Source organism: Phyllobates terribilis, unplaced genomic scaffold, assembly GCF_046119375.1.
Source record: "Phyllobates terribilis strain yellow unplaced genomic scaffold, ASM4611937v1 Scaffold_5__5_contigs__length_657084704, whole genome shotgun sequence".
In the NCBI taxonomy this organism is placed as follows: domain Eukaryota; kingdom Metazoa; phylum Chordata; class Amphibia; order Anura; family Dendrobatidae; genus Phyllobates; species Phyllobates terribilis.
In genome coordinates, this window is record NW_027362765.1 from 15,369,219 (window position 1) to 15,441,307 (window position 72,089).

The following is a 72,089-nucleotide window of genomic DNA, read 5'->3' on the forward strand; positions in this document are numbered from 1 at the left end:
TTCTTATGTGGGGCTAAGATCCAATCAATAGCCCTCTGGAAGGTGGCTGGGGCTCCCTGCAGTCCGTACGGCATCTGAGTGTATTGTAAACACCCATCAGGTGTCAAGAAAACTGTCTTCTCCTTGGCCGTCTGGGACATGGGGATCTGCCAGTAGCTCTTCGTCAGGTCGAGGGTGGTAATATACCTCGCCGGTTCAAGCCTCTCGATGAGTTCATCAATGCGGGGTATCGGGTATGCATCACACTTTGACACCACATTCAGCTGGTGGTAGTCATTACAAAACATCCACTCTTCGACTCTTACATCACACCAAGGTCTAACATCCTTATCACCTCACGTCATGCTTCAGGAATATATGTGGCTGTGTTAGCACGACATGCTCTACTACCTCTGTAGGCCACGGCAACTCTGAGAATAGGTCACGATTTTGCTGTAGCAGTTCTCGACTTACTTCTGGGCCAGCGGATAGAGTCTCTGCTATCGTGACATCTTCCACCTTGCCTTTGGGAGCGGCTCCCAAGGAAGGAGCTTCCATGGGTTCCCGATCACGCCACCGCTTGAGTAAGTTTACATGATATATCTGATGCGGCTTTCTTCGGCCAGGCTGGTAAACTTTATAATTAACTTTGCTGATTTTCTCCACCACCTCATACGGGACTTTCCATTTAGCCAGGAACTTGCTCTCGACGGTGGGGAGGAGCACCAGATCATGGTCCCCAAGGCTGGAATTGGCTCAGCCTCGCCAATCGGTTATAGACCATTGCCTGGACTTCCTGCGCATGGAGGAGATGCGCCTTCACTATAGGCATCACTTTCACCATACTCTCCTGCAACTGTGTAAGGGGGAAGACCGGGGTGTAAGTGCTTTCAGAGCAAGGGATCCGGAACTGCCGGGGCCATACCTCCTGTTGCAGGGGGGAGACAGACTGCGTGCACAGGAGTCATGTGACTGGGAAGTGGGGGTGTGTCCAGAGACAGAGCTGGGAAGTCAGGTGACCGAGGGACTCCTGGTGTGACTGGAGAGAGGAAGAGACAAGGACGATAGCAGAGCTGAGTCCTGCGCAGGAGAACAGTGTGAGAGGGTCCAGGCTCCGGGCTTGAGTACTGGGAGCAGGAGTCGGGTGCAGTGGACCGGAGGAGTCAAGCCTGACTATAGAGACAAGGGACGCAGGGTCCGTGGAGCCGAGGCACGTGAGGTGCCGTGTTATGGACTAGGGGCTCAGCGGGTAAAACCAGAGACCGCCCGCTGCCGCCAGAAGACGGAGCATTGTTTGGGCGGGGAAGCCTGAAGAAATCATCACCTGCATCCGCTGGTGACTGCCTTGTGAGGAGCCAGAGTCAGCTAAGTGTACAAACTGATGTTTACAACCGGTTTGGCTCTGCTACATCTTGTCAGACTGTGAACTGTTAGTTATAGATTTTCACCTGCTATTTTCCTTGTTTTCTCCCCATATTTTCCTTGTTGCTCTCTGCGTGGAGATTGACCTTGTTCTTATAAACCCCCCCTGTTTATTAACCCCATATTGGCTGGTCTGTGCTTCTGTGTCACTGCATCTAAAGTATCCGTGTTACATTTGGCGTAGTCAGCAGGATGCAGTCGTTAGACACAGACACTGCAGAGCAGCCCACCCTGGGTGCTCCTAAATATAGCTTGCCGCTGGGGGCCATGCTCAGCAATCTCCCAAAGTTCACCGGGGACAATATGATGCTGTGGGACAGGGTTGAGAGAGTTAGGAGTATGTTACGTATGCATCCGGTGACCCCAGCAATGCAAGCCGAAATAGCCTTACTGGCCCTGGACGGCAATACCCGACAATCCGTGATGTACCGCCCTCCCCATGACTGGGATACTGTAGAAAAAGTAGTGCGGATACTGGAGGAGATGCATGGGGATCCCACCAATGTAGGAGAGCTGAGGATACGGCTATTTCACCAAGTGCAGCAGGAGGGGGAGACTGTGACGCAGTATGTTAATGCCTTACAGAGGGTGCATGCCTATATCACTAGAAAAGAAGACATGGGGAATTTGGGAATGGGCCCCCTGACGTGATCTTGAGGGACCAGTTTGTAGCAGGCCTCAGGGTTGTGCAGCTGAAGCAGGCCATGCAGGAGCACCTGCACGCCAACCCAAGTATGACTTTTCTAGAAGTGGGGGCAGAGGCACGTGTGAGAGAGCAGGAGATGGGGGCGACGGCCCTGGCAGGGATGGTCCGGAGTAATGAGGTACCCACCCCGCCTGCAGCTGAACCGGAATGGGCTCGAGAGATGCGGAAGGAGATACGGGAGATGCGGGATGAATGGTCCAGTCTCAAGAAGACCCCTGCCCCGACACCAGAGATACCCAGATCGATTGCCCCAGTTATGGAAAGAATTGAATTCAGGCCCCCCCTGCAGGAGAGTTCCATAGAAGAGTGAGGCAGCCCTACACAGACAGAGACACGACCTGCTGGAAGTGTGGAGGCGCAGGGCATTACGCCAGGAGCTGTGCTAGCCGAGGGCGGCCCCTGTCGCGGCAGCCGTTAAACTAGCAGGCTCCGTGCTTGGGGGACACAACCTGGAGCCTGAAGAAGGGGAAAGAAGAAAAGGAACTCCCAAGGACCTGGTTTCCACCAGCCCGACTGTCTGGGCTGAAATAAGCGGTCGGGCTGTTCACTGCCTGATTGACACGGGATCCCAGGTGACTACGATGACAGAAGCCTACTTCCAACATCGATTCCCAGAGATAGCGCGGCCTGAATGGGGACCAGTAATTAGACTCACGGCAGCTAATCAATTACCCATCCCGGTCGCAGGGGTGGTGTGGATGAAGATCCGGGTATGTGGAAAATAGTAGGTGAAAATCTATAACTAACAGTTCACAGTCTGACAAGATGTAGCAGAGCCGAACCGGTTGTAAACGTCAGTTTGTACACTTAGCTGACTCTGGCTCCTCACAAGGCAGTCACCAGCGGATGCAGGTGATGATTTCTTCAGGCTTCCCCGCCCAAACAATGCTCCGTCTTCTGGCGGCAGCGGGCAGTCTCCGGTTTTACCCGCTGAGCCCCTAGTCCATAACACGGCACCTCACGTGCCTCGGCTCCACGGACCCTGCGTCCCTTGTCTCTATAGTCGGGCTTGACTCCTCCGGTCCACTGCACCTGACTCCTGCTCCCAGTACTCGAGCCAGGAGCCTGGACCCTCTCACACTGTTCTCCTGCGCAGGACTCAGCTCCGCTTTCCCGCGCAAAACGTCCTCGTCTCTTCCTCTCTCCAGTCACACCAGGAGTCCCTCGGTCACCTGACTTCCCAGCTCTGTCTCTGGACACACCCCCAACTTCCCAGTCACATGACTCCTGTGCTCGCAGTCTGTCTCCCCCCTGCAACAGGAGGTACGGCCCCGGCAGTTCCGGATTCCTTGCTCTGAAAGCACTTACACCCCGGTCTTCCCCCTTACAACTGGGTGACATGTTCAATGATGCTCCGGTGTGGCGTAACCTCGGCTTCCCAGGTTTCCTTAGCAATATCCAGGAGCCCTCGCGGATGTCATCTATATAGTAGCTCAAACGAGGAGAGGCTTGCTGAACCTTCCTTACCGAGAAGAGCAGAAATGGTAGCAGGTTGTCCCAGTCACGTCCATCCTTATCTATGACTTTCTTGAGCATCGCTTGTAAGGTTTTATTAAAGCGCTCTACTAGGCCGTCTGTCTGTGGATGGTAAACAGAAGTTCACAGTTGGGCAATCTGGAGGACCTTACACAGCTCCTTCATTACCTTGCCCATGAACGGGGTCCCTTGATCAATTAGTATGTCCTTCGGCAGACCGGTCCTGGCAAATATATGGACAAGTTCCCAGGCTATGCTCTTACTCGATGAGTTCCTTAGCGGCACCGCTTCTGGATGCCGGGTCGCATAGCCCATGACCACCAGAATGTATTGGTGGCCCTGTGATGATTTAACTAAGGGCCCCACTAGGTCCATAGCAATCCTCTCAAAGGAAACCTCTATCACCCGAAGTGGGATTAGTGGACTACGGAAGTGGGAAGAGGGAACGGTTATCTGGCAGGTGGGGCAGGACCTACAATAGTTTATGATCTCCTGGTAACATCCTGGCCAATAAAACCTCCTCAATATCCTCTCCTGAGTTTTCTCAACCCCCAGAACATGTGAATGGGCCATATCTAATACCCTCCGTTGGTATGGCCACGGAACTAAAAGCTGTTGGTTTAGTCACCCGATATAACAACTCTCCCTGAACTGCAAAGTGGGGGAATCTGGTGTCGGCCCCCGGCTCTTGAGCAACCCCATTACATACAGTAACCGGGTCAAACGCCCCCTTTAAGGTCAGCAGGGCCGGCTCCAGGTTTTTGTGGGCCCTGGGCGAAAGAGTCTAAGTGGGCCCCTTTAACACATATCACGATTCATGATGCAGAGAATTATACAGTATATATAGTACAATGCTGAAGATTTCACTTCTTACATTACATGAGCGATATCTATTGTAAATTCTACAATAGCTCAGAAACTGGCGAATTCTCTCAACGCACAGTGCAGACCGAACAGTATAGTCCTCCATACAGTATTATGGGCCCCATATATTGTTCCATGCAGAATACTGGTCCCCATATAACGCTCCATACAGAATACTGGTCCCAATATAACGCTCCATACAGGATACTGGTCCCCATATAACGCTCCATACAGGATACTGGTCCCCATATAATGCTCCATAAAGGATACTGAACCCCATACAACACTCCATAGAGGATACTGGTCCCCTTATAACACTCCACACAGAATACTGGCCCCCACATAATGCCCCATGCAGGGTGTCACCCCCCCCTTATAATGCCCCATGCAATATGTCACCTCTCCCCCCATATAATGCCCCATGCAGGATGTCACCTCTCCCCCCCATATAATGCCCCATGCAGGATGTCACCTCTCCCCCCCCATATAATGCCCCATGTGGGATGTCACCTCTCTCCCCCCATATAATGCCCCATGCGGGATGTCACCTGCCCATATAATGCCCCATGCGGGATGTCACCTCTCCCCCCCCATATAATGCCCCATGCAGGATGTCACCTCTCCCCCCCATATAATGCCCCATGCAGGATGTCAACCCCCCATATAATTCCCCATGCAGGATGTCACTTGTCCCCCCCCATATAATGCCCCATGCAGGATGTCACTTGTTCCCCCCCCCCACCATATGATGCCCCATGCCTCCATACATATAAACAAAAAAATAAAATACTCCCCTCACTTCTCATCTGCTGCCGCTGCTGCTGCTCCGGACCCCTCACCCGCGCCGGCGTCTTCCCGCTGTGCGCTGCCTGTGACGGCACAGGAGAGAGCGCAGTGTAAAGACATCACCGCGCCCTCTAACCTGAGACGTCACAGTGCAGCAGCCGCGGAAGAGACCAGAGCTGCTGCAGAGGCACGGGGAGAGGTAAGTATTGTGCCGGGGCCCTGAGCAAGTGGGGCGGAGCGGGCGCTGACACCGGCACCGCACTGCTCACGGGTCCCATTGCGTGCCGGGGTGCCCACCGGTGAGTGGGCCCCCCCCGCCTGTGCACTTGCCCGGGTGCTGAAGCCGGCCCTGAAGGTCAGGTCCCGAACTTGAGTAGTCCCAAAGTTCTCTCCGGACATATTTAACTCAGTAAGGTTGGCCTCCTCGGTCACTGTCTCACTCTCATCGCCGGCAAGGATACATAGTGGAAACTCATCCCTTTCAGATTTCGACAGGGGTTCTCCCCTAGGGATCTGTTTTTTGTCCACGATACTTAGCCCGGTACCCTTCCCCCACAAGTCCCAAAACAAAGAAAAATTGCAGCCCAATATGACGGGATGTATCAAGTCCTTGACCACTCCGACCTTGTGGTACAGGGTGCCACAGTCTGTTCCCACTGTCACGGTGGCCACAGTGTATTCCTTTGCATCCCCATGGATGCACCGAAAGCCAATGGTTTTGGAAGGGACCAACTGATGGGGAAGGGTAGCTCTGATGAGAGTCACCAGACTCCCAGAGTCTAACATTCCAAGCACCTTTACTCCATTAATGGACACTAGTGATGAGCGAGCATGCTCGTTGCTCGAGATTTGCGAGCATGCTCGGGTGAGCACCTATTATCTTCAGCGTGCTCGGGGGTTAAGTTTTCGTCGCTCTGTAAACATGATTTGCGACTGTTTGACAGATTTAGTACATGTGAGGAATGCCTGTTTTTCCAGCATTCCTCACATGTATTTAAGCTGTCAAACAGTCGTAAATCATGCTCATGGAGCATCCTGCAGTGCTAAGTCATAATATGCCTTTTGGGGTTCACCCGACAAATATGGTGCCAGAACCTCTGCCCACTGTTCTGGTGGAAGTCTCTCCCAGTCAGCCACCCTCTCAAAGACTGTCAGAAAGGCTTCTATATCATCCCCAGGGTCACCTTCTGCATGGCCCATCTTTCCACCTTCCTGACGTGTGAGTCATCAGTCGGCCCTGGGGTTGGGGCAGTCGCTCTGCCCTGGATGGCGTCCGCCAGAAGCTGTATCTGCTGCTGCTGCTCCTGCTGGTGCTGCTGCTGCGCTCTCTGCTGCAACTGGATCTGTTGCATTAACAGTTTGGTCACTTCCTGTTGAGCTTGCTGCTGCAGGATCTGCTGCTGCTGCAGCTCCTGGTGCTGCAGTAATTGCTTCAGATGCTGCTGGTGTTGCTGCGCTTGGCTCTGGACTAAATGCTTAATAAGCTCCTCCATGTTGTCGGATATCTCGGGCTGGCTGATGGCCTTCACTCAGGACATCCACCGTTCTCTATGGCAGGTACACATGTTCCTGGAATCTTGCTAACACTCTCACACCAACTGTGGTAAAGCGACTTACTCGGCTCTCACAGAGGCAGACACAGGACACACATCTCTGGTTAACTCCCTGTTGGTTTATTATATGGCATAAACTCCACCAGCATTCCACAAAAATAAACAAGTCTTCTCCGGAATAACAAAAGATAAAGTATAGCAGAGTCCATAAGCGAGCGGGGGTTCGCCCGCTCTGGGTAGCACAGTGAAGTCCCACCAAACACCAGTCCTTCGGTGTTGCTCTCTGGCTTCACCACACACAGCCTGGAGGCTTCACTCTCCAGACCAGACTAGACAAAAAAAATAGTGACTGAGCATTTAACCTTGCTCAGCCACACCCTGAGGGCAGGTAGGACGAATGACTTCCCACCCGATCTCTATGCCATTTACACAAAATCACTCTCTTCACAATGGTGATTACACCTCCAACACATAACATGCTGGGGAAAAGTTGTAGGTTCAGTTCACACAGGCTAGCAGCCGAAGTGACACATACCTCCCCGCACATATAACACCAGTGACTCTATCACAGCATCTAGACTTCTTTTCATCAAACTGCAGAGCAGTGAGCAACGAGCACGGTGAGAGATTTCATCAAGATATTGCGGCTATGGAGAAAAGATATCAATAAAAATAGAATCCATCAAGGCTTGAAGATTACTGTTGAACAATTGTAAGAGATGATCTGATGCAGGAGTACAAGAGACAAGCAAAAAAGAGTTGTCACTGAATGAGGATCAAATTTTGTAGTGCAATTTCTGTAACAATTTATAATTCACAATAGTGTTTAGACATGTTTTAGTTATTTGAATTGTTGCTAAGTTTCCTCTAAATAAATATCAGAAAATTGGCATTACTAAATATTCTGCATCTTTATATTTGCAAAAATAATGTTTTAAAGTACTGAAACGTTTATGCATTCATTATAAGTAGCAGTAAAAGGAAAACTCTTGGATATCACAGAAACAAGAGACAACTAAAAATTTTCATTGTCAGATTTGAATTCAGGAGGTCATTACTGAACCTGACAACTTTTGAAAATATGTACAAAAGTGTATTCTGTTGTAATTACCTTTAGGATGAGGTAATCTCAACCAAAAAAATATGCAACATCCCATGACGTATGTATAATCGATTACATTACTTGCCATGCTGGAAGTGATACCTGTTTTCCACCAGACACATTTCAAAGGCGCATTCCATGTTCCTGAAGGCATCGGCAAGAATATTGGGGGGATAGCAGTATTTTCACGTTGGCTGTTAACCTTCAAATCTTCCAAAGTGCAAAGCTAGTTCTGATAAACTTTTCCTTTGAGCATACCCCAAAAGGAAAATTTCTGGTGGTGATAGATTCAGCAACTGTGATTGCCAATTACCCTGTTACCGAAAAAAGACTCAATTTCTGCCTTGTTCCTTGCCGATTAAATGTTAAATGTTGCAACAGCTGTCTACCTCTATGCATCCTGGCTGGTTCAAAGCTCCATATACTGAGATGCATATTGCACATTGTTTAAATCAGATTGCTTTGTCGTAGTAAGAGTTGTTACGGAATATTCAGGGACTCTTGAGTGAATTTCATTGTTCCACAAACTTTCTAGTTAGCTGCTGATGCCAAGAGCTTACCAGGCTCAATTGATGAAGCCATTATTGTAGTATTATTGAAGCAGAGAAAGGATCCACTTGTACCTGATTCTTATAGGCCAATATTTTTACTACCCACAGACGTAAAAATATTGGCCAAGGTGTTTGGTCTTAGGTTGAGAAAAGTTATTTCTACAATAAGCCATGCTGATTAATGTTTTTCATGGGTAGGATTTTCCCAGGGAGATGCTTATGGACCAGGGGACTCAGTTCATGTCTTATTTAATGGAAGCTCTCTGTAAGAAAATGCAGGTGCAGCACCTGGTATCAAGTTCGCATCACCCAGACCAATGGTTTGTGTAAACAATTCAATTGTACCTTTAAGCAGATGCTTAAGATGAGTCCCATGGGCACGACTGGGAGCGGTACCTCCCACACCTGCTCTTTGCTTACAGAGAGATACCACAGGCCTCAACGGAGCCCTTCGAGCTCCTGTATGGCAGACGAATCCGGGGGCCCATTGGTCTGGTAAGAGAATCCTGAGAAAGGGAACTGAACTCACCCGAAGTGTCCGTCATAGAGTATGTCATGCGGCTCCGCGACAAAATGCAGGCAATGATGCAGCTGGTGCATGAGAATATGGTGCAGGCCCATGCCAGCCAGAAGCTGTGGTACGACCGGAATGCCTGGAAGTGGATGTACAAAGTGGGTCAGAAGGTGTGGGTCCTAGTCCCAATGACCCAGAACAAGCTTCAGGCGGCCTGGGAAGGCCCATATACCAGTGCCTCAATGATGTGAACTACATGATCACCATTGACCATGCCAGAAAGAGGTAGAAGGTCTTCCATGTCAACATGAAGAAATCGGGAGGCCTGTGCCCTGTGTGTAGTGTCCTTGAAGAAGGCGAGACAGAAGTCCTGGTGGACTTACTGGCCGTCGCTCGGGATGGAGGGTCTATTGAGGCGCGGAATTCAACCCGCAGCTATCTAGACCACACATCCCGGGAGGTGGTCCGGTCTTACCTGATCCTCTTCACGGGAGTACCAGGGAGGATGCAGCTAGCTATCCACCAGGTGGACACAGGGAGTCACCCCCCAGTCCATCAACCTGCTTGCCGTGTCTCTCTAGAGGTGCAGAAAGACATGAAGGTGGAGATACATGAGATGTTGTACCTGGGGGTGATCCAAAGGTCAAAAAGTGTGTGGACCTCACCTGTAGTCCTGGTCCCGAAAAAGGAACGGACCACCCGGTTCTGCGTGGACTACAGGAGGCTAAATGCCATCACAGCCCCCAATGTGCACCCAATGCCACGCATTGATGAGCTGCTGGGTCACTTAGCCGAGGCCTGGTACTTGACAATTATGGATTTGAGTCGAGGATACTGGCAGATTCCTCTGACTCAGGAGAGGTCCGCCTTCATTACACTGACTGGGCTGTATGAATCTCTCATGTCCTTTGGCATGAGGAATGCACCTGCCATTTTCCAGCGATTAGTCAACCAGCTGCTCGAGGGACTGGAGGGGTTTGCGGTTGCTTACCTGGATGACATTGCCGTCTTCAGTCCCATCTGGGAGGAACACCTGGAGCAGGTGCTCAGGTGGGTCCATGGCGCTGGGTTGACTATAAAGCATGCAAAGTGTCAGGTAGGCTTGACGGAGGTGCAGTACCTCGGACACCGAGTGGGTGGCGGAACTCTGAAGCCAGAGCCCGGGAAGGTTGATGCTATCATCTCCTGGCCTTCCCCCAAAACCAAGAAGCAGGTGATGTCCTTCTTGGGTACAGCAGGGAACTATAGGAAGTTTGTTCCCAACTATAGTGCCCTTGCTAAGCCTCTGACGGACCTCACGAAAAAGAAGCTACCTCTGACAGTCAACTGGACAGCTGGCTGTGAGTGGTCCTTCACGGCACTGAAAGCTGCCCTGGCCAGTTCCCCAATTCTGCAGGCCCCAGACTTCACCCGGTGGTTTGTAGTCCAAACAGATGCCAGTGCGTTTGACCTGAGTGCTGTGCTCAGCCAGGTAAACTGGCAGGGGAAGAGCATCTGGTGATGTTCCTCAGCCGCAAGCTCTTAACCCGAGAATTGGCATACGGCAGTGTGGAGGAGTGCCTCGCTATAGTGTGAGCCCTGCGGAAGCTGCAGCCCTATCTATACAGTACAGACCAAAAGTTTGGACACACCTCATTTAAAGATTTTTCTGTATTTTCATGGCTTTGAAAATTGTACATTCACACTGAAGGCATCAAAACTATGAATTAACACATGTGGAATCTTATACTTAACAAAAAAGTGTGAAACAACTGAAAATATGTCTTATATTCTAGGTTCTTCAAAATAGCCACCTTTTGCTTTGATGACTGCTTTGCACACTCTTGGCATTCTCTTGATGAGCTTCAAGAGGTAGTCACCGGAAATGGTTTTCACTTCACAGGTGTGCCCTGTCAGGTTTAATAAGTGGGTTTTCTTGCCTTATAAATAGCGTTGGGACCATCAGTTGTGTTGTGCAGGAGTCAGGTGGATACACAGCTGATAGTCCTACTGAATAGACTGTTAGAATTTGTATTATGGCAAGAAAAAAGCAGCTAAGTAAAGAAAAACGAGTGGCCATCATTACTTTAAGAACTGAAGGTCAGTCAGTCCGAAAAATTGGGCAAACTCTGAATGTGTCCCCAAGTGCAGTTGCAAAAACCATCAAGCGCTACAAAGAAACTGGCTCACATGAGGACCGCCCCAGGAAAGGAAGACCAAGAGTGACCTCTGCTTCTGAGGATAAGTTTATCCGAGTCACCAGCCTCAGAAATCGCAGGTTAACAGCAGCTCAGATTAGAGACCAGGTCAATGCCACAGAGTTCTAGCAGCAGACACATCTCTACAACAACTGTTAAGAGGAGACTTTGTGCAGCAGGCCTTCATGGTAAAATAGCTGCTAGGAAACCACTGCTAAGGAAAGGCAACAAGCAGAAGAGACTTGTTTGGGCTAAAGAACACAAGGAATGGACATTAGACCAGTGGAAATCTGTGCTTTGGTCTGATGAGTCCAAATTTGAGATCTTTGGTTCCAACCAAAGTGTCTTTGTGTGACGCAGAAAAGGTGAAAGGATGGACTCTACATGCCTGGTTCCCACTGTGAAGCATGGAGGAGGAGGTGTGATCGTGTGGGGGTGCTTTGCTGGTGACACTGTTGGGGATTTATTCAAAATTGAAGGCATACTGAACCAGCATGACTACCACAGCACCTTGCAGCGGCATGCTATTCCATCCGGTTTGCGTTTAGTTTGACCATCATTTATTTTTCAACAGGACAATGACCCCAAACACACCTCCAGGCTGTGTAAGGGCTATCTGACCAAGTAGGAGAGTGATGGGGTGCTATGCCAGATGACCTGGCCTCCACAGTCACCAGACCTGAACCCAATCAAGATGGTTTGGGGTGAGCTGGACCACAGAGTGAAGGCAAAAGGGCAAACAAGTGCTAAGCATCTCTGGGAACTCCAAGAATGCCAAGAGTGAGCAAAGCAAATGGTGGCTACTTTGAAGAACCTAGAATATAAGACATATTTTCAGTTGTTTCACACTTTTTTGCTAAGTATATAATTCCACATGTTAATTCATAGTTTTGATGCCTTCAGTGTGAATGTACAATTTTCATAGTCATGAAAATACAGAAAAATCTTTAAACGAGAAGGTGTGTCCAAACTTTTGGTCTGTACTGTATGTGCACAACTTTACCATAATGGCTGACCACAACCCCCTCAGCTGGCTGCACCGGGTGTCTGGTGACAATGGTAAACTACTGCAGTGGCGCCTGGCTCTACAGCAGTACAATTTTACCATTCAGCACAAGAAGGGTAGTGAACATGGCAATGCCGACGGGCTGTCCCGTCAAGGTGATACCGAGGAGGTAGGCTAAAGGGGCGATCTGAAAATCGGCCCCTATGCTACCTCAAAGAGGGGGAGAGGTTATAGAAATATTGAAAATCTCTCCCTCTCTCTTTTTTCCCAAACAGCTCTTCCCCCCTCCCTTAACAACCATCTGTCAGAGTAGAAAAGCTGGCAATCTACAGAGCTGTCTCTATGCAAATTAGCACACACAGGAGAAGTGGCTAATAGAAAAATGTTAGTACAAAGGGAGCAACTAACCCAATTAACATACGAGTGTAATTTCTAGTGGCAGCTGCATGTGACAAATATACACCCAGGTGAGGATGCAATTCCTGGCTTCAAAAGAATTCTCTCTCACCCCCAGGGCATCCCCCTTTTGCTCAACAGAAATCTACAGTCTTGCTGGCACAGACACGAAATATGGAATATCGGAAATTCTATACTTTTGATAATAATGGGACACATTTTTAGTGGCAGGGTCAGCTAAGGAACAATATGCATAGTTCTCCGCAGCTGTGAGCCCCTCCGGTGAGCTGTGGTGCAAAAGTACCAGAATAATGGACCACAGCTATGCCATGTGTAGTCTCTAAGGAAAGGTAAATTTGTAACAAAGAATATGGCGTCACTTGCAAGCTTCTGTGATCAGCCAGCGATAAGTTATCGTGGAAGTTAGATATTTTAATAAAAATATGAAGGCTGGAGCCCAGCCCACGTGATGTCATCACAGGAGATGTGTGGGCAGGTCCCCCCTTCGACATAAAAGACCCAGCCAAGGATGGGTCAAGACTCATGTTGGAAGTTACATATTTATATGTAAGCAGGGCTTACGTTCGCTGAACGGGCATAGGAGCGCTTCCCTCCAGCTAGACTGAATCGTCTCTGCGATCTGTCGAGTAAGTTCTTCTTTAACCCCATTTATTTTCGTGTAACTGCATATGTATTGTAATGTCTCTCTTTGTAAAACCTTTTGCAGATTTTTCATAAACACTGCCTCCCTTTTGGATTAAATATAAAATGTAATAGTTCTGTTTATTTTGCTCTGTAATCGTTTCCTCCCCCGAAGCCATTCACTACCAGAAAGCAGGCATCCGATCAGGCCTGTATTATATTTTAAAACTGATCGGTGGTAGCAGCGAATAATATTAATTGGGCAATCGTGAAGCGGGTAGTGATCGTACGGGGGCGTATACACATATTCCATGCGTTGGAATCCGGAGGTGTGTATGACATACACTCACTGGTTGCTTGCCGATTACTCACTACGTAGCTATCGAGATCGTGTGCGCGTGAATCCCTGACGTTCCTAATAATGTAAGTTACAATATCTGAGTTATTTCAATATGTGTTTTGGGAGGCACTGTTTTTATATGGTAATACAAAAAAGCGGTTCCAAGAATATATTCTGCACCTTTATATTTGCACATATAATACTGTTTCAAAGTACTGAAACTTGTAGGCATTACTTATATGTAGCAGTGCCAGAGATTCACAGCCAAACATGAGGATTGACAAGAGGTTGTCCTAATAGTGGACAACTCCTTTAAGAAGATACAATTTTCAGTTAAAACCTTTCCAACATTCTGAACATGGAAAAGGCTTCTTCCCCTGTGTGAGGTCTCTAAAGTTTATTAAGAGTTGATTTTCGTGTAAAACATTTCCCACATTAAAAACATGAAAAAGACTTCTCCCCTGTGTGAGTTCTCTGGTGCTTAACCAAATCTGATTTCTGGTTAAAACATTTCCCACATTCTGAACATGAAAAAGACTTCTCCCCTGTATGAGTTCTCTGGTGCTTAACCAAATCTGATTTCTGGTTAAAACATTTCCCACATTCTGAACATGAAAAAGGCTTCTCCCCTGTGTGGGTTCTCTGGTGGCTATCAAGAATCGCTTTACGGTTAAAACATTTCCCACATTCTGAACATGAAAAAGGCTTCTCCCCTGTGTGAGTTCTCTGGTGATTAACCAAAGTTGATTTCTGGTTAAAACATTTCCCACATTCTGAACAAGAAAAAGGCTTCTCCCCTGTGTGAATTTTCTGGTGTATAACAAAATTCCATTTTTGGTTAAAACATTTCCCACATTCTGAACATGAAAATGGCTTCTCCCCTGTGTGAGTTCTCTGGTGTCTAACAAGATTTGATTTCTGGTTAAAACATTTCCCACAGTTGGAACAAGAAAATCTATTTTCCACTGTGTGATTTTTTTGATGTTTAAGAAAAAACTTTTCGAGGGGAAAACTATTTTCATATTCTGAAAATGGCTGACTTGCTTTAGGAGCAGTTAGTTTTTTAATGTTTATTTTGTGACTTTGATTCTCCTTGGTAGTCGGTAATGAATCAAAAGATAGGACTTGTTTCAAAGGATCAGATGATTGATCTTTGCTGTGAAGGGATGATGGTATATCTTGGGTAATGACAATCACTTTAATTGTATCCTGTGAGATCTCAAGATCATCTGATTTAAAAATTGAAGATGTCAGCTGTCCCTCTAATCTGGTACAATCATCTGCCAAGAATAAAACCAATTGTTAGTTTGTAATAAAATATCCTTGAATTTTATATTTAACATTTCTACTTAAACTGTCCTTAAAAAACAGCAAGTTATGTAAAAGTGTTTAATTAATTATTCACCAAGTCTATAACAGTTCACAGTCTAATAGAAAACCTCATAGCATGAACCAGTAGAGCAATATATGCAATAAATATGCAATAAAAAGCCACCAAACAATGTTATGTAGGCGAAAATAATATCAATAAAAACTTCTACTCATGTCACAAAAACAAGTCCCCACTCACTCAGGTTCATCATCTGTCAGTGGAAAAACAGAGGTTTCCACATTATTAGTGGCTCAGAGAATCTTGAAAAGCAACATGGTTTCCATAAACCAATCCAGAAATATCTGCTCTGCCAAAGTCACATCTCCCCCTCGCTTCTGAGCCTTGCAGTGTGTCCAAACCACATTTAGAATCCATGTATTTGGCATTATTATAGTGAGAAGAACCCTCTTAATTTATGGTGTGTGTGTCCTGGAGCACAATCTGGGCACTATGTGTTGGGTAATAAAATGGCAAATGTGTAATTTTCACTCTCCAACATCCACTGGGTGCTAATTTCTGGAATGTGCCTGTGGAATCAAAATAGTCACTACTAGATTAATTCACTGAGGGTTATAATTTCCAAAATGGAGTCACTTTATAGAGATTTCTACTGCTCTGGTTTTCTGCCATTTTGACATATTCAGGCTTCTGCAAATGCTGTGTCCCATCTCCTCTGGGATCTGCTCCTGAGACGTCTGCTTCTGTTGCCAGGTGTCACAATATCCATTCTACAGGCAGCGCTGGTGATGGAGGAGATGTCAGAACCAGAAGCTCTGGGTGGTGCAGGCTCTGTCCAGCCACTAAGATAAGGGTTGCTGGGACCTGTAGTACCATCTAGTCTGGCATTATGGGTGTGTGCACTGTCCAACTGGAGTAATCTGCTCCCTGCTTCAGCCATTTGGAAAGCACCGCACCCTACTAAAGCTGGAAGCATATTGCCGGAAGCTTCCAGATACAGCCTTGTTCTCTTCTGGTTCAGTCCTCTGTGCTCAGCTCCCGGCTTGTGTATTTGTTTCCTGTTGTGATATTGGCCTGTATATGCTAACTATTAGAAGACACTAACTCTTATGTCTTCTGATTTTATATTTTCTTCGCCCTCCTGGGTATGACCCGGCTACTTGACTATTCTTCTTTCCATCTCACACCACAGAACCGCAGGTAGCACCGGGGTTCAAGCTTGGGGTCTCTGTCTAATTCCAGATCCATGTAGAGGGTTAAAGGGTGATGAGCAATCCAATCCCTAAGATCTGGAAAATAAAGTAGATAGCGCCAAGCCTGTTCGTGGTGGCAGTCTTTTGAGCTGCCAGGTGACCGTGAACTGCGCCCCCAATACATTGTGTCTGCAAACTATTCCAGCAAGATCTGCATTCAAATAGCTAAATGTCGCTCCTTCCCTTCTTAACCTGCCATGTGCCCAGACAGTAGTGTACAACTGTATATAAAGAATTGTTGTATTCAAAAGAAGATGAAAAATAATTTGTAAGGTCCATTTGTTTCCTATTATCCTTTGTGAAGAATTCCAAAGTTATCACCACATAAAGTGACACGCATCAGATCTCAATAATGAACCCTGATTAGGAATATAAAATGCTGCAGCAAGGGGTTAAATCAGAGTATTTTGGACAGTAATTACTGTAGTCAAAAACTGTCATTAAAGACTACTACTGAAATGATCATATTCAACAATCTTCATCAGTAAAAAATGAGTAACAAGTGGAGAATGTCATGCTGTAGACGAGCAGCAAAATGGTGATCACATGATTGTGATACAGCTGGACTACACCACCGATAAAGCAGCAACAGCCGGTGACTGAGAAGAATCTGTGACTTCTCTGTATTTAGTGGTTACTACTCACCTGGGTAGTCATATGTAGGAATCTCCTCTTTACACCGCTCATCACCCCTCACATATGTCTCTGTAGTATTAATATGGGTCAGATCTTCACCCTGAAACAAATGTTGTAAAAGTCACAGACAAATGGAGAAGTCACATCTGTGATCAGCTCTAAACCTGCCATCGTTCTCATTACACAAGTATAAAACATACAATACTTGTGAATAAAACAAGACTGAGCACAAGACCATCACAGCCGTCTACACATCATAGGGGAGATCTCATGACACCTTCTGTCCATCTACCTGATGATCCTGAGGAACATTGGGTTCTTCTTGTTTACAGTCCTGTGGAAGAAGAGGACGGGGACATATCTCTGGTGTTGTCCACTTACTGGATAAATCTGGAGGAAGCACATACAGGGATTAAATTCATTCTTCACATACAGATAATTATAGGTCGTGTGTATTTAGTCCCGTCTACTACCTGGTGATGTGAGGGGCTGGGGAACCTCCATCATGACGTCCTTGTACAGATCTTTGTGTCGTTCTAAATACTCCCACTCCTCCATGGAGAAAAAGACAGTGACATCCTGACACCTTATAGGAACCTGACACATACAATGATACCGTCATACCCCCGATCCCTTCATAACGTTACTGTATAATGTCCCAGCAGTGTCACCTCTCCAGTCAGCAGCTCAATCAACTTGTAGGTGAGTTCCAGGATCTTCTGGTCATTGATGTCTTCATGTATCAGGGGGTGAGGTGGAGGCCTCATAATTGGGCTCAGGGGTCTTCCCCATCCCTCAGACACAGGGTCCAGACAGCCCTCACTAGAGGTCTTCTTCACTACTATGTAATCCTGGTTATGGAGAGACACATAAATAAATTTACATACAGATATTTGCAGAGTCCTCACCTCTCCAGTTCTGTCCATCTGTTATTCCCACAGATAAGAATGATGTAATGTGACGTCATCAGAATCTCTCACCTCTCCAGTAAGCCGGAAGAGGATCTCTAGGGTAAGGTGTAATATCCTCTCCGCCATCTTTTCTCTGTTCATATCCAGCTTTGACGGCTAAATCAGGAAAATTCTGTTATACAGAAGATCTTCACTGATAGGAACCGATATTGTAGGGACCTGAATGAGAAGATGAGTCGATGTAACTTCATAAAAATCCTGTGTAATAATACAATTACTGGAGACAATAAGGGAAACATATGATGAGATTTATTATTTTACAGTATTTCGTTTTCTTCTTTACATCTACTAAGAAAAACCTACATAGTTTAGGCCACAGACAACAAGCAGTTTCTTCCTCAGAGTCTGCAGGTGAATACGTTTCTCATAGACTCATCTTCCATAATGCTAATCCTCGTCTCATTTACAGACACTGGAATCAGCATTAGCAATACTGCAGGAGATATTCATTACACGTGACATGAGAAATAACTACTTCATGATGAGAACGACATCTTCATCTTCTACTACATCTACTTCTTCTACACATATTTGTCCAGAGTCCATCACTGACTACATCACCACAGGCCGTCTATTTGAATGTTTCCTGTCTTCCCCGGACTGTAATCTTCTATCACGTTAGATCTCATGTCTGATTTACAGACAGTAGTTTGAAGCAATTATAAAAGCTGGTTTGTAAGAACACCAAGACAGGAGTTATTTGATTCCAATGCCTCCATGTACAATGTTTTTTTCCTCTGGATGTTTTTTTTAGCATTTTCTAATAGGCTTCCTTATATTTCATCATGAAAAACACACAATAAAAAAAATGGAGATGGAGGTACTGTGGGAACATTATACAGTGTATGGGAACCAAGAAAGGGGCACCGCACCTAATCAATAATGGGGATAAGTGAGGATATATTATCTAGTGGTTTGGGTGGTAGCATTTTGTATTGTAATATGTGTGGAGGATGGTGGTACTGGGGGAACATTATACAGTGTGTGGGGGCAAAGAAAGGGACACCCCACTATGAGAGCAATACATTTTTCCTTCACAAAAAAACCTTAAGGCTATGTGCCCACAATGCAGAAATGCTCAGGATTTTTTCCTGAGCGTTTCTGCATCTCCCTGGCAGAACAAAAACGCATGCGGATTGTACATGCATTTTCGTGCCAGGGACATGCGGAAATGAAGCGTTCTTCACATGCATTTCTGCATGCGGGTGTCAAGCGCATTCCAAGCGATTTTAGCATCACTTGGAAAGTGCTTGACAACTCAGTCACACTATATAAATCCATGCAAACAGCATGGATTTATATAGTGTGACCCAAGAGAATGTCAAAAAATAAAAAATAAACCTATACTTACCTTCCGATGGCCCCTGCAGTCTTGCTGCGCTCCTGTGCTGGCTGCCGGCAGATCGCGGTACGCTGTACTGAAGGACCTGCCGTCACATGACTGTGACGTCACCGCAGGTCCTTCAGTCCTGCGCGATCTGTAGGCAAGCACAGGGAAGGAGTCCGGGGGCCGTCGGAAGGTGAATATAATCTTTATTTTTTATTATTTTTTTTACAGCTTTTAGGGTACCTGGGTGTGGAGGAGAGTCTCCTCTCCTCCACACCCGAGTACCATCCGCACATTAGAACGCGCCAATTACGCAAGTACAGATGCAGTCTTGTGGAATTGGCGTGTTCTAATGCAAGTCAATGGCGGCGAAAACGCAGCACTTCCGCAAAATAATTGGTAGTGCTGCGTTTTTTTCCGCAATGATAAGCCGCAGCGGAAATTTCCGCAGCATGTGCACAGCACATGCGGATTATCATTGGGGGACATGGCAGGCCTTCTACCATGCGTTTTTTAAGCGTTTCTGCAGCATTTTTGCCGCTGCGGAAACGCTTAAAAAACGCATCGTGGGCACACAGCCTAAATATAAAATTTTTAATGCAACCCTACAATTTGTGTATCTTTAGAGTAAATCGCTATCTAGCCCTTTGATTTGAGCTGATACTATTAAGCTAAAGTGTCTAAACAGACTTTATTTCAAATCCAAAGGGAGCACTTTTCCGTGTTGTCATGCCAGAACTGTTCGAGGATTATTAAAAGTGCCGAGCGTGTACGACGTGACTATAATCAGTTTTTGAGGGCTAAATGGTTTTCTAAGGGGACACCTGTGGATATTTGTGGTTTTTTTTACTTGTTACAGTTCTGGTGTGATTTACTCACCTCAGTGGACGATGGACAAACGTCACAATCAATTAAAATCAGACTGAAGGAACATGGCTCCTCTATTCGGTTCTATGAATCTAGGATGAAATCCACTGTGGCCACGGCAAAAAAAGAATGAAAAAAAGCAGAAGAGCAGAAGTTTGGTGAGACCACCGTGGCCAGACATTTCTCTGAGATGGGTGATAAAAGTTCTGATCTCTAATGGTCGGTGTTAGAAGAGGCGACCGCAGCGGATTCACAATCACAACGCAGTGAACTTCTACAGAGACATGTTCTAGATTTACTCCCTGGAATCACTTTCTCCCAAGGGGTTAAATGACGTCTCTAACTTCAATGTCTTTTTATGAAGCTTCTTCTCTGAACTTTACTCCTCTGTTTTCTGCCATATTTATATTACTCTCCGGAATCAGGAATGTATTAAGTCCTATAGAAACTACTGAGAAATAATAATATTATATTATTAATAATTTCTAATAATAATAATTTCTAATTCTCTGTTTCCAGGATTATTCTTGTTGAAATTGGCTGCAATATCCCCTGTGCAAAATATTTCTAGTATTAGTAAGTTATAAAACTGTAGCTTAATGGCCATGCAGTGGTTGGTTGGTTTGTTTCCCTTTTTGTTGTTGTTTCTTGTGTAATTTATTATCTTTATGTAATGTATGTATATTGGTTCTGACATTCGGGATCTTGTTGTCATGTGACATATCTACATAAGGAACATTCAAGGGATATGACGCAGGCTTGAAAAAGGTGTCCGACCCCGAAACATCGCAATATGCGTTTTCACGCGCCAACTCCCTTGCCATGATTTCTCCATGAAACGCTGTTTGTGCCAGATCTGACATGATCTTCTCCTGGGTTGTTTAATAAGACTTACAGGTGGAACGGAACCATTCCAGAAAGCAGATGATCCAGCAAGTATTTGTCACATATTCAAGCAAATTCCCTGAAGTGTTATCAATTGTATCCACTAGTGATGAGCGAGCAGGAAAATGCACAAGTGCTCGTTTTTCGAATTGACGGTAGGATGGGTTTGAGTATAATGGAAGTCAATGGAAATGTAAGCATTTTTCTGGGAGACCCTAACAGGAGGATGGGGGGTAAGGAAAATCGCTGAAATGGATAGAAACTGTCACGGGTGTGTCAGGTTTGACAGACAGTCATACCAGATCTGTCTGTAGAAGGTCGCTGCGTTTGGCCTTCCAAACACCTTCCTGATCCTTTCATTATCCCTCTCTCTATGACCCAGTGGTGATCTTCACCTTCTGATGCTAATTACCACACCCTTGCTGGATCCTTAAATACACTCAGTTTCTCCAGAAAGTTTCTGGTGATAGAGTTTCCTCTTCTATTCAGGTCTGAAATTCTAGTAGTCAGCTAGAATTTCCTTGGAGGTCCTTTGTGGATTTTAGCAGTGTTCTCTACGGTGTCATCTTAAAGCTAAGTGTATTTCCTTGTTTGTTTCCCTTGTTTGTTCTTTAGTTTGCAGTGGAGCTGACTAGTGCTCACCTCTTCCCCTCCCTACCTAGGGCCTAGCTCTAGGGTCAGCTAGGGCTAAGGTATCCTGCTCGGCCTTTGTCGTTTGTGTAATGATTATATTATTTATTATGATGTGTTATACTATTTGATGTAATAAAATTGCTTCTTCTTTACCATTTAAGCTCCTCTTTTTTTCTCTTTTGATTTAGTCTATAATCTGGTTAGAATCAGAATATGAATGGCATATGAATGGAAAATGGCTTTCAATACCCCTGAGGGACATTTCGAGAGTCTAGTTATGTCTTTTGGTCTGACCAATGCACCTGCGGTTTTCCAGCATTTCATGAACAATATTATCCACCATTTAGTGGGCAGGTTTGTGGTGGTCTATCTGGATGATATTTTAGTTTACTCACCTGATTTATAGACATATCAGGGTCATGTTAAACAAGTACTACAGATTTTAAGATATAACAAACTATATGCCAAACTAGAGAAATGTGTTTTCGCTGTACACATGGAGCAATTTTTGGGGTACCTGTTGTCATCGTTGGGTTTTTGGATGGATCCGGAGAAGATTCATGCTGTACTTGATTTGAACCGTCCCGAAACTCAGAAAGCGCTGTAATGCCTTCAGGTTTTTACTAATTTTTACCGGAAATGAATCCAAAATTATTCGGTAATTGTGAAACCCCTCACTGACATGACAAGAAAGGGGTCAGAATTCTCTAAATTGTTGAATGACGCTCAGCAGGCATTCTCCTCTTTAAAGAGATGTTTTCCCACATCACCTATGCTCAGTCAACTCGATGTCTCTCAACCTTTCATCGTAGAAGTTGATGAGTCGGAGGTGGGGGTTGGGGCTGTGTTGTCTCAGGGTCCGTCACCTGGTAAATGGCGTCCATGCACGTTCTTTCCCAAAAAGTTGTCTTCGGCCGAGAGAAATTATGAAGTGGGTAATAGGGAGTTTTTTGCGATTAATTTGACTTTCGAGGAACGGCAACATTGGTTGGAGGGCACAGTCCATCCGATTACTGTTATCACGGACCATAACAGCATGTCATATCTTCAGTCTGCTAAATGTCTCAACCCTAGGCAGGCTAGGTGGTTTGTTTTTTACTAGGTTCATTTGTGTTGTCACTTTTCGTACAGGGGTTAAAAACATCAAGGCTGATGCTTTATCCCCGAGCTTCCCTGGTGGTAGTGACCATGAGAACCCTGCCTCTATTTTGCAGAAGGGGGTAGTCATTTTGGCCTTGTGCCCTGACCTGGAGGGGGAGGTGTTGGAGGCTTAGGGGGGGGCGCCTCTGTCTCCTGCCCTTTGAGGAGGTTATTTTTACCATCTAATCTGTGCTGTAAAGTAATTAGGGAACATCACAGCTCTGTGCTTGCAGGTCATCCAGATAGTAAGGCAACTGCGGACCTCCTTTCTCATTGTTTTTGGTGGCCTGGGTTGCATCAGGATGTGGTTGAACATGTGTCTGCTTGCAGTACTTGCGCGCATTCTAAAGTATTGCATACCAGTCTGTCTGGTTCTCTTCTGCCGCTACGTATTCCTAGCAAATCATGGATACACTTGTCCATGGATTTTATTACTGACCTACTGTTATCTGTTGGCAAGACTGTAGTTCTGGTGGCTGTAGATAGGTTCAGTAAAATTGTTCATTTCATCGCATCACCAGCACTTCTGAATGTCAAAACTCTTGCTCAGGTATTCATTAATGAGATCGTGAAGCTTCACAGGGTTCCTTCCGATGTGGTGTCAGATCGGGGGACCCAGTTTGTTTCTAAATTCTGGAGAGCTTTCAGTACACGACTGGGGGTGCAGTTGTCTTTTTCTTCTGCCTTCCATCCTCAGTTGAATGGACAGATGGAGCGCATTTGGAGACTTACCTCAGGTGCTTTGTCGCCGAGAACCAGAAGGATTTGGCATCTTACTTTCCGTTGGTCGAGTTTGCTATAAACAATCATCGCCAAGAGTCTACTGGCAGGTCACCTTTCTTTGGTGCATACGGTTTTCATCCACAGTTTGGTACCTTTAGTGGTGGAAGGGCTTCAGGAGTTCCTGAGGAGGAGCATTTTGCTTCGTCGCTCTCTTCTGAGTGGCGGGGAGTTCTGAGTAATTTGAAGATAAGACAGGTACAAATGTATGGCTGACAGGAAACGCTCGCCAGGTCCGGACCTAAGTGTGAACGACTTTGTGTGGTTGTCTACCAGGAATATTAAGTTGAAGGTTCCTTCTTGGAAGCTGGGACCTAGATTTATTAGTCCCTATAAAATAACCGCCGTCATTAACCCAGCAGCGTTTTGTCTTGAGTTGCCTCATGCTCTTAGGAACCACAATGTGTTTCACAGGTCTCTGCTCAAGAACTATGTGGTACCTATTGAGCCCTCTCCCCTGCTGCCGCCCCCAATCATGGTTGATGGCAAATTTCGAAGATTGTGGAATCTCGTCTTCAGCGTCGTTCCCTTCAGTATTTGGTGCACTGGAGGGGTTATGGTCCAGAGGAAAGGATGTGGTTTTCAGCATCGAAGGTGAATGCCCCTAGTTTGGTGTAACGGGTCTGGGAGGTGGAACCTCTGAGCTACTATACAAAGGGGCAGTCCTTGTAAGGAAGCGGGTGGCTCCCAGGGAAAGCAGGCAGGCAGTCACGTCAAGTGACAGGGACAGTCTCTGGGTAGAAGGGCAGGAGGTCACGGCAAGTGACGGGGACAGTCTCTTGACAGGCGGGGGGTCACAGCAAGTGACAGCAGGATAAGAGTCTCTAGACAGGCGGGTGGTCACGGCAAGTGACAGCAGGGTAAGAGTCTCTCGACAGGCAGGTGGTCTCGGCAAGTGACAGCAGGATAAGAGTCTCTGGACAGGCAGGTGGTCACAGCAAGTGACAGCAGGGTAAGAGTCTCTGGACAGGCAGGTGGTCACAGCAAGTGACGGCTAAGCCTCCAGGTAGGCTAGCAGGCGGGTAGCAGGTGAGCGCTCCCAAGTGAGCGGGTAAGAGTCTCTGGACAGGCTGGCAGGCAGGCAGGTATCAGGCAGGTATCTGGCAGGTGCTTCCTGGTCCGCGGGCGGACTGATCCATAGACAGACTGGCGGATGCTGGTAGGCAGACTGTCGGACCGCAGGATTGCAAGCAGGTAGACAGCACTGGAAAACAAGCTGGCAACGGGCTGAAGCAGAGTTGAAAGGCTTTGCAACAACATTGCTCGGGCACCTCCATTTTGGAGGAGGTGCCTTATATATGGTGAGATCCTCCGACCATTGGCCGGGGACTCCTTAGGACGACGTGCGCGGCCCCTTTAAGAGAGAGGGAGCACGCGCCCTAAGCACAGTGACCGGGAAGCAGCGCGCGCTGCCAGCAGAGCGGGAGGAGGACGCCGGGCACGGAGCGGAGAGGTGAGGGGAACGGCGTCCTGCAGGGACGCCGACGCTACAGTTGGTTTGTTCATTCCATGCCTCTCATCCAGAAAAACATGTTCCTGAGTGCCCAGAGACCACTCATAGAAGGGGGGCTACTGTCACGGGTGTGTCAAGCCTGACACACCGTCATACAGGATACGGCTGTAGAAGGACACTGCGTTTAGCCTTGCAAACATCTTCCTGATCCTTTCATTATCCCTCTCTCACTCTAGGACCCAGCGGTGATCTTCACCTTGCTTGGGGATTACACCTTTAAGACCCAGCGGTGATCCTCATCTTCTGATGCTAATTACAACACCCTTGTTGGATCCTTAAATATGCTCAGTTTCTCCAGAGAATTGCTCGTGATAGAGTTTCCTCTTCTATTAAGGCCTGGAATTCTAGTAGTCAGCTAGCTTTTCCTTGGAATTGATTTGTGGATTGTGGCTGTGTTCTTTCTGGTGTCATCTTAAAGTGAAGTGTATTCCCTTGTTTGTTTCCCTCGTTTGTAGTTTAGTTTGCAGTGGGGCTGACTAGTGCTCTCCCTTTCCCCTCCCTACCTGGAGCCTAGCTCTAGGGTCAGATAGGGCTAAGGTATCCTGCTTGGCGATAGGTGTGGAACCTATTTAGGGTCGATAGGGGAGTCAGGGTGTCGTTAGATCTGCTTAGGGGTCTCCACTCTCTCTTTCCCTAGTTGCAGGGCTCCCTCCCCTGTTCCTGTCGTTATACACTGGGTTCTCCCTATACCTAGCGTGACAGAAACAGAGCGGACATGAAATGGGAACAGCATGGGAAAGATGCCTGGTTCAGTCCTGGAAACAAAATAAATAATTAAAAAAAAATTACATGTGGTCCCCCCCATTTTTGATAACCAGCTAATGTAAAGCAGACAGCTGGGGGCTGATACTATCAGGCTCAGAAGGTCCTTGGATATTGGATACAAGCCCGCAGCAGCCCCAGAACTGGCGCATCACATTAGATTCACCAATTCTGGCACTTTTTTTTGTTTTGATTTTTAACATACTGGGTTAGTACTGGGGGTGCCTGATAGGCACCTCTTCATTACTAACCCCTGGGATTCATGCCAGGTGACACTACACAGCTGACATCAACCTCAAAAATGATTACCCCGATTATCAACACACCAGGGCAATCGAGAAGAGCAAGCCAAAGTGTCAGAATTGGAACGTTTCATGTGATGCGCCACTTCTGGGGTGGCTGAGAAGGGGCCAATATCCATGTACTTTCCCAGCCTGATAATATCAGCCCCCAGCCGTCTGTTTTTCCTTGGTCAGTTATCAAATATAGTGGGAATCCAACGTCATATTTTTAAATTCATTATTTATTTAATAGGTTTAAAAAAGGTTAAATATACCCTCTAGTGCCACATGGCACTTTCTAATATTTAGGGGGGATCGGACAATAATCTAAGCTCTCCCTGAACTGCTTCCTGCCAATCACAGTAATGCCAGTAACCACCATGTGTATGGCGGGCTATCCCAGCAGTTTATTGGTTTTCTAACAGCGGCAAATAATGCGGGGTGGGGACTCGAGCACCATACTCGATCCAGTAGTGGAGAGCTCATCACTAGTATCTACATTATTGTGCTGGAACTAGGGGATGAATAATGGCGTTGTGTGAGGACTCTCTGGGCTTCTGTCCTTCATCCTGCAGTCGTCTGAATGGATCTAATGTGAACTGGAACCAGCTAAACCGCATTCTGCCCACAGCTGTTACCTCACTGTTCACACCACACAGAGACCCCAAAAGAGTCTCCGCGCTGAAGGGGTTAATGCCCCCTGCCCTAGTAATGAGGGGTCTCCACATACCTCCACCTGCAGAGCCGCCACCACATATATGGCTGTTCTGTGCGCACAGGACCTGTGATGAGGTCACAGGAGGGGAGGAGTCAGGGGTCACATGATCAGGGGCCTCAGTGGATGCAGGACTCTGCTGTGCTGGTTGTCATGGTGCTGGATGAGGTGAAGTTTATGTGTGGGGTCAGGAGGGGTTTACAGTGTGGATGTAGCAGAGCCATGTGTGTATGAGGTGTACGGAGCAGAGCCGCGTGTGTACGAGGCGTACGGAGCGGAGCCGTGTGTGTACGAGGTGTACGGAGCAGAGCCGCGCGTGTACGAGGTGTACGGAGCGGAGCCGCGCGCGTACGAGGTGTACGGAGCAGAGCCGCGTGTGTACGAGGTGTACGGAGCAAAGCCGCATGTGTACGAGGCGTACGGAGCAGAGCCGCGTGTGTACGAGGTGTACGGAGCAAAGCCGCATGTGTACGAGGCGTACGGAGCGGAGCCGCGCGTGTACGAGGCGTACGGAGCAAAGCCGCATGTGTACGAGGCGTACGGAGCGGAGCCGCGCGTGTACGAGCGTACGGAGCAGAGCTGTGTGTGTACGAGGTGTACGGAGCGGAGCCGTGTGTGTACGAGGTGTACGGAGCAGAGCCGTGTGTCTACGAGGTGTACGGAGCAGAGCCGCGCGTGTACGAGGTGTACGGAGCGGAGCCGCGCGCGTACGAGGTGTACGGAGCAGAGCCGCGTGTGTACGAGGTGTACGGAGCAAAGCCGCATGTGTACGAGGCGTACGGAGCGGAGCCGCGCGTGTACGAGGCGTACGGAGCGGAGCCGCGCGTGTACGAGGCGTACGGAGCGGAGCCGCGCGTGTACGAGGCGTACGGAGCAGAGCCGCGCGTGTACGAGGCGTACGGAGCAGAGCCGCGTGTGTACGAGGTGTACGGAGCAAAGCCGCATGTGTACGAGTCGTACGGAGCGGAGCCGCGCGTGTACGAGTCGTACGGAGCGGAGCCGCGCGTTTACGAGGCGTACGGAGCGGAGCTGTGTGTGTACGAGGTGTACGGAGCAGAGCCGCGGGTGTACGAGGTGTGCGGTGTGGAGCCACGCCGCGCGAGTACAAGGCGTAGGGAGCGGAGCCGCGCAAGTACGAGGCGTAGGGAGCGGAGACGCGCGTGTACGAGGCGTAGGGAGCGGAGACGCTCGTGTACGAGGCATACGGAGCGGAGCCGTGCGTGTACGGAGTGGAGGCATTCAAAGAAAAGAACACGGTCCCTACAGTCAAACATGGCGGAGGTTCCCTGATGTTTTGGGGTTGCTTTGCTGCCTCTGGCACTGGACTGCTTGACCGTGTGCATGGCATTATGAAGTCTGAAGACTACCAACAAATTTTGCAGCATAATGTAGGGCCCAGTGTGAGAAAGCTGGGTCTCCCTCAGAGGTCATGGGTCTTCCAGCAGGACAATGACCCAAAACACACTTCCAAAAGCACTATAAAATGGTTTGAGAGAAAGCACTGGAGACTTCTAAGGTGGCCAGCAATGAGTCCAGACCTGAATCCCATAGAACACCTGTGGAGAGATCTCAAAATGGCAGTTTGGAGAAGGCACCCTTCAAATATCAGGGACCTGGAGCAGTTTGACAAAGAAGAATGGTCTACAATTCCAGCAGAGCATTGTAAGAAACTCATTTATGGTTACCGGAAGCGGTTGTTTGCAGTTATTTTGGCTAAAGGCTGTGCAACCAAGTATTAGGCTGAGGGTGCCAATACTTTTGTCTGGCCCATTTTTGGAGTTTTGTGTGAAATGATAAATGATTTGATTTTTGCTTCATTCTCTTTAGTGTTTTTTCCTTGCAAGCAAATTAAATGAAGATAATAATACCAAAGAATTTGTGATTGCAATCATTTTCAGGAAGAAACTGAGTATTATCAGAATTGCAGGGGTGCCAATACTTTTGGCCACCACTGTATATGGGGCCCATACTGCATGTTGCAATATATGGGGCCAATTCTGTATGGAAAAATATATGGGGCCCATTCGGTATGAAGCATTATATGTGGCCCATTATACTGTATTGAGCATTATATGGGGCCCATTATTCTGTAAGGAGCATTATATGGGGTCCATTATTCTGTATGGAGCATTATATGGGGCCCATTATTCTGTAAGGAGCATTATATGGGGTCCATTATGCTGTATGGCACATTATATGGGGTCCATTATTCTGTATGGAGCATTATATGGGGCTCATTATTCTGTATGAAGCAATATATGAGGCTCATTATACTGTATGGAGCAATATATGGGGCCCATTCTGTATGAAGCAATATATGGGGCTCGTTATACTGTATGGAGGACTATGTGGCTCCCATAAAACTGTATGGAGGTCTATACTATCCGGTCTAAAATGAAAACTTATGAATCCCCCCCAGGACACGCACTGTGAGCTGCGAGGATTCGCCGGTTTCTGAGCTATTATAGAATCTACAATAGATATCACTCCAGTAATGTGAGAAGTAAGTGAAATCTTTGCCTTTGTACTATACCTACAGTGGGGGAAATAAGTATTTGATCCCTTGCTGTTTTTGTAAGTTTGCCCACTGACAAAGACATGAACAGTCTATAATTTTAAGGGTAGGTTCATTTTAACATTGAGAGATAGAATATCAAAAATAAACAAGAAAATCGCATTGTATAAATTAGATTTTTTTTTTTTTTTTGCATTTTGCAGTGAGAAATAAGTATTTGATCACCTACAAACCATTAGGAGTGCTGGCTCCTACAGACCAGTTAAATGCTCCTAATCAACTCGTTACGTGCATTAAAGACAGCTGTCTTACATAGTCACCTGTATAAAAGAATCCTGTCCACAGACTCAATTAATCAGTCAGACTCTAACCTCTACAACATGGGCAAGACCAAAGAGCTTTCTAAAGATGTCAGGGACAAGATCAAAGACCTGCACAAAGCTGGAATGGGCTACAAACCCATAAGTAAGACGCTGGGTGAGACGGAAACAACTGTTGGTGCAATAGTAAGAAAATGGAAGAAATACAAAATGACTGTCAATCGACATTGATCTGGGGCACCATGCTAAATCTCACCTCGTGGGGTATCCTTGATCAGGGAAGGTGAGAGATCAGCCTCAAACTATACGGGGGGGAACTTGTTAATGATCTCAGTCACCAAGAAAACCATTGGTAACAGTACTCCTTAAAGGTTTAAAATCCTGCAGTGCTTGCAAGGTCCCCCTGCTCAAGAAGGCACATGTGCAGGCCCTTCTGAAGTTTGCCAATGAACACCTGGATGATTCTGTGAGTTATTGGGAGAAGGTGCTGTGGTCAGATGAGACAAAATTGAGCTCTTTGGCATTCTGTCAACTCGCCGTGTTTGGAAGAAGAAGGATGAGTACAACCCTAACAACATAGTTCCAACCGTGAAGCATGGTGGGGAAACATTATACTTTGGGGGTGCTTTTCTGCAAAAGGGAACATGATGACTGCACCATACTGAAGGAAAGATGGATGGGGTCATGTATCGCGAGATTTTGGCCAACAACCTCCTTCCCTCAGTAAGAGTATTGAAGATGGGTCATGGCTGGGTCTTTCAGCAAGACAATGACCCAAAACATACAGCCAAGGCAACAAAGGAGTGGCTCAAAAAGAAGCACAGTAAGGTCATGGAGTAGCCTAGCCAGTCTCCAGACCTTAACCCCTTACTGGCCTGAGGCGTATTAGTACACCCCAGGCCATCACCCCCGGTTCAGCATGGGCTCCAGCGCTGAGCCCTCACTGAACCGGGCACATGTCAGCTGATTCTTACACTGACATGTGCCCGCAACAGCCGCGGGTGGAATCGCGATCCATTTGGTCGCCGCAACATTGCAATAAATTTTGGTCGCCGCAACATTGCAATAAAATGCAATAACGGATGATCAAAACATCGTATCTACCCCGAAATTGTATTGATAAAAACATCAGCCCGGCACACAAAGAATAGGCCCTCACCCGGCCCCAGATCCCGAAAAATGGAGATGCTACGGGTCTCGGAAAATGGCGCCATTTTTTTTCTTTAGCAAACTTTGGATTTTTTTTTCACCACTTAAATAAAAAAGAACTGATACATGTTTGGTGTCTACAAACTCGTAATGACCTGGAGAATAATGATGGCAGGTCAGTTTTAGCATTAAGTGAACGTGGAAAGAAAGAAAAAACAAAACTGTGGAATTGCATTTTTTTTGCAATTTCACCGCACTTGGAATTTTTTTCCCGTTTTACAGTACACAATATGGTAAAACTAGTAATGGCGTTTAAAAGTACAACTGCTGTGCTTGCCAACAAGGGTTTTGCCACCAAGTATTAAGTGTTGTTTGCAAGAGGAATCAAATACTTATTTCTCACTGCAAAATCCCAAAAATTTATCTAATTTATACAATGTGATTTTCTTGATTTTTTTTGGGATATTCTATCTCTCAGTGTTAAAATTAACCTACCCTTAAAATTATAGACTGTTCATGTCTTTGTCAGAGGGCAAACTTACAAAAACAGCAAGGGATCGAATACACTGTATATTTCTCTGCCGTATCTGTGCATCACAAATCTTGGTATATGTTAAAGGGGCCCACTGAGACTCTTTCACCCAGGTCCCATGGAAATCTGGAGCCGGCCCTGGGATGCTGACAAGCTGGGTCCTTGCCTTGTTTAGGTAACACCATAATTATGGGTTCCTGCATGGGCGTGGGCAATGTTTCCCCTTCAAAACATGAATTGTATACATCCAATAACACTGGTAGTAATACTTCCTTATATTTCTTTATACTTCCACTGGACGGTGCTTTATCGTTGGCCATTGAGCTCAGTGTCTATTCTAGCTCTTCTACATCAAGCGATTCATCTAATAAATTCGAAGAGTCTAAGGAATGGACCGAGAGCTGAGCTTTATCTAGGAAGGTCTGGGTCTGTTCTTCAGAGGGTTGAACCTGAGAAGTATACAGCTTTGCTTAGTATTCCTCCAACACTTTCAGTATGTCCACTTTGGACTGTACCACATTATCCTCCTAGTCTGCAGAGTGTATATAAAGGCGTAGTCCCTCTGGGCAGCAGCTATCACAGATATAAGTGACCTGCTTTATCCCCCTCTTCACAATATTACATCTTGTGAAACATCTTCTTCCTTCCTGCAGCTGCAATGTTCCCTGATTCCTCATGTCCTGAGCAGCTTTCAGCCTGTTTTGTGCAGCCGGCGTTGGATCTGTAATCATCGCACTCTCTGCATCTCCTAATTCCTGAAACACCAATTGATCCTGCTGCTTAGTACGGAATTTAATGAAAAACCGCGAGATTGAGTATAAATGGCATAAAAACGTTAAAGTTTATTAGTCGATTAAAAATGTACAGAAGTAATAATACACAATGTATAAACAAATGTAGCTATACAGACAGTAGGTGAGTATTGGATCACAAAAAAGGAAAGAAAAAATAGCCCCCATGACATCTTCAAAGTCTCCCATAGAAATATATTGCAAATTGCATTAGTGCAAATAAATTCCACATAAGGAGAAGTCAAGCGGGAGAGAAGAGACCGGGGGAAAAGGTAAAGGAGGAAAACATAAAAGACGGTGGAATCACAGAGAGCGCATGCAGTCACAATCAAGTATGAGGAATAAGATACCCCTTGCATATAGTTCCGCAATGTCGGAGTAAACAATAAAGTCGGGGCACTCACCAAACTGACTGGTAGCTCATGCAGACAGATAGGGCACAGAGGGGCAGACAATGGACATCAACCAGGGGCCTCGACGCGGTTTTTCATTCCATTCCCTGAGTAGGCAATGCTTTACTCACGATTATGAGTGGTGAACTGGTTTGTGTTGTCACCACTGTTTTGTGAGCTCTTTGATATGTTGGCCCAAGTGTTTTCTATTAGTACGGAATTTAGCTGCTGAGATTTCTTTTATAAATATTCCTCTAAGGTCGGCCTTCATGGCTTCCCATACATAGAAAATAGAAGTTGTATTTTTAGTAATGAAAATATACTCCTTTTATTTCCCCTTCAATTTTCCCCTCAAGTTCTATAACTTGCAACCAAAAGGGATTAATTTCCATGTGGGTCTATACTGCATTGGGAGATTAAGCTTAGGGAGACACAGAGGAGAATGATGGGATAGCGCTCTGGGCAGGAGCTGATGTCAGATATAAGACCCTGCATCAGTTCATTTCCAAGAGCCAAATCCATTCTCCACATAGAGGAGAATGTGGACGAAAAGCAGGAGTATTGGTATACATTAGGATGACGGGCTCTCCAAAGATCAATTAATGCGGTCTCGTTAAGTTACCAAAAGGGGTACAATTGCCCTTTACCCTCTTAGATTCATGCCTCCCTCTATCCCAGTGAGAGTCCGGTATATTATTGAAGTCCCCTATTATAATATAGGGGATTTGTGAGAAGCCGGCAATAAATAGTGAGAATTTTATGTATGATTCTCCTGGAATATGGTGGTGGTATGTAGATAGAGATAATTAATAGATATTTAGTAAGTAAGTTACAGAACAAACATCTGTACTGACCCTCTATAACTATTATCACATTAAGACGCTCACATTGTGCACTAGGGTGTACTAATATACTGACTCCCTGAGGGAATGGAGAGTGCATGGAGTGATAGTCAGCCTCTAACCACTTCTTGTTTAGTAGATGAAGTTTCTCAGAGGGAAGATGTGTTTCTTGCAGACAAATCAGAAAAGTTTTTTTTCCGTTTGAAGATACTGAAAGATCACCTGTCTTTTACCACTAGAAGAGAGACCCCTTACATTCCAGCTATTTGCACTGACCCCGCCATATTTAATGTAGTGGATATGTAATTTCCAATATCCTATCAGCAAAGCATTTCCGCTTTACATAGCTAGTTAAGCGCACATTACAAGATTGTCAAAAGATCGAGATTTTGGATCCATTAATAGTCAAATCTGGGTGATTCCTTGCCTGTCGCAGGTTAGTATCCTTGTCCTGGTTGTGTATAAGTTTACCCAGCACAGGTCTTGATGGAAGCCCAGGAGGAAGAGGACAAGTTGGCACCCTTTGAGCTCGTTCTACAGATTTTTTATTTCAGCCAGTTTTCAAAGAATTCAGTAGGAGAGGACCCTTCTATTTTTTCAGGCACACCAATAAGTCATATATTATTGCACCTTGATCTGTTTTAAAGATCATCTGTTTCTGCCAGCTGTGCTGATATTTTCTGTGCTGCAAGCCTGTTCTCATTGCCTGTATCGACTATCTGATCCTTAATGGCGCTGACTCTGCCTTCCATTGCATTTGCTGTTTTCTATTTTCTGTAGTTTGTGACGTATACCTGTTCTCATCTTTTAGACCACCAAACTGTACAGTCTAAGCAAATAGAGAGGATTTACATACATCACTGCCATGAAAACGTCTTTTAAAGTGCAGATTAGGCTGTGGGGCAGAGAATACTGCAACACATGCTGTTTCGCTGTCTTTTTGCCCCTCCATTAATGTGGCTGCGTCTCCCATCTCCTCCTCATCCGTCTCCTCCACACCAGAGCCCAAGGATAACTGCGGGGTAGCTTCTATATGAAGGCCACCGTCACCTGTTGAGACCTGTGTTTCTGTGTGAGCAGATCACTCTAGCCTGGCCACCACTTCCATCCTCCTCATCTCACCTGCTCAATCCGTCTCCAGTGTGATGACTGCAGTGTCACATCTTGGAGCTAAGAGCTCGCTTCTCCCTCCATCTTTCTTTGGCTTTTACTGGTAATTTGTTTTCTCCCTGAGCAAAGTACCTCCACGCTAAGCAAGTCATCTGGTATATGTATGGTGATCTTCAGGATGATCTTCAGGTCCTATATCGGATAAATAGCTAGATGCTCGGCAAAAGCTTGTTCTACATGCCGTCAAGGTGGTTGCCCTGTTAGTTGATCTCCAAGATGGATACACAAAGTACTGCTTCTTTCTATGTGAGTGGGGTAGTCATGCAAGGGAATATCACTACAATAAAAGAGACTGGCCTCTCCGACATTCACTTCAGTCAGGGAGGAAAAATGTCCTGAATCCAGCACTTCTTGACCCACATAAGATTTTGTTACCACCATTGCATATTTAGTTGAGCCTAATGAAGAACTTTACAAAGGCAATGAATACAAATATAAAATCAGTCAAGTATCGCATTGATAAATTTCCAAGATTGAGTGAAGAAAGGATAAAAGAAAGAGTCTCTATTGGACCTCAGATTCGTAAGCATCTTCAAGATGAGGCATTTCTCCACTTGTTATAGGGCAAGAAAAAGGCTGCATGGGTAGCATTCACATTGGTGGTGTTAAATATGCTTATTTTGTATATTATTTATACAGGACTGTTTACCAGATGCGATACTCCAAAGAACATATCACGATTATCTTATAAAAAAAATGTAGCGGTTTATTCTTGGATTGTCCATTAAAAAGAATAATTGCAGCAAAACATAAAATAGATTAAATAGTTACAACGAGATTGTCAATTTGTCCGTAGTTAGCTTATGAGTTGAAGTTCATTCATCTTTTCTTGTGTTCCTGAATCATAGGCTGCATCTGTCTGTGTCAATCACATGGCTGAATAGGAACACGTATGTTAGTAACATAGTTTTTAAGGTTGAAGGAAGACTAAGTCCATCTAGTTCAACCCATAGCCTAACATGTTGATCCAGAGGAAGGCAAAAAAAAGCCATGTGGCAAACACTAAGCTCCACATTGGGGAAAAAAATTCCTTCCTGACTCCACATACGGCAATCAGACTAGTTCCCTGGATCAAAGCCCTATGAAGGAATCTAGTGACGCACCCCTGGGCCTGTGTCGCGCAGCATTGCGCACGCGGGAGCTTACCCGGAGCCGGATCTGTTGAGGGTAGTAGTCTCGTGGCGGTGACCCGGTCCGTGCCCAGGGAGTCAGACTAAGTGGCGCTGTATTAGCGGTAGATGTTGGACGACTACGCCACCCGTTGAATGCAGCTATGGAGCTGCCGCTGCAGGGCAGACCGCTGAGGCCGGTGGTAGGATTGTGCAGCGTGATAGTATAACCCCCAACGGGAGGGGTATGGCCTCAGGGCAGCCGACGTGGATGATGGGGGTAGCAGGAACCACTCGGAGACGGTACGGTGTAGTTCAGGGTCTTTACTGGTGACAACGATAGACCCTCCCGGAGTACTGGCTAGCGATTGGGGCCTGGTCAGTCCTTGAGCAGATGGGATCTCCCCTGGCCAGGCGGAGTTGTAGGCCTCCCAAACTAACGATACTCTTCTGGCTACCTTGCTAGAAGCGGGTATAAGTAGCCCACGTCCCTGAGTGTACCGTGTGGTGCTCACCCGTATGGCCGGTGACTCGGGGCCTTCTAGTAGCTTCCGCTCCACGACGGCGGTGCTGGTCCCATGCGTGTGACCGTGCCTTCGGGTTTCTTGGCCAGAGGACCTGAAATCCCCTGCCTGACGGATTCTGCTGCTGGGTAGGAGTTAGTCCCCGCAGCCTCGGACTCCGGGTCCGGTAAGAAATCTTCTCAGTCAGGGCGAGCTCTGCAGCTGCCAGCCCCTGACTCCTTGTAACACTGCTCCCACAGAGCTCCTGATGTTCTGTTCCTATATTTGCTTCTTTTCTCTGTCTCTACTTCTTCTCTACTCACTAACCCTGCCTCAGCCCCAGGTTTATATAGGGGAAGTCCTTCCCCTCCCAGGACTGGGCAGGAGGTGTGGCATGCATAGGATTCCTGACCAAGAGACCTCCCACCTGCTCTCAGACATAACATTGCTGTTACTGTGGAAACCAGACCCCTGGGGTGCCACACTAGTATAACCTGTAAGGCTGCGTGCCCACTATGCGTTTTTCAAGCGTTTTTGCCGCGGAATTTCCACAGCAAAAACGCTTAAACGCTTGGTAATACGTGCTCCATGATCCCCAATGATAATCCGCATGTGCTGTGCACATGCTGCGGAAATTTCCGCTGCGGATTATCATTGCTGAAAAATACGCAGCATGTCCATTAATTTTGCGAACACGCAGCGTAATCGCCGCCATTGACTTGCATTGGACCGCGTGACATCCGCATGACTACATCTGTACATGCGGCTATCACACGGTTCAATGTGCGAATGGTACCCAGGTCTGGAGGAGAGGAGACTCTCCTCCAGACCTGGGTACCACAGAGCCTATTAAAAAAAGAATTTAAAATAAAAAATAAAGATTATACTTACCTTCCGATGTCCTCCTGGTGTTTTCTCCCCTCCGTCTGGTCTGCTGTATGGGTTGCGGTGTTGTGAAGGACCTGCCATGACGTCATTGAGTTATGTGACCGGAGAAAACACCGGGAGGACATCGGAAGGTAAGTATAATCTTTTTTTTTTTTTTACCATTCTTATTCTTTTTTTTTTAACTAACTTGGTCACAGTATATAAATCCATGCCGGTTGCATGCATTTATATAGTGTGAACAAGTTGTCAAGAACTTTTCCAAGTGATGCTAAAATCGCTTGGAAAAGCGCTTGATAACCCGCATGCAGAAATGCATGCAAAAACGCTTGACCGAAGCTTCTACCTGGCGGGAAAAACGCATGTAAAAACCGCATGCGTTTTTCCTGCCAGGGAGAAGCGGAAAAAATATGCAGCATTTCTGCATCGTGGGCACATAGCCTAATATTATAATTTTCAAGAAAGGCATCTAGGCCCTTCTTAAATTTTAGTAGTTAATCACTCATTACAACATCATGCAGCAGAGAGTTCCCTAGTCTCACTGCTCTTACAGTAAAGAATCCTTGTCTGTGATTATGATTAAACCTTCTTTAGTCCAGACGTAGAAGATGCCCCCTTGCCCCCGTCTCAGACCTCAGAGTAAAAAGATCAGTAGACAGGTCTTTGTACTGTCCCCTCATATACTTGTACATAGTAATAAGATCACCCCTAAGCCTTCTTTTTTCCACAGTAAATAACCCCAAGTGTAATAGCCTGTCTTGGTATTGCAGACCCCCCAGTCCTCTAATAACCTTGGTCGCTCTTCTCTGCACCCTCTCTAGTTCAGCTATGTCATTCTTATACACTGGAGACCAGAACTGTACACAGTATTCTAAGAGTGGTCGCACTAGTGACTTGTATAGAGGTAAAATTATGTTCTCCTCATGAGCATCTATGCCTCTTTTAATGCATCCCATTATTTTATTTGCCTTTCCAGCAGCTGCCTGACACTGGCCACCAAATGTGGGCTTGTCGTCCACCACTACACCCAGGTGTTTTTCAGTTACAGTTTTGCCCAGTGTTTTACAATTAAGCATATAATTATACATTTTATTTCCTCTGCCCAAGTTCATTACCTTACATTTATCCCCATTAAAGCTCATTTGCCATTTATCAGCCCAAGCTTCTAGTTTACATAGATCCTCCTGTAATATAAAATTTTCATCCTCTGTATTGATTACCCTGCAGAGTTTAGTGTCATCTGCAAAAATTGAAATACTACTCTGTATGCCCCCTACAAGGTCATTAATAAATATGTTAAAAAGAAGCGGGCCCAATACTGACCCCTGTGGTACCCCACTGTTAACTGTGACCCAGTCTGAGTGTGTTCCATTAATAACCACCCTTTGTTTCCTATCACTGAGCCAGTTCTTAACCCACTTACATATATTTTCCCCTATCCCCATTGTTCTCATTTTATGTATCAACCTTTTGTGTGGAACCGTATCAAAAGCTTTTGAAAAGTCCATATACACAACATCCACTGCATTTCCTTGGTCCAGTCCGAAACTTACCTCTTCATAAAAGCTGATCAGATTAGTTTGACAGGAACGGTCCCTCGTAAACCCATGTTGATATTGGGTCATGAGGGTATTCTTCTTCAGATACTCTAGTATAGCATCTCTTAGGAAACCCTCCAGGATTTTACCCACAGTAGAGGTCAAGCTTACTGGCCTATAATTTCCAAGTTCAGTTTTTGTCCTCTTTTTGAATATTGGCACCACATTTGCTATACGCCAGTCCTGTGGTACAGACCCTGTTATTATGGAATCTTTAAAGATTAAAAATAATGGTCTATCTATGACTTTACCTAATTCCTGCAGTACTCGCGGGTGTATCCCATCCGGGCCCGGGGATTTGTCAACTTTAGTGATTTTTAGACGTCGCCGTACTTCCTGCTGGGTTAAGCAAGTGACATTTAATGGAGAATTTTTGTTATCACTGATCATGTTTTCTGTCATGCGATTTTCTTGTGTAAATACTGTTGAAAAAAATCATTTAGCATATTGGCTTTTTCCTCATCCTCATCCACCATTTTACCCAGACTATTTTTAAGGGGCCAACACTATCATTTTTTAGTTTCTTACTATTTATGTAGTTAAAGAATATTTTGGGATTGTTTTTACTTTCTCTGGCAATGATTCTCTCTGCCTCAATCTTTGCTGCCTTGATTTGGTTTTTACAGAATTTATTTCATTTTCTGTATTTATTTAATGCCTCATCACTACCTACTTGCTTTAGTTCTCTAAATGCTTTCTTTTTGTCACTTATTGAGCCTCTTACAGCTCTATTTAGCCATAGTGGTTTCCTCCTATTTCTAGCATGTTTATTCCCATAGGGTATATATTGTGCACAGGTCCTATTCAGGATGCCTATAAATGTCTCCCATTTGCTTTGTGTAGCTTTATGTCTCAGGATATCGTCCCAGTTTATTGCACTAAGATCATCTATCAACCGTTGTAAATTTGCCTTCCTGAAGTTTAGTGTCCTTGTAACCCCTCAACTACACATCTTATTAAAGGATACATGAAAACTTATTATTTTGTGATCACTATTACCCAAGTGACCCCCAACTCGTATATTTGATATGCGGTCTGGCCTGTTGGTTAATATTAGGTCTAGTAGTGCCCCCCTTCTTGTTGGGTCCTGAACCAGTTCTAAAAGGTAATTGTCTCTCATAGTTGTCAAATCCTATTACCTTTGCTAGATCTACAGGTTTCTGTTCCCCAATGTATTTCAGAGTAGTTGAAGTCCCCCATAATAATGACTTCTCCTTGAGTCACTGCTTCATCTATTTGCTTTATGAGGATATTCTCCGCTGCTTCCATTTTTTTTGGAGACGTATAACAAACCCCTATCAGTAATTTATTATTTTTTCCCCCTCCCCTTATCTCTACCCACAGGGACTCTACATTTTAATTAGATTCACATATATTCTCACGCAAGATGGGTTTTAAGGATGATTTTACATATACAGTGCTCATCAAAAGTATTGGCACCCCTGCAATTCTGTCAGATAATACTCAGTTTCTTCCTGAAAATGATTGCAATCACAAATTCTTTGGTATTATTCTCTTCATTTAATTTGTCTTCAATGAAAAAAACACAAAAAGAATTGTCCTAAAGCCAAATTGGATATAATTCCACACAAAACCTAAAAAAGGGGGTGGAAAAAAGTATTGGCACCCTTTGAAAAATCATGTGATGCTTCTCTAATTCATGTAATTAACAGCACCTGTAACTTACCTGTGGCACCTAACTGGTGTTGGCAATAACTAAATCACACTTGCAGCCAGTTATCATGGATTAAAGTTGACTCAACCTCTGTCCTGTGTCCTTGTGTGTACCACATTGAGCATGGAGAAAAGAAAGAAGACCAAAGAACTGTCTGAGGACTTGAGAAACCAAATTGTGAGGAAGTGACTCGCCCCCTGGGCCGTGGGGCACTCGGGACCGGGCTTCAGGGCAATGCTGGGAGTAGTAGTGGCGACCCGGTCCCGTGGCTCAGGGTGGTCAGACCAGTGGCAGCCTTTTATATGTTTTAGGTAATGTCCGACTACGCCACCCGTGGATTGCGGTCAGGGAGGACCGCCGCTGCAAGGCAGAACGCTGAGGCTGGTGTTGGGGATGCAGCAGGGAATAGTACAACTCCCCACGGGAGGAGTGTAGCCTCAGGGCAGTGTAATAGGATGTAGGAGGTGATGGTGCAGGCACCACAGTAATCACACAGAGTCCAATAATGCAGTCCAGGGTCTTTTACTGAAGAACTTATCACAGACCCACCAGGAGTACAGGGTAGGAATGGACCTGGGTGTCTGAGGGCATTCGGGTGATCTCCACTGGCCAGGGTGAGTGGGTAGGCCTACCGTTCTCTCTCTGCCCTTGCTGACTATCTCCCCCTTTAGTGGTATGATAGCCCACGTCCCTGAGCTTGCCGTGTACTACGCCTGTATGGCTTGCAACTCGGGCCTTAGGTACCTGTAGCTTCTCCGTGCTGTACCGGTCCCTCTGTGTGGCGGAGCCTCCAGGCTTCTTAGGCCAAAGGACCTGAAATCCCTTGCGGGTTGGTTATCTGTTGCAGGACCTGCAACCTTGACAGCCTCGGACCACAGTGTCCGGTTGTGTAGTATCTCTCTGCCAGGACCGGCTCTCGTCGCCTCTGTCCCTGGCTTTCTGTTCCTCCTTTGCCTCCTGGACTCCTCAGCTGTGGCTGACCTGTCCCTCTCTTCTGGGAACCCTTCAGGATGCTTCAGAAGTGGGTCCTGGTCTCCCTAACCCTGCCCTCAGTACCAGTTTTTATAGGGGCAGCCTGCTCCCCCTACTGGCCTGGGACAGGAGGTGCTGCATGCAAATGGTCCATGATCAGAGAACTTCCCTCCTGCTCTCAGACACAGCCTTACAAGTTTGTGGCATCCAGGCCTGGGGTGACACATTCCCCCCTAGTAAAGCTTAGTACTCCGGGACTAAACAAGAAACACGATACAGGGTATAAATTATAACATAAACATAACAGAGTAGAAAACAACAAACAACACCACATATTGAGTTCTTTAGGTCACAGTATGGCCTGTGACCGGGTGTCCATTTCACCCAATAAGGCGACGTCTCAACCGGTGCGGGGACCTGTCCAAAGCAAACCCCAAACGTTGGCCCTGGGCGTGGCTGTAAGGCGAAGCAAACTACTTTGGACCACTCGGGACCACGCCAGACAGGTTTTTCTTCCGTGGGCGTCTTCGCAAGAGGCACAAAGTGCAACTATTTACAACGTAGTTCCGGTTATCCAAAGTTCATAACCTGTCAGTCCATATATCTAGAAAAACTGGAGAAAACACTATTAGTTACAGGTAACAAACATATTAAATATATACATGGTACATTTAGATCTTGTACTTACAGTGCTGGCCAAAAGTATTGGCACCCCTGCAATTCTGTCAGATAATACTCAGTTTCTTCCTGAAAATGATTGCAATCACAAATTCTTTGGTATTATTATCTTCATTTAATTTACTTGCAAGGAAAAAACACTAAAGAGAATGAAGCAAAAATCAAATCATTGATCATTTCACACAAAACTCCAAAAAAGAGCTGGACAAAAGTATTGGCACCCTCAGCCTAATACTTGGTTGCACAACCTTTAGCCAAAATAACTGCGAACAACCGCTTCCGGTAACCATCAATGAGTTTCTTACAATGCTCTGCTGGAATTGTAGACCATTCTTCTTTGGCAAACTGCTCCAGGTCCCTGATATTTGAAGGGTGCCTTCTCCAAACTGCCATTTTGAGATCTCTCCACAGGTGTTCTATGGGATTTAGGTCTGGACTCATTGCTGGCCACCTTAGAAGTCTCCAGTGCTTTCTCTAAAACCGTTTTATAGTGCTTTTGGAAGTGTGTTTTGGGTCATTGTCCTGCTGGAAGACCCATGACATCTGAGGGAGACCCAGCTTTCTCACACTGGGCCCAACATTATGCTGCAAAATTTGTTGGTAGTCTTCAGACTTCATAATGCCATGCACACGGTCAAGCAGTCCAGTGCCAGAGGCAGCAAAGCAACCCCAAAACATCAGGGAACCTCCGCCATGTTTGACTGTAGGGACCGTGTTCTTTTCTTTGAATGCCTCTTTTTTTTTCCTGTATACTCTATGTTGATGCTTTTTCCCAAAACGCTCTACTTTTGTCTCATCTGACCAGAGAACATTCTTCCAAAACATTTTAGGCTTTCTCAGGTAAGTTTTGGCAAACTCCAGCCTGGCTTTTTTATGTCTCGGGGTAAGAAGTGGGGTCTTCCTGGGTATCCTACCATACAGTCCCTTTTCATTCAGACGTCGACGGATAGTACGGGTTGACACTGTTGTACCCTCGAACTGCAGGGCAGCTTGAACTTGTTTGGATGTTAGTCGAGGTTCTTTATCCACCATCCGCACAATCTTGCGTTGAAATCTCTCGTCAATTTTTCTTATCCATCCACATCTAGGGAGGTTAGCCACAGTGCCATGGGCTTTAAACTTCTTGATGACACTGCGCACGGAAGACACAGGAACATTCAGGTCTTTGGAGATGGACTTGTAGCCTTGAGATTGCTCATGCTTCCTCACAATTTGGTTTCTCAAGTCCTCAGACAGTTCTTTGGTCTTCTTTCTTTTCTCCATGCTCAATGTGGTACACACAAGGACACAGGACAGAGGTTGAGTCAACTTTAATCCATGTTAACTGGCTGCAAGTGTGATTTAGTTATTGCCAACACCTGTTAGGTGCCACAGGTAAGTTACAGGTGCTGTTAATTACACAAATTAGAGAAGCATCACATGATTTTTCAAAGGGTGCCAATACTTTTGTCCACCCCCTTTTTTAGGTTTGGTGTGGAATTATATCCAATTTGGCTTTAGGACAATTCTTTTTGTGTTTTTTTCATTGAAGACAAATTAAATGAAGAGAATAATACCAAAGAATTTGTGATTGCAATCATTTTCAGGAAGAAACTGAGTATTATCTGACAGAATTGCAGGGGTGCCAATACTTTTGGCCAGCACTGTATATCCTCCAGCGAGCTGGTGTTTGACCCCTAGTGCTCCTGGTTGACCTCCTTAACCCACTGTCTGGTGGTGGACCAACCTGGCTTTCCCCACTATCATTGAGGGTACAGCTACTAGCTGGGTGTACAGGCAGGGCAGGCAGCTGTCTGCGTGTCCTTTGGCTTACCGCAGGCATGGCAGGCTCACTGTCAGCAGAGGGTTGACTCTCCTGGGCTGCTGGTGTGGGTTCTTCCGCCTCTGGGGCCGATTGCTCTTCTTGTTCTTCCTGTCCTCCTGTAGGCTCCTGCTGGGTAGGCTGAAGGAAGTGTAGGACGGGTACCACTATTGCGCCATTTATCTGAGTCCAGGTCCGGGGGAACTCCCCGAGAACTGTGCTGATCATCTCTCCCTTGTCCTCTGCGGGTTCAAGGTCATCTTGATCTTCACTTGGACTCTGTAGTTGCTCGGGGCACCGTTTTAGGTGGTCTCTGGAGATGGTGCTAGTGGTTTCTCCTCCATCCTTGGTAATCACACATACTTTCGGGTTGTCGTGGTCGGACTGCAGTACTGTGTACGGGTCTCTCTCCCACTGGTCATCCAGCTTGTGTAACCTTCTCTTCCACTTCAGGACCTGCTCACCAGGTTCCAGGGGACCAGCAGGGGCGTGTTGGTTGAAGAGCCTCTCTTGCTTTTCTCTCACTTGAGCTAGACTCCTCTCCACACTCTCCTGTACCTTCTTGTACTGTAGCCGCCGTTCCGTATCCCAGTCCGCGTCTGGGGAGGTGTCCTCAGGTGTCAGGACTCCCATTTCCAGGTCGATCGGCAGCTTACCTGGTCTTGCTCGCATCAGGTAAGCTGGGGTGCAATTTGTAGCATTCACCGGGATATGGTTGCACAAGTCAATCAGGTCTGGCAGCTTCTCCGGCCACAGGCTGCGTTCTTCCAGGGGTAACGTCTTGAGGAGATCAATGACGATATTGTTCATCTTCTCACACAGCCCGTTGGTTTGCGGGTGGTAAGGCGTTGTCCGAATCTTCCTACAGCCGTAGAGGTTGCAGAACTCCTGGAATACTTCAGCCTCAAACGCTGGACCTTGATCTGTCAAGACCTGTTCCGGATACCCATGTGGACGGCAGAAGTGTTGTTGGAAGGCTCTGGCCGCTGTTTGGGCTGTCAGGTCTTTAACAGGAACCACTACCAGGAACCGGGAGTAATGGTCCACAATTGTCAGGGCATAGACGTAGCCCGACCGGCTTGGAGCCAATTTCACATGGTCCAGAGCTACCAGCTCAAGAGGCTGCCTGGTGACGATGGGCCTCAAGGGTGTCTGCTGGCTGGTACGGTCCTTCCTTCTGAGGTGACATGGGCCGCAGTCCCTGCTCCACTTCTCGATGTCTTTCACCAGGCGTATTGCAGGGTCGCTATCTTGCATTTCAGCCCAGCCGTGGTGGGGTAAGGGATTGAACATGACGGTGGTTAAGTCTTTGTCTCTTACCCGGTGAGAATGCTGAGTGGCCCCATACCGGTGGAACGCAGGGAGCTCTATTTCCTCCAGCTCTTCCGAGTCGTCTTCTCCTTCAGGTAGGTGGGGCATTCTTGATAGGGCGTCTGCGTTGGCGTTGGTTCCGCCCGCCCGGTATTTGATTGTGAAGTCATAATTGGATAGCCGGGCCATCCACCTCTGTTCTAGGGCACCCAGTCTTGCATTGTCCAGATGTGTCAACGGGTTGTTGTCCGTGTACACGGTGAACTTTGCGGAGGCCAGGTAATGCTTAAACCGTTCTGTGACGGCCCATACCTCTGCCAAGAATTCTAGCTTGAAGGAGCTGTAGTTCTCCGGGTTTCTTTCAGTGGGCCTCAGCTTCCGGCTGGCATACGCGATCACCCTTTCTCTGCCCTGTTGGTTCTGTGACAGTACGGCTCCCAGCCCCACATTACTGGCATCTGTGTGGAGGATAAAAGGCTGGCCATAATCGGGGTAGGCCAGGATCTCATCCCCCGTGAGGGCCATCTTCAACTGGCGGAAGGACTCCTCTTCCGGCTTGTCCCACTTGAAGGGTGGCTTGTGACTTCTGGATTTAGATTGCCCTATCAGGAGGTCCTGCATAGGGGCTGCCATCTTAGTGAACACCGGGATGAACCTTCAGTAGTCTACCAACTCGAGGAATTGCCTCACTTCCTTGATGTTAGAGGGGCTTGGCGAGCTCTTGATGGCTGTAACTTTGTCGGGGTCGGGGGCTACTCCCTCTGCACTCACCACGTGTCCTAGGTATTGGACCTTCGGTTTTAACAGATGGCACTTTGAAGGTTTCACTTTCAGGCCGTAGCCTGCCAGGGCTTCGAACACCTCGGCCAGGTGCTTTAGATGGTCCTTGTAAGTCTTCGAATAGACGATCACGTCGTCCAGGTAAAGGAGGACCGTCTCGAAGTTTCGGTGCCCTAGACAGCATTCCATCAGCCTCTGGAAGGTCCCTGGTGCGTTGCAGAGCCCGAAGGGCATACAGTCGAACTCGCTCAGTCCCATCGGGGTGGTGAAGGCGGTCTTCTCCTTGTCAGCCTCTGCCACAGGAACCTGCCAGTATCCGCTAGTAAGGTCCAAAGTAGAGAAGAAATTAGCTGATTTTAGAGCTGCTAAAGACTCCTCTATCCTAGGTAACGGGTACGCATCTTTATGGGTGATACGATTGATTTGTCTATAGTCCACGCATTTTCTCATGGTACCATCTTTTTTTTTTACCAAAACCAAGGAATCTGCCCAGGGGCTACAGCTATCTCTAATGACCCCGGCTTCTTTCATTTCTCTCAGCATACCTTTGGCGTTCTGATAATGTGCAGGGGGTACAGGCCTGTGTCTCTCTTTTATTGGTGGGTGGCTCCCCGTGGGGATATGGTGTTCTATCCCTTTTACTCTGCCGAAGTCTAGCGGGTGCTTGCTAAAAATTCTCTCGTACTCCTGAACCACCCGGTGGACTCCTTGTTTTTGGTGCAGGGGAGTGGAGTCAGCACCCACATGGAGTTTCTGGCACCAGTCCTCCTTTTGTTTCTGGGAGCCATTACCCTCCGCCTGTCGAGATGGAGGCAACGGTTCCACGGCCCTGATAGCTTTGTGCTCAACAGCAAACAGTTTGGCAAGTGTAGAGTACCTGGGTAGGTGTACCTCCCTCTCCCCAATGTTGAGAATGTGAACGGGCACCCTCCCATGACGGACATCAACCACCCCCCGGGCTGTCAAAATGGTGGGCCTGCTGTCTGAGTACACGGGTTCTACCATGGCTTGGTAGTCTCTGCCTCTCAACCCGATTGCAGTCCGACACCAGATCATCATTTCACTTTTGGGAGGCATGGAAATGGGGAATGGGTCACTCATTCTTACGCTATCGATCTCACCACCAGACAGTTCTACCTGCTGCCGTCTCATCAGGGCTCTTATCTCTTTCTGGAGGACCCTCTGTTGGCTGGAGCTCGCATTCATCGCCACCTGCTGTAAAACCACAATTGCTTCTGAAAGACAGTTTTCAATTACATTAGTACCCACAGTTATTTTAGGGTGACTTTCACGACGGTCAATGTCCACAATGATCACTCCCTGTGCCGGCAGTTCCACCTTACCAATCTTGATGGTCATCTCTCTGAACCCCACCTGCGGCACGGGTTGGCCATTGCTGGCAATGATGCTTAAGTCATCGTCTGGGTAGCGGGTTATGTCAGCGTCACTCCAGTACCGCTTGAAAAGTACGTAGGGGATGGTAGTCACTTGAGACCCGGTGTCCAGCAGTGCACTCATGGGGATACCGTCCAGCACTACGGGTAAGACCGGGCGTCCCCCACGTACTTATCATGCCAATTAGATGGGCCTGATGACCTTATGCCTGGGGGTTGGCCCTCTGCCCCAGGTCGGACCCATTTAAAGTACAGTACCTTGCTATGTGTCCTGGCTGACTGCAACGGCGGCAAATCGGCTGTCCATCCTCAGTGTAGCGGTCGGCGGGCCTCCCTCTGAACGGCGGGATCCTCCTCTGTCGACGCCACGGGACATCCTCCGGACTGGAAGCCAGCTCGATTGGTCTTGACGGTTCCACCTGCAACGACTGTACGGTCCTGGTTAATGCAGCCACACTCTTTGTTAGCTCCTGGACCTGATGGTGCAGGTCTGCAGGCTGGGATGGATTTAGGGCCTGTGCATCAGCCCCCACAAGGTCTGCGGGGTAGGGCGTTGCCCCCTGGTGGTAAGTGATGGCAGGGCGCCGGGAAGCTACAGCGCCACCTGCTGCGGGTTCTCTGAGCACCCGGATGGCCCGATCGTTGAACTGCGCAAAAGTCAAATCGGGGTTCTGTAGGGCCATGAGGCGCAGCTGGGTTCTGTGGGCGCTGGACAGCAGACCTTCTATGAACTGGTCAGTCAACAATTTATCAGAGTCCTGCACGCTACCAGGGTCAGCTTGTTTGATAGCTCTCAGGGCTTCTTGCAGGTTCAAGGCATAGTCTCTGATACTATTCTGGGCCCGCTGCTTACAGCCATAGAACCGCATTTTGATTTCTGCTGAGGTACGGGTATCAAAGGTACTCCGCAGCCGGGTCAGAATGTCCTTTACTGTCCTTTTCTCCTCATCTGACCATGATTTCACTTCCCGCTGGGCTGCATCGGTGAGCTGCTCCAACAGAATGGTCACTTTCTGTTCTTCTGTCAGGGGATAAACTTTGAATAAACTGTGCAGTCTTTCCCTAAAGTCAGTTAAGGTATGGGGGTCCCCTGAGAATTGGGGTAGCCAGGCTGCTCCGGGGATGTAGGGCATAGAGAACGGCATCACCGCCGCTGCAGCCCCGCCGGTTGTAGAGGGCCCCTCCGCGTCCGTCATCTTCCTCCCCCCTAGTTAAGCGTGGCCTACCTTCCGACGATCCTCCTCTGTAGGCCGCGGCTCCGCTGGTGCTGCTCCGTGTGAGGACCTTGCGTCGCGTCCTGGTGACGTCAGCGTCGCTCTCTCTCCCTTCCAGGACCTTGCGCAGCGTCGGTGCGTAGGGCGGGGCTTCAAGTCTCGCGCGCTTTGGACGTCCACGCCCCACTTCTTCCCGCGCGGCGTCCTGAAGATGGCGTCTGATGGCGGGAAAACGGCTGAAGATGGCGGGAAAACTGCTGAAGATGGCGGGAGACGGCTGAAAACGGCGGGAAACGGCTCCGGATGGCGGGAAACTTCTTTTTAAGGTACGTGTACAGTCTTTTTCAGGCACGCAATACCCGTTTGTGGCGGGTTGGTCACAATTCTGCTGACTACGCCAAAGCTGACTCGCCCCCTGGGCCGTGGGGCACTCGAGACCGGGCTTCAGGGCAATGCTGGGAGTAGTAGTGGTGACCCGGTCCCGTGGCTCAGGGTGGTCAGACCAGTGGCAGCCTTTTATATGTTTTAGGTAATGTCCTACTACGCCACCCGTGGATTGCGGTCAGGGAGGACCGCCGCTGCAAGGCAGAACGCTGAGGCTGGTGTTGGGGATGCAGCAGGGAATAGTACAACTCCCCACGGGAGGAGTGTAGCCTCAGGGCAGTGTAATAGGATGTTGGAGGTGATGGTGCAGGCACCACAGTAATCACACAGAGTCCAATAATGCAGTCCAGGGTCTTTTACTGCAGAACTTATCACAGACCCACCAGGAGTACAGGGTAGGAATGGACCTGGGTGTCTGAGGGCATTCGGGTGAGCTCCACTGGCCAGGGTGAGTGGGTAGGCCTACCGTTCTCTCTCTGCCCTTGCTGACTATCTCCCCCTTTAGTGGTATGATAGCCCACGTCCCTGAGCTTGCCGTGTACTACGCCTGTATGGCTTGCGACTCGGGCCTTAGGTACCTGTAGCTTCTCTGTGCTGTACCGGTCCCTCTGTGTGGCGGAGCCTCCAGGCTTCTTAGGCCAAGGGACCTGAAATCCCTTGCGGGTTGGTTATCTGCTGCAGGACCTGCAACCCTGACAGCCTCGGACCCCAGTGTCCGGTTGTGTAGTCTCTCTCTGCCAGGACCGGCTCTCGTCGCCTCTGTCCCTGGCTTTCTGTTCCTCCTTTGCCTCCTGGACTCCTCAGCTGCGGCTGACCTGTCCCTCTCTTCTGGGAACCCTTCTGGATGCTTCAGAAGTGGGTCCTGGTCTCCCTAACCCTGCCCTCAGTACAAGTTTTATAGGGGCAGCCTGCTCCCCCTACTGGCCTGGGACAGGAGGTGCTGCATGCAAATGGTCCATGAACAGAGAACTTCCCTCCTGCTCTCAGACACAGCCTTACAAGTTTGTGGCATCCAGGCCTGGGGTGACACAGAAGCATGAGCAATCTCAAGGCTACAAGTCCATCTCCAAAGACCTGAATGTTCCTGTGTCTTCCGTGCACAGTGTCATCAAGAAGTTTAAAGCCCATGGCATTGTGGCTAACCTCCCTAGATGTGGACAGAAAAGAAAAATTGATTAGAGATTTCAACGCAAGATTGTGCGGATGGTGGATAAAGAACCTCGACTAACATCCAAACAAGTTCAAGCTGCCCTGCATTCCGAGGGTAGAACAGTGTCAACCCGTACTATCCGTCGGCGTCTGAATGAAAAGGGACTGTATGGTAGGATACCCAGGAAGACCCCACTTCTTACCCCGAGACATAAAAAAGCCAGGCTGGAGTTTGCCAAAACTTACCTAAGAAAGCCTAAAACGTTTTGGAAGAATGTTCTCTGGTCAGATGAGACAAAAGTAGAACTTTTTGGGAAAAAGCATCAACATAGAGTGTACAGGAAAAAAAACAGGCATTCAAAGAAAAGAACACGGTCCCTACAGTCAAACATGGCGGAGGTTCCCTGATGTTTTGGGCTTGCTTTGCTGCCTCTGGCACTGGACTGCTTGACCGTGTGCATGGCATTATGAAGTCTGAAGACTACCAACAAATTTTGCAGCATAATGTAGGGCCCAGTGTGAGAAAGCTGGGTCTCCTTCAGAGGTCATGGGTCTTCCAGCAGGACAATGACCCAAAACACACTTCTAAAAGCACTATAAAATGGTTTGAGAGAAAGCACTGGAGACTTCTAAGGTGGCCAGCAATGAGTCCAGACCTGAATCCCATAGAACACCTGTGGAGAGATCTCAAAATGGCAGTTTGGAGAAGGCACCCTTCAAATATCAGGGACCTGGAGCAGTTTGTCAAAGAAGAATGGTCTACAATTCCAGCAGAGCATTGATGGTTACCGGAAGCGGTTGTTCGCAGTTATTTTGGCTAAAGGTTGTGCAACCAAGTATTAGGCTGAGGGTGCCAATACTTTTGTCCGGCCCTTTTTTGGAGTTTTGTGTGAAATGATCAATGATTTGATTTTTGCTTCATTCTCTTTTGTGTTTTTTCCTTGCAAGCAAATTAAATGAAGAGAATAATACCAAAGAATTTGTGATTGCAATCATTTTCAGGAGGAAACTGAGTATTATCTGACAGAATTGCAGGGGTGCCAATACTTTTGGCCAGCACTGTAAACACACACACTCCCTCGCTTTTTTGTACGGTCATTTCTGAACAGACTATAGACCTGTAAATTAACTGCCCAGTCATGGCTCTCATCCAGCCATGTCTCAGATATCTCCCCACCATGTCATAATTATTTTCCAACAAAATTAATTCTAATTCCTCCATTTTGTTGGTGAGGCTTCTGGCATTAGTGTACATGCATTGTATGTATCTCTCTGTACCTCTATTCCTTCTTACTATATTAACTGTTCTAACCCCACCCCCAATTTCTTTATTTGTGCCCAGGTCACTATCTGCACTATTTTCCCCACCTATAAAATGAATACCTTCCCCCCAATCCCTAGTTTAAACACTCCTCCAACCTTCTAGCCATTTTCTCCCCCACCACAGCTGCACCCTCCCCATTGAGGTGCAGCCCGTCCCTAGCGTAGAACCTGTAGCCAACTGAGAAGTCGGCCCAGTTCTCCAGGAACCCAAACCCCTCCTTCCTACACCAATTCCTGAGCCACTTATTTATCTCCCTAATATCCCGTTGCCTCTCTGGCGTGGCACGTGGTACAGGCAATATTTCAGAGAATACCACCTTGGTGGTCCTTGCTTTAAGCTTGCAGCCTAATTCCCTGAAATCATCTTTAAGGACCTTCCATCTACCTTTAACTTTGTCATTTGTGCCAATGTGCTCCATAACCTCACCAGCCCCTCCCAGTAATCTGTCAACCCGACCGGCGATGTGCCAGACTCGAGCGCCAGGTAGGCAGCACACTGTTCGACGATCCCTGTCTTTGTGACAGATTTCCCAATCTGTTCCTCTAATAATTGAGCTGACAGTGTTAAGTAAAAAGAAATGTAAAGAATTAATAAAATACAGACAGCAATTCAGTCCAAATTCCTCCCTTCCAAACTCCCTGAATCCAAAGTCACTGAATCACAAGTCACACACTTACTTCCGTTGCACTTACGCTCCAGTCAATCTCAGCTCGTTCACACTCGCTAAGGAAAAAGATTTAAAGAGGGTTTTTTTCCCCTTTAGCAGCAATCCAACCTACAGCTCAATGCACTTCCAAAGGGAGGCCTTTATCCAAGAGGAGCACATCTCAGCTGTTGCATGTAGAATGAAGTGAGTGAAGAGTGAAGCGACCCCCCACTCTGTGTGTCACGTGTGTTATAAACATCCCACATAGTGCCATATATAGAAAACATATGCTATCTACCCTGAGCTAAGTACAAGAATAGCCTGAATATCATGACAGCAAAACCCACCATGTGGCTGATGCAATCTATCTAGTACAGATTTAATATTTGATTATCACAGGTCTGCAAAAAATAAAATTTGAAGAGCTGTTTTGGTTATTCCACATAATCTTTATGTTTTTTTTGGTGCGCTGAATCCAAAAGTTACCTCCGTTTTGTCATAGGACATCACGTTTCCTGACAACTTAGGTAACTATGTTAAATACCGGGAAATAAATGAAAATAGACTTAGAAAATTAAATTTATAGGCTATTTCTATGTGAGCTAGAATTGATATATGAGTAGAGAAGAGAAATTGTACCTGGGGCATGTGGATTTTGGTGACAGCTTTGTTCAAAAGGAGTAAAAGTATATGACGGGGTAGAGTTTCGTAGCAAAGTTTTTAAGTTGTAGGTAACAAAAAATTTCTTTGGGGAGAGAGGGGGGGGGGGGAGTTTGTATTTATCCAGAAGGACTGGGAATGGGATAATAACATCTACATTAAATAAATGGTAAATTCTGGTAATGCCAGATGTGATCCAAAGTTGTAAGTATGGGAGGGATTCCATGCCCGAGGAAAATTGTGGGTTTCCCCAAAGTGGGGCTAGTGGTAAGAAGGGGGAGATTAGGTTAAAAGAGAACCATAGACAGAAAAAATACCCAATAAAAATTAACTTTTAATAATTATCCTTAAAAGTGTACTCTATAGTACAAGTGAGAAAAAACTACACATATATCTCAAAAACAGGATACCATGTAAGGAGAATATAATATGAAATTAGCAATTAATTCAGACAAACTTACCCTGGATAGCACCTAATAAGATTGCTCTCCCTACCTAACAGCGGAGTGTTTTTCACCCTAAGGTTCAGATGGTGTCCCCGCTCCTCGGAGGCTGTCCCTCTCCTTTCCCTAGGTATCCCTACACAGTCAAAAGATGCCACACACATACATATAAATGGACCAATTGTAGACTATTCATGTCATAATTGACATGCTCAATACAAAAAATTACAACAATACCATATCAGTGGGGAGTGGCCAAAAATAGATATAGTTGCACAAATAGAAGGTTTTTGATTTACAGTAGCCCACTAATATAAATAGATAGACATGTGTACCAGTCAGAGCAAGTCCGAAAAAAATATTAAGAATATTTTCATCCCCAATCAAACTAGGATTCAAGCAATGCCATAAATGATATCAATTGGTTGGCCTTTAGTACAATGACTAAATGTAGTCAATCCACAATACAAAATTTCCCAAAGCTATAATAGCAATATTCCAGACATCAATATTATAAGATTCCTCAGACTGGTGTAAAGTCATCCGCAAATAAGGTTATAATTAATCCCTTTGTCCCAACCCACTGGAATAGGTAAAAATGTGTACTAGTCAGACCAAATAAGAAATAGTAATACACTTATCTTAATCTCTAGTCCATCTGAGATTCACACAGTGCCTTGAGTGGTGTCCATTAGATGTCCTTTTTTATATACATAACTGAATATAGTCAATCCACAATTCAGAACTCCCCAAAATAGTAACAGCACTCCAGGCATCAATTTTCAAGGTCCCTCAGACTGGTGTAAAATCATCAGCAGTAAAGTTATTCCTTAGGATTAGTCCCTTCGTCCCTACGCGTTTCACCCCCTCCTCATTGTGGGGCTCATCAGGGGACAAGAAATATTAGAGGAGATGAGCCATAATAGATGCCCGCATAATAGCTCCTTGTATACCGGAGTCCAACCGCATGTTCAATGGTGGGATTCATCCCTATATATCTGTGGAATGCCATGTGCCACGAGATTAATTTCACCTGTTTCAGGCCAATAGTTTCAGGTGTGGATGCATTGAGTCAAAACTCAAGCATCTATCTTGATCAGATGCTTAGATCTTTTGTTACAGCTCTCCCATCTTATCTGAGAGACACAACAGATTTATTAACAAAATTGGATGACATTACAGTTGATCCTGGTACTATTTTGGTTTCCATAGACGTGGAGGCATTGTATTCTAGTATCCACCATACGGCTGGTCTGATGGCAGTGGAGTCCTTTTTGAAAACAAGGGGAAACCACTTGATCCCACACAACGAATTCATTCTTCGGTTGCTTGATTATGTTCTTACGCATAATTTTTTTCTTTTTCATGGGAGATTCTACCACCAGCTTAGGGGCACAGCGATGGGGAGCCCCTGTGCCCCCACTTATGCTAATTTGCTCCTTGGCTGGTGGGAGGACAACATAGTCTTTGGGGACGAGGATGTCGTCGGGGGCCCCCACATTCAATTTTGAGGCCGATACATTGACGACATCCTCATCCTCTGGACTGGAGATGAGGAGTCCTTCATTGGGTTCATACAGCGCCTCAATGATAATGATTTGGGCCTTAAATTTACTTATGAGATAGGAGGTAAAAAGATTGCCTTTTTGGATGTGATAATATCAATTGATGAATCTGGCTCATTGAGATCATCTATCTTTAGAAAACCATCAGCAGCAAATAGCCTATTAAAATGGGATAGTTATCATCCGGTTCCTTTGAAACAAGGGATCCCTAAAGGCCAGTTCTTAAGATTAAGGAGAAATTGCTCCTCTACCTCTGACTATTTTCATAAGGCTAGGGACCTTAAGGACCGTTTTTCTGATCGGGACAATCCAACAAGGGTGATCAATAGAGCATTTAATCATGCCTTTAAACAGGATAGATCTAAATTACTGGTGTCTCACTCCAGGCCCGAACAGACCTCCCTTACTAGGCTAATTGGAACATATGATGATCAACATCCTAGGATTATGACAATCCTGAGAAAATATTGGGGTATCTTGAGGACAGATCCGAATGTTTCCAAATGGATTGCAGACTATCCCTCTGTCACCTTTAAGAGAGGCAGATCTGTCAAAGATCACCTAGTACATAGTCACTTTGTGCCCCCCAAGAAGGAGGGGACCTGGTTGGATAGGAGGTCTACTGGTACTTTTAGATGTGGACAGTGCACTTATTGTCGTTATGTCTCCATCTCAGATACATTTGTGAGCTCTGTAACTGGACGCACCTATAGGAACAAACATTTTGCTAATTGTAAAACAATAGGTGTCGTCTATGTATGTACGTGCACTTGCCCAAAAGACTATGTGGGAAAAACCAGAAGACAATTTAAAGTACGTATTGGTGAACACTTAGGTGACATCCGAAACAAGCGAGATACTCCTCTAGCGAAACACGTCAATACACACCATGGAGGTGATTTAAATTCTATTACATTTCGTTCTATTGAAGTGGTGAGTCCCTCAGTGCGACAGGGGGACTGGGATAAAAGAATTCTGCAGCGGGAGTCCAGATGGATTTTCTGGCTCGAATCCCTAAATCCCGGGGGTATTAATGAACAGTTAAGCTTTTCTAGCTTTGTATAGCCTTACTGTTGTTTCAATTAGACTTACGGATAAAAATCCTGATCAGCCTTTTTTTTTTAATTTATCTACAGATAGTCTCGGTGTGTGTATTCACCATACTGGTGGACTGTAATACTGGCTTAGTTACTCACACATAAGTGGATAATATGCTACCTATCCCCCCCCCCTTTTCTTTGGGGATGGATGCACATCTTTTTAATTATGGTGGAATATTCAGCTCATCTTGTGATTTTCCGGGTCTATTGTTTTGTGGTAGTGATTGTCTCTTGCATGTTCCCGTTGAACTGAGAGTAGCGGTATCCTCCATGCAGATAGTGAAACGCAGTCTGCGTTCCACCTGGTGGTTCCAGGAAGTGACGTAAAAAGCGGGAGGATACGTACTTTGCTTACGCATTCTTCGTACGATCCCTTAGCTAATACCCTGGGCTACGCAATCGGAAATGACTTATTACGTTGGGACCGGAAGTGATGTTAAACACGGTGGTACGCTAGTTTCTTAAAGCTTGCGTCTCGTAGTCAGGGTAACGCTGGGATTGATCACAGGTGAAATTAATCTCGTGGCACATGGCATTCCACAGATATATAGGGATGAATCCCACCATTGAACATGCGGTTGGACTCCGGTATACAAGGAGCTATTATGCGGGCATCTATTATGGCTCATCTCCTCTAATATTTCTTGTCCCCTGATGAGCCCCACATTGAGGAGGGGGTGAAACGCGTAGGGACGAAGGGACTAATCCTAAGGAATAACTTTACTGCTGATGATTTTACACCAGTCTGAGGAACCTTGAAAATTGATGCCTGGAGTGCTGTTACTATTTTGGGGAGTTCTGAATTGTGGATTGACTATATTCAGTTATGTATATAAAAAAGGACATCTAATGGACACCACTCAAGGCACTGTGTGAATCTCAGATGGACTAGAGATTAAGATAAGTGTATTACTATTTCTTATTTGGTCTGACTAGTACACATTTTTACCTATTCCAGTGGGTTGGGACAAAGGGATTAATTATAACCTTATTTGCGGATGACTTTACACCAGTCTGAGAAATCTTATAATATTGATGTCTGGAATATTGCTATTATAGCTTTGGGAAATTTTGTATTGTGGATTGACTACATTTAGTCATTGTACTAAAGGCCAACCAATTGATATCATTTATGGCATTGCTTGAATCCTAGTTTGATTGGGGATGAAAATATTCTTAATATTTTTTTCGGACTTGCTCTGACTGGTACACATGTCTATCTATTTATATTAGTGGGCTACTGTAAATCAAAAACCTTCTATTTGTGCAACTATATCTATTTTTGCCCACTCCCCACTGATATGGTATTGTTGTAATTTTTTGTATTGAGCATGTCAATTATGACATGAATAGTCTACAATTGGTCCATTTATATGTATGTGTGTGGCATCTTTTGACTGTGTAGGGATACCTAGGGAAAGGAGAGGGACAGCCTCCGAGGAGCGGGGATGCCATCTGAACCTTAGGGTGAAAAACACTCCGCTGTTAGGTAGGGAGAGCAATCTTATTAGGTGCTATCCAGGGTAAGTTTGTCTGAATTAATTGCTAATTTCATATTATATTCTCCTTACATGGTATCCTGTTTTTGAGATATATGTGTAGTTTTTTCTCACTTGTACTATAGAGTACACTTTTAAGGATAATTATTAAAAGTTAATTTTTATTGGGTATTTTTTCTGTCTATGGTTCTCTGGTAAATATATATACCCTATTACCAATTTAGTTTGGTGAATATTTTTCTGGTTTTTCTGGAGATTAGGTTAAAGGAGTATTTTATGGAGTCCCAAATTTTGAGTGAATGTGAGATGATCGGGTTCGCAATATACTCGCGTTGGTTTGGCAGAGACCAGAGCAGGGAGTCTAAGGTTAGAGGATGGATTTCTGGAGCTTGTAGAGAAAGCCATAATGGCGGTTCAGAATAGGCATGATACAAAGTTAATTGAGCTAACTGGGCTGCTTGATAATATTTTAGAAGATTAGGGACTGACAATCCTCCTTTTAACTGGTGGCGATAAAGGGTAGTTCTATTAAACCTAGGCAGGCCTCCCCTCCAGACAAAGGTGTTGACTAGTCGCTGCATTTGTTTAAGTTAGTGTGATGGGACGGAGATGGGTAGAACGCGAAAGAGATATAATATTTTAGGAAGAAAGGTCATTTTGAGCGCACAAATGTGACCTAGCCAGGAAAGGTGTAATGTCTCCCAGGTTTGAAGAAGTGAACGAAGTTTACAAAGCATTTGGGCGTAATTTGCTGAAAAAAGGGAATCTAAATTGGATGTTAACTTGGATGTGTGGATGTATTCAAGGTGATTAGAGATCCATTGGAAGGGAAAGTTGTGCTTAAGCTGGGAGACTATGACATTAGGGAGGGAGATATTCATGGCGTATGATTTTGATTGATTAATTTGTAGGGAAGAAATTTCCTCAAATTTGTGGAAAGAGTGAAGTAAAGTGGGTAGTGACGATTGTGGGACCATTAGTAATAGCAGGATATCATCTGCAAACATAAAAAGTTTATGGGAAACTGATGCAATCTCAATCCCTTGTATATCCGGATGAGAGCGAAGATAAATAGCTAGTGGTTCAATTGCAAGGAGAAATAGTAGCGGAGATAAGGGGCATCCTTGGCGGGTACCTCTATTGATTGGAAAAAAATTAGAGGAGAAACCATTATAACAAACACAGGCTGACGGGGAACTATACAGGGCGTAGATCTACAAGAGGAATTGGTCAGGAAACTTCAACTTCTGCAACATAGCAAACAAGTATGGCCATGGTATAGAATCAAAAGCTTTCTTGATGTCAAGTGAAATATACTAGCTATCTTGTGCTGTTTGCAGTGATGCAGAAGATGGGAAATCCTGCGTATGTTATCTGACGCTTGTCTATGGGGTACGAAACCAACTTGATCTTTGTGTATTCAGGAACCGAGTCCTAAATTTAGGCGTTGGGGCAAAATTTTCACTAAGAGCTTGAGATCTATGTTGATTAGAGATATAGGTCTATAATTATACCATAATGTATAGTCTGAGTTTGATTTAGGGATCATAGAAATTGCTGCGAATAGGGATGATGTCCCATGTTTATATCCATCTCTCATAGAGTTCAAGTAGTTGGTAAGGTGGGGAATTAGATTAGAAGCATATTTCTTGTAGTAAAGGGCCGTAAATACATCTGGGCCAGGATTCTTGTTAGTTTTAAGTTGTTGAATAGCTTTTCCTACTTCTGAAGGGATGATAGGTTGATTAAGAAGAACAGTTAAGCTGGAACCGAGGGACGGAAGAGAAATAGAATTTAGGAACGAATCAATTTTATCTGTATTGTTGGAGGAGGTGTCGTTATAGAGCTGTCCAAGTTTCTGTTGGAACAAGTCAATAATACACTGTGGGTTAGATGTTAAACCAGAGGGCGTTTGTAAGCGTATAGGGGTACGAGGTACAGGGAGGTATTTTAAGTGTCTCGCTAGATTGGAATTATTTTTATTATTAAGGGCGTAAAAGTGTTGGTGAGACCCGTGAATAGCGCAATCAGCTGTCTCGGAAAGACAGAGGTCCAAATCGGCGTGAGCATGAGTAAGAGCTTGGTATGTTGCAGGGGAGAGTGAGCTCTTCAGTTGAGACTCTAGAACTGATACCCTTTCTCAAGAGTAACTATTTTAGCACATATATCTCTTTTTTTATGAGAGGCTTCTTGTATGTGTGTCACCCTGGCCTGGATGCCACAAGTGTAATTAAAGCTGTGTCTGAGAGCAAGGGGCAGGTTCTCTAGTCAGGGGAACATTAGCATGCAATGCCTCCTGTCTCAGGCCAGTAGGAGGAGCTGGCTGCCCCTATAAAAGCTGGTACTGAGGGCAGGGTTAGGGAGAACTGGATGGCCTGTCTCAGCATTGAGACGTGTCCCAGAGTGGAGCAGGGACAGAAAGTTGATTGCACCTAAGAGGAAGTGTGGCAGGAGGAGAGCCACCAGCCAGAGACGAGAGACGAAGAGAGCCTGTCTTGGCAAATCAGAGACTGACCTTACCAGACTTTGGTGTCTGAGGCTGGAAGGATTCCACATCCCCCAGCAGAGAACCAGTCCGCAAGGGACTGTATATTCCTTGGCCTAAGAAGCCTGGAGGCCCTGCCACAACCGAAGGGACCAGTAAAGCCGTACAAGGCTGGGAGCAGAAAGGAACCCACGTCGCAGGCCATACAGGCGAGAATACACGGAAAGCTCGGAAACGTGGGCTGTTACCCTATCAGGAGGAGATAGCCAGAAGGAGCGCAGAAAGCACGGTAGGCCTACACCCTCACCCTGACCAGGGCCAATTTGCCCGTTGCTCTCAGACATCCAGGTCCCCTCCTAGCCGGGACTGTTTATGGGTCAGTTTACCGGTTTTAGTAAAGACCCTGGACTGCAACTTGTTGTCTGTGTGCTCCTTGCTCCTCCAGCACTATCAGCACCGGGACTCTCACTACCATCACTCCCACCATCCACTACACTGCCCTGGGGCCGCACTCTTCCCGTGGGGAGTCACACCATCCCAGCTGCATATATCATCAGCCCCAGCGGTCTGCCCTGCAGCGGCGGTTCCTAATGACCGCAAATCCACGGGTGGCGTAGTCGGACAAAACCAACAGCACAAAACGGACTACCACTGGCCTGAACACCCTGAGCCACGGAACCGGGTTGCCACTACTACTCCCATCGTTCCCCCTATTGCCCGGATCCGAGTGCCCCACGGCCCAGGGGGCGAGCCAGCTTTGGCGTAGTCGGCAGGATTTCGTGCCCGCAACCACCGGGTACTGCGTGCCTGAAAAAGACTTTTGTAACTTACCTGTGGCGAAGTTTCCCGCCTTCCGGAGTCGTTTCCCGCCATCCGGAGCTGATTCCCGCCATCAGACGCCATCTTGAACCGTTTCCCGCCGTCTTCTGCCGTCTTCCCGCCATCCGCAGCAGCTTCCCGCCATCGGACGCCATCTTCAGGACGCGGCACGGGAAGAAGAGGGGCGTGGACGTCAAAACCGCGCGAGATCCGAAGCTCCGCCCCACGCACCGACGCTGCGCAAGGTCCTGGAAGGGAGAGAGAGCGACGCTGACGTCATCAGGACGCGACGCCAGGTCCTCGTCCATAGCAGCAGCAGCGGAGCCGCGGCCTACAGAAGAGGATCGTCGGAAGGTAGGCCATGCTTGACTAGGGGGGAGGAAGATGTCGGACACAGAGGACCCCACTACCACCAACGCAGCTGCAGCAGCGGTGATGCCCTTTTCCCTGCCCTACATCCCTGGAGCGGCCTGGCTGCCCAAATACTCAGGGGAGCCCCATGCCCTAACTGACTTCAAGGAAAGGCTATACAGTTTGTTCCACGTTTACCCCCTGACAGAGGAACAGAAGGTCAGCATATTAACAGGGCAGTTAACTGGCGCAGCCCAGCGGGAGGTAAAATCATGGCCCACTGAGGAGAAAAGGACTGTGAAGGGTATTCTGGCCCGGCTGCGGGGTACCTTTGACACACGTACCTCCGCTGAGATTAAAATGAGGTTCTATGGGTGTAAGCAGCGGGCACAGGACAGCATCAGAGACTATGCCCTAAATCTGCAGGAAGCCTTGAGGGCTATTCAACAAACTGACCCTGGCAGTGTGCAGGAAACGGATAAGCTGCTAACAGAACAATTCATAGAAGGTCTGCTGTCTAGCGCCCACAGGGCCCAGCTGCGCCTCATGTTCTTTCAGAACCCTAACCTGACCTTTGCCCAATTTAAGGACAGGGCCATAAGGGTGCTCCGTGAATCTGCAACCAGTGGCGCTATAAACCCCCGGCGCCCTGCTATCACCTACCACCAGGAGGCGGCGCCCTCCTCTATGGACCCCGTGGGGGCTGATGCACAGGCCCTGAACCAAGCCCCGCCGAAAGACCTGCACCACCAAGTCCAGGAGCTGACCAGGAGCGTCGCTGCGTTGACCAGGACCGTCCAGGCGTTGCAAGTGGACCCGTCAAGACCCATCGAGCTGGCTTCAAGTCCGGAGGATGTCCCGTGGCGTCGACAGAGGAGGATCCCGTCGTTCCGAGGGAGGCCCACAGACCGCTACGCAGAGGATGGACAGCCCATTTGCCGTCGATGCAACCAGCCCGGACACATTTCCAGGTACTGTAATTTAAACGGGTCCAACCTGGGGCAGAGGGCCAACCCCCAGGCATAAGATCACCAGGCCCTTATAATTGGCGTGATAAGTACGTTGGGGGGCGCCCGGTTTTACCCGTGGTGCTGGACGGTATCCCCATGAGCGCCTTGCTGGATACTGGGTCACAAGTAACCACTATCCCCTATGTACTTTTTAAGCAGTATTGGACTGATGCTGATATCACACGGTATCCAGACAGTAACTTGAGCATCATCGCCAGTAATGGCTTACCCGTGCCGCAGATGGGGTTCAAGGAGATGACCATTAAAATTGGTAAAGTTGAACTGCCGGCACAGGGAGTAATTATTGTGGACATTGACCGTCGTGAAAGTCACCCTAAAATAACTGTGGGTACTAATGTAATTGAAAATTGTCTTTCAGAGGTAATTGTAATTCTACAACAGGTGGCGGTGAATGCTAGTTCCAGCCAACAGAGAGTCCTCAACAAGGAGATAAAAGCCCTGATGAGACGGCAGCAGGTAGAACTGTCTGGTGTTGAGATCGGTAGCGTAAGACTGAGTGACCCATTCCCCATTTCCATGCCTCCCAAAAGTGAAATGATGATCTGGTGTCGGACTGCAATTGGGTTGAGAGGTAGAGACTACCAAGCCATGGTAGAACCCGTGTACTCAGACAGCAGGCCCACCATTTTGACAGCCCGGGGGGTGGTTGATGTCCGTCATGGGAGGGTGCCCGTCCGCATCCTCAACATTGGGGAGAGGGAGGTACACTTACCCAGGTACGCTACACTCGCCAAACTGTTTGTTGTCGAACACAAAGCTATCAGGGCCGTGGAACCCTTGCCTCCATCTCCTCAGGCGGAGGGTAATGGCTCCCAGAAACAAAAGGAGGACTGGTGCCAGAAACTCCATGTGGGTGCTGACTCCACTCCCCTGCACCAAAAACAAGGAGTCTACCGTGTGGTACAGGAGTACGAGAGAGTCTTTAGTAAGCACCCGCTAGACTTCGGCAGAGTAAAGGGGATAGAACACCACATCCCCACAGGGAGCCACCCACCGATAAAAGAAAGACACAGACCTGTACCCCCTGCACATTATCAGAACGCCAAGGGCATGCTAAGAGAAATGAAAGAAGCTGGGGTCATTAGAGACAGCTGCAGCCCCTGGGCAGCCCCCTTGGTTCTGGTGAAAAAGAAAGACGGCACCATGAGAATGTGCGTCGACTATAGACAAATCAACCGTATCACCCACAAAGACGCATATCCGCTGCCTAGAATAGAGGAGTCTTTAGCCGCACTAAAATCAGCTAACTTCTTTTCTACTTTGGACCTTACTAGCGGGTACTGGCAGGTTCCTGTGGCAGAGGCTGACAAGGAGAAGACCGCCTTCACCACCCCGATGGGACTGAGTGAATTCAACTGTATGCCTTTCGGGCTCTGCAACGCACCAGGGACCTTCCAACGGCTGATGGAATGCTGTCTAGGGCACCGAAACTTCGAGACGGTCCTCCTTTACCTGGACGACGTGATCGTCTATTCGAAGACCTACGAGGACCATCTAAAGCACCTGGCCGAGGTGTTCGAAGCCCTGGCAGGCTATGGCCTGAAGGTGAAACCATCGAAGTGTCACCTGTTGAAACCAAAGGTCCAATACCTAGGGCACGTGGTAAGTGCGGAAGGAGTGGCCCTCGACCCTGACAAGGTCACGGCAATCAAGAGCTGGCCAAGCCCCTCGAACATCAAAGAGGTGAGACAGTTTCTCGGGTTGGTAGGCTACTACCGAAGGTTCATCCCCGGGTTCACCAAGATGGCAGCTCCTATGCAGGACCTCCTGATCGGACAGTCTAAGTCCAGAAGTCAAAAGCCACCCTTCAAGTGGGATAAACCGGAAGAGGAGTCCTTCCGCCAGCTAAAGATGGCCCTCACAGGGGACGAGATCCTGGCCTACCCTGATTATGACCAGCCTTTCATTCTCCACACAGATGCCAGTAATGTGGGACTGGGAGCCGTACTGTCCCAAAACCAACAGGGCAGAGAAAGGGTGATCGCGTACGCCAGCCGGAAGCTGAGGCCCACCGAGAGGAACCCGGAGAATTACAGCTCCTTCAAGCTAGAATTCTTGGCGGTGGTGTGGGCCGTGACGGAACGCTTCAAGCATTACCTGGCCTCCGCAAAGTTGACCGTGTACACGGACAACAACCCGTTGACACACCTGGACAATGCAAGACTGGGTGCCCTGGAACAGCGGTGGATGGCCCGTCTCTCCAACTATGACTTCGTGATCAAGTACCGGGCAGGCAAAACCAATGCCAACGCGGACGCCCTATCAAGGATGCCTCACTTACCTGAAGGTGACGAAGACCCAGAAGAGCTGGAGGAGGTAGAACTCCCCGCGTTTCACCGGTATGGAGCCGCTCAATACTCTCACCGCGTGAAGGAGGAGGATCTAACAACTGTGATGATCAACCCCCTACCTCACCACAGCTGGGCCGAGACCCAAGATAGTGACCCTGCTGTCCGCCTGGTGAAAGATCTGCTGACCCAGGAAGATGCCCGCATAGATCCGGATGCTCCAGAGGAAGCCAAGCAGCTATGGACAGAGAAGAGCAAGCTGTTCCTCTACGAAGGCAAGTTGTGCAGAAGGATTGTCAACCACCGGACGCACGAGCTGACCTGGCAAGTCGTGGTCCCAGGGCGGGATGCAGCTATGGTCCTGGGGGCTTACCATGACAGAGCGGGACACTTCGGTTGGAAGAAACTGGAGTTCCTGCTAAGAGGAAGGTTCTTTTGGGTCGGCATGAGAGGAGCTGTAGAAAAGTGGTGAAGAGACTGTGGCCCTTGTCACCTAAGGAGGAAGGACCGCACCAGCCAGAAGAAACCCTTGAGGCCCATCGTCACCACGCAGCCTCTTGAGCTGGTAGCTCTAGACCACGTCAAGTTGGCTCCACGCCGGTCAGGGTACATCTACGCCCTGACAATCGTGGACCACTATTCCCGTTTTCTAGTGGTGGTCCCGGTAAAGGACTTGACAGCCCAAACAGCGGCCAGAGCCTTCCAGCAATACTTCTGCCGTCCACACGGGTATCCGGAACAGGTCCTGACAGACCAGGGTCCAGCGTTCAAGGCTGAAATCTTCCAGGAGTTCTGCAACCTCTATGGCTGTAAGAAGATTCGTACAACGCCTTACCACCCCCAAACCAACGGGATGTGTGAGAAGATGAACAACATAGTCATTGATCTCCTAAAGACGTTGCCCCTGGAGGAACGCAGCCTGTGGCCAGAAAAACTGCCGGACCTGATAGACCTATACAACAATATCCCGGTGAATGCTACAAACTGCACCCCGGCTTACGTGATGCGAGCTAGACCAGGTAAGCTGCCCGTAGACCTGGAGATGGGAGTCCTAATACCTGAGGACACCTCCCCGGATGCGGACTGGGATACGGAAAGGCAACTGCAGTACAAGAAGGTACAGGAGAGTGTGGAGAAGAGCCTGGCCCAGGTGAGAGAGAGGCAAGAAAAACTCTTCAACCAACACGCCCCTGCTGGTCCCCTAGAACCTGGTGAGCAAGTCCTGAAGTGGAAGAGAAGGCTACATAAGTTGGACGACCAATGGGAAAGGGAACCCTACACCGTACTGCAGTCTGATCACGACAACCCGAAGGTGTGCGTGATCACCAAGGACGGAGGAGAAACCACTAGCACCGTCTCCAGAGACCACCTCAAAAGATGCCCCGAGCAACTCCGTAGAGCAGAAGAAGATCAGAGTGACCTTGAACCCGCAGAGGACAAGGAAGAAATGATCAGCACCGTTCTCGGAGAGTTCCCTCAGTCCTGGACTCGCATAAATGATGCCATAGTGGTACCTGTCCTGCATTTCCTGCAACCGACACAGCAACAACCAACACCAGAGCCGGAAGGTGAAGAGGAGCAAGCGGTTCCAGAGGCAGAAGAGCCTGTACCAGCAGCCCAGGAGAGTCAACCCTCTGCTGACAGTGAGTCTGCCATGCCTGCGGTAAGCCAAAGGACCCGCAGACAGCTGCCTGCCCTACCTGTACACCCAGCTGGTAGCTGTACCCCTAACGCTAGTGGGGAAAGCCAGGTTGGTCCACCACCAGACAGTGGGTTAAGGAGGTCAACCAGGAGCACAAAGGGGCAGATACCCGCTCGCTGGAAAATATAGAGAGCGCTAAAATTGTAAATAACCCTGTTGCCAAATGTTGAATTGTTTGCCAAGTTACATGCATGTTTGGTAATTCTGTGTTTCAGTTTCTTGCAGTTACCATAAGGACTCACAGGTTATGGACTTTTTATAACCAGGACCTTGTATGGACTGTGTTCGGAGCCTAACCCAGGAATGAACTAAGACTGTAAAGGACTTGGGGTAGGACAGACCCCCACCTGGTTAAGGCTCCCCGTTGTGTTGGTGATATGGACACCCGGTCACAGACCACACTGTGACCTTAAGAACTCAATTTGTGCGTCGTCTGTCTATTAATGTTTTATTGTTATGCATATTGTCTTTGTTTGCTGTTTAGTCCCGGAGTACTAAATTTCACTAGGGGGGAATGTGTCACCTCGGCCTGGATGCCACAAGTGTAATTAAAGCTGTGTCTGAGAGCAAGGGGGAGGTTCTCTAGTCAGGGGAACATTAGCATGCAATGCCTCCTGTCTCAGGCCAGTAGGGGGAGCTGGCTGCCCCTATAAAAGCTGGTACTGAGGGCAGGGTTAGGGAGAACTGGATGGCCTGTCTCAGCATTGAGACGTGTCCCAGAGTGGAGCAGGGACAGAAAGTTGATTGCACCTAAGAGGAAGTGTGGCAGGAGGAGAGCCACCAGCCAGAGACGAGAGACGAAGAGAGCCTGTCTTGGCAAATCAGAGACTGACCTTACCAGACTTTGGTGTCTGAGGCTGGAAGGATTCCACATCCCCCAGCAGAGAACCAGTCCGCAAGGGACTGTATATTCCTTGGCCTAAGAAGCCTGGAGGCCCTGCCACAACCGAAGGGACCAGTAAAGCCGTACAAGGCTGGGAGCAGAAAGGAACCCACGTCGCAGGCCATACAGGCGAGAATACACGGAAAGCTCGGAAACGTGGGCTGTTACCCTATCAGGAGGAGATAGCCAGAAGGAGCGCAGAAAGCACGGTAGGCCTACACCCTCACCCTGACCAGGGCCAATTTCCCCGTTGCTCTCAGACATCCAGGTCCCCTCCTAGCCGGGACTGTTTATGGGTCAGTTTACCGGTTTTAGTAAAGACCCTGGACTGCAACTTGTTGTCTGTGTGCTCCTTGCTCCTCCAGCACTATCAGCACCGGGACTCTCACTACCATCACTCCCACCATCCACTACACTGCCCTGGGGCCGCACTCTTCCCGTGGGGAGTCACACCATCCCAGCTGCATATATCATCAGCCCCAGCGGTCTGCCCTGCAGCGGCGGTTCCTAATGACCGCAAATCCACGGGTGGCGTAGTCGGACAAAACCAACAGCACAAAACGGACTACCACTGGCCTGACCACCCTGAGCCACGGAACCGGGTTGCCACTACTACTCCCATCGTTCCCCCTATTGCCCGGATCCGAGTGCCCCACGGCCCAGGGGGCGAGTTATATGCAAATTCCTCTAAGTACTACTGTGAAGTCACAGGGTCTTCTATGAGTGTAACACTACTCAGACAACACAGGGTGTGGATAAAACAGTGTGTCCATGCTTTATTGAACCACAAATCAGACAATAAACAGGTAGAACAGTCCCAGCAAGTATTCAAGATGGTGCAAATTACAGAGTCCTCACCCTTCCGCAGGCCCATCTGGGATAGAACAGCTGCAATTTCAGGGCTTCCAGGGCCGACTACCCCCAACAGTGGCACCCCGCTTTTGGCAGGCTCCCAAAGAGAGTAGGTAATGACAAGCGTAGGAAACTAGCCGAGAGCAGTGAGGTCTGGGGCCAGGTGACCTGCTTGTCCCAACCTGGATTCTTCAAGACATTTCTGAGGATTCAGCAATGGTCATGAAGCCGATCTGTATTTCTCCAGCAGGGGCCGAAGTCCCCTAATCTGATATGCTGTAGAATGACACCGAATAAAGGCAGAGACACCCTTTTTATAGATCACAGTTGTCCTTTCAGCCATCATTCACAGGTCAAAGGTCAGGGATCAAGGTGGAAGAGGCTCATGACTCATTGAGCATTTAATCAATTTGCATAGTTTGTCCTTCATTGCTCAGCAAATCAACATCTCCCTTGGCTGGTATAATATGTAATCAGTATATTATCAAACAGTATTGCTCCATTACCCTATCTTGCAAGATTTGCAGACAATATGTTGCAGTACATCTCAACTCAAGTGTCAACCTTCAGGATTACACAAACAATAGTCTGTGTTAATCAAAGAAGAATACAGGTTAAAAAAGTCAACATAAAAATAAAGGTATATTGCTCTTTGCCATCAGAAAGTATGTCTGGCATAATTAAGAAGACAAGCTGTGTTGTCACAACTACCTTATGTGCTTCCCAGAGAGAGATAGGGGAAGAAACTGAGTGAGTATTGATAGAAAAATATTCATCAAGGTGAGTTTTTAGGCTTTGGGCGATCTCGGGATATGAGAGTAAGAAGTTGTTTAGGGTCCATTGAAAAGAGCGAGGACGCGGGCATAGGGAGGAGCAGGAGAGAATAACTTGGGAATTGTCTGACCAGGGAGTGGATAGGATAAAGACATTTGTGACATTGGGTGTGAATGACGCAAGGAAATGGTCTATTCTGGTATATACTAGATGACTTGGAAAGAAGTAGTGGAAGTCTTTAACAGAGGGGTGTCGTTCTCTCCAGGAATCTACCAAGTGATGTTCTGAAAAAAAAAGCTTGTTGATTATAGCGGAATTGGCGGAGAGGGGGGATGGTTCTAATGATTTATCAAGAATTATATTTAATACACAATTTGACCTCCACAGTCACCAGACCTGAACCCAATCGAGATGGTTTGGGGTGAGCTGGACCGCAGAGTGAAGGCAAAAGGGCCAACAAGTGCTAAGCATCTCTGGGAACTCCTTCAAGATTATTGGAAGACCATTTCCGGTGACTACCTCTTGAAGCTCATCAAGAGAATGCCAAGAGTGTGCAAAGCAGTCATCAAAGCAAAAGGTGGCTACTTTGAAGAACCTAGAATATAAGACATATTTTCAGTTGTTTCACACTTTGTTAAGTATATAATTCCACATGTGTTAATTCATAGTTTTGATGCCTTCAGTGTGAATGTACAATTTTCATAGTCATGACAATACAGAAAAATCTTTAAATGAGAAGGTGTGTCCAAACTTTTGGTCTATATTGTATATTAGAGACAAATATCCTTCTCAACAAACCGTCCTTCTGAGGACTAATCCATCTGCAGAGATATCAGGCAGGCAGTGTATGTAGGCAGGCAGTGTATATAGCAGACTGCAGTGCATATAGCAGCTGCTGCTGCTGTTAGCTATTTCCAGGTCAGTGGGCAGGAATAATTTTTTGGGGATTTTAATCCTCATTATTTGCTTAAAAAGTAATCCAGAGAGCACAGTTTTTCTGCACCATTTGCTTGTTGGCACTGCAGAATACAGCCAGGTCCTTTCCATATTACAGCGCTAAAAATCCAGCTATTTAAAAAAAATTTTCAGTGTGTCAGTGAAGCTATTGACACCAGTTTGCTGTTCAAAATAGTTACGGTACCTACAGGCCAGCTATTTAAAACTGTGGTTTGACCGTCACACGGATCACATATAAGTTCGCTCCAAATTCAGTCATTTGTAGTGAGAGTGGAAGATCTTGTCTTCCATTTAAAATGGGCAAGGCACGTGGCAAACGACAGGTAACTGGACGTGATGGTGATGCCGAGGCCGAGGCCGTGGGCAAGCTGAAATTGTGCCACAACAAACACCCACATCTTCTCGCTCGACCATCCTGTCCCAATTAATAGGGGACCGCAGAACACCACTATTTAACACAGAGCAGTGTGAAAAGGTTATTGGTTGGATAGCAGATAATGCTTCCAGTCACTTAGCCACCACCACCACCACCAGTAGCCGTGAGTCTGGACCGCATATTCCTCACCCTGATCCTCCTTCCTCCCACCATGCCGAGTGCCCAAAGACAACTGATCCCACACTTGGGCACTCCAAAAAGCTGTTCACTTTTCCATTTATAGATTCTGGCCTCTCGCCCGGTCCACTTGAAGCGGGGCAAGAGGAGATCGCATGTAGCGATGCCCAAATTTTTGAGCAGCTACAGTCACTTGAAGGCGACAGTGGAAAAGTGTCACAAGAGGTGGACGATGATGAGACACAATTGCCAGAAAGTCAGGGGGAGGACCAGGGTGCAGAAGTGGAAGACGAGGTGGTGGATGATATAGTAACTGACCCAACCTGGCAGGAGGACATGCAGAGAGAGGAGAGCAGCACACAGGGGGAGGGAGGCAGAGCACCACAACAGGCAGGAAGAAGCAGTGTGGTGGCCGCAGACAGAAGGCGGGCAACCATTCCCCGTAACACCAACATGAAGGAAGTTGCCAGTACAACTGTTAGGTCTTTCCGAGTCTGGTTGTTTTTTAAAGACTCTGCCGATAACCCCAAAAAAACATTTGCACCACCTGCCAGGCCAGCATCAGCAGGGATGGCAAAACTACCATCCTGACCACCACCAGCATGATCAGGCACATGGCAGCAAAGCACTAGACTTTGTGGGCCGAACCTCAAAGTCCAGGAACAGGGTCTGCGGGTGACACCACTGCTTCTTCCGCTGTTGTGCATGTAAGACAATCCCCTGTCCATTGTGCATGCGAAGATGCCTCCTGCCCTGCACCTGTCATTGCGCACTCTCAAGTAGCGGCATCAGGAAGCACGTTCTTGTCCCAGCGCAGCGTTCAGTTGTCCATACCCAAGCCCTTGGAACGCAAGCGCAAATACGCAGCCAACGCCCTACAGGCCACACTACTAAATTCCCACATTTCGCGACAGCTTGCGCTCGAAATGTTGCCTTTTAGGCTCGTGGAGACAGAAGCATTCCGCAACCTGATGGCAGCGGACGTTCCTCGGTACTCGGTCACCAGTCGCCACTATTTCTTCCGGTGTTGTGCCATCCCCGCATTACACAAGCTTGTGTCCCAAAACATTAGCCGTGCCCTCAACAACGCAGTTACCGGGAAAGTCCACCTAACCACGAACACGTGGACAAGTGCCTGTGGGCAGGGACGGTATATCTCGCTGACGGCACACGGGATTAACATAGTGGAAGCCGGGACCCAGTCAGACCTTGGGACGGAACACGTCCTCCCGACGCCAAGGATTGCGGGCCCTAGGTCAATCAGGGTTGCCCCCACAGTATACTGCTCCTGCACCCAGGGCCGGCTCCAGGTTTTTCTGGGCCCCGGGCGAAAGAGTCTCAGTGGGCCCCTTTAACACATACCACGATTCATGATGCACAGATACGGCGGAGAAATATATATATATATAGTACAATGCAAAGATTTCACTTCTTACATTACATGAGTGATATCTATTGTAAATTCCACAATAGCTCAGAAACCGGTGAATCGCTCCACACAGAATACTGGCCCCCATATAAGGCTCCATACGGAATACTGGCCCCCATATAAGGCCCCATACGGAATACTGGCCCCCATATAAGGCCCCATAAGGAATACTGGCCCCCATGTAAGGCCCCATACGGAATACTGGCCCCCATGTAAGGCTCCATGCGGAATACTGACCCCCATATAAGGCTCCATACGGAATACTGGCCCCCATATAAGGCTCCATACGGAATACTGGCCCCCATATAAGGCTCCATACGGAATACTGGCCCCTATATAAGGCTCCATACGGAATACTGGCCCCCATATAAGGCTCCATACGGAATACTGGCCCCCATATAAGGCTCCATACGGAATACTGGCCCCCATATAAGGCTCCATACGGAATACTGACCCCCATATAAGGCTCCATACGGAATACTGACCCCCATATAATGCTCCATACAGGATACTGGTCCCCTTATAAAGCTCCATACAGGATACTGGCCCCCATATAACGCTCCATACAGGATACTGGTCCCCTTATAAAACTCCATACAGGATACTGGCCCCCATATAACGCTCCATACAGGATACCGGTCCCCTTATAACGCTCCATACAGGATACTGGCCCCCATATAATGCTGCATGCAGGCTGTTACCCCCCACATAATGCCCCATATAGGCTGTCCCCCCCTTATAATGCTCCATGCAGGCTGTTACCCCCCACATAATGCCCCATACAGGTCCCCCCACTTTTAATGCTCCATGCAGGCTGTTACCCCCCACATAATGCTCCATGCAGGCTGTTCCCCCCCACAGAATGCACTATGCAGGCTGCCCCCCCCCCCTTTATAATGGCCCATGCAGGCTGTTCCCCACCTTATAATGCCCCATGCAGGATGTCCCCCCCTCTCT

At 47.2% G+C, this 72,089-nt stretch overlaps 1 protein-coding gene across 3 annotated transcripts; it reads right to left on the reverse strand.

Annotated features, from left to right (window-relative positions):
* Positions 1-13,180: 13,180 nt before the first annotated feature.
* On the reverse strand, positions 13,181-26,708 carry LOC141270569 (oocyte zinc finger protein XlCOF8.4-like). Of its 3 annotated transcripts, none has more exons than XM_073680645.1 (7): positions 26,623-26,708; positions 17,714-17,863; positions 17,405-17,584; positions 17,207-17,285; positions 17,026-17,123; positions 16,743-16,833; positions 13,181-14,794 (listed from the first exon to the last, which is right to left on the reverse strand). In XM_073680645.1, the coding sequence occupies exons 2-7, from the start codon at positions 17,783-17,785 to the stop codon at positions 13,950-13,952; spliced, it is 1,365 nt and encodes a 454-aa protein (XP_073536746.1). In that variant the 5' UTR covers positions 17,786-17,863; positions 26,623-26,708; the 3' UTR covers positions 13,181-13,949. The 3 variants fall into 3 exon arrangements, with proteins under 3 accessions (XP_073536746.1, XP_073536743.1, XP_073536744.1); XM_073680642.1 differs by having other exon boundaries at positions 17,207-17,330; XM_073680643.1 differs by lacking the exon at positions 26,623-26,708 and adding an exon at positions 19,911-20,007 and having other exon boundaries at positions 17,207-17,330.
* Positions 26,709-72,089: the final 45,381 nt, after the last annotated feature.

Excerpts from the sequence above, each read along its gene's own strand:
- LOC141270569 (XM_073680642.1), bottom strand. The coding sequence starts at position 17,785 with ATGAACAGAGAAAAGATGGCGGAGAGGATATTACACCTTACCCTAGAG. Across the intron at positions 17,585-17,713 it reads TCTTCCGGCTTACTGGAGAG|GATTACATAGTAGTGAAGAA; the intron begins GTGAGAGATTCT and ends CTCCATAACCAG. Across the intron at positions 17,124-17,206 it reads CCAGCCCCTCACATCACCAG|ATTTATCCAGTAAGTGGACA; the intron begins GTAGTAGACGGG and ends TGCTTCCTCCAG.